General features: G+C 46.7%; 5 protein-coding genes across 9 annotated transcripts; 4 read left to right on the top strand and 1 right to left on the bottom strand.

Moving 5' to 3' along the window:
• Window positions 1-3,196: 3,196 nt before the first annotated feature.
• Window positions 3,197-4,041, bottom strand: LOC101754250. Its single transcript, XM_012844336.2, has one exon. The coding sequence runs from the start codon at window positions 3,859-3,861 to the stop codon at window positions 3,208-3,210; it is 654 nt and encodes a 217-aa protein (XP_012699790.1). The 5' UTR covers window positions 3,862-4,041; the 3' UTR covers window positions 3,197-3,207.
• A 6,567-nt stretch (window positions 4,042-10,608) lies between these two features.
• LOC101774218 (RHOMBOID-like protein 9, chloroplastic) lies at window positions 10,609-15,290 on the top strand. 4 transcript variants are annotated; one of them, XM_012848166.3, is made up of 8 exons: window positions 10,609-10,939; window positions 11,012-11,125; window positions 11,265-11,706; window positions 11,788-11,902; window positions 12,672-12,837; window positions 13,781-13,951; window positions 14,367-14,521; window positions 14,850-15,290. In XM_012848166.3, the coding sequence occupies exons 2-8, from the start codon at window positions 11,120-11,122 to the stop codon at window positions 15,073-15,075; spliced, it is 1,281 nt and encodes a 426-aa protein (XP_012703620.1). In that variant the 5' UTR covers window positions 10,609-10,939; window positions 11,012-11,119; the 3' UTR covers window positions 15,076-15,290. The 4 variants fall into 4 exon arrangements, with proteins under 4 accessions (XP_012703620.1, XP_012703618.1, XP_004951304.1 ...); XM_012848164.3 differs by having other exon boundaries at window positions 10,610-10,939; window positions 11,216-11,706; XM_004951247.4 differs by lacking the exon at window positions 11,012-11,125 and having other exon boundaries at window positions 10,610-10,939.
• Window positions 15,291-16,973: 1,683 nt separating this feature from the next.
• On the top strand, window positions 16,974-18,360 carry LOC101753853 (vegetative cell wall protein gp1-like). Its single transcript, XM_004954521.1, has 3 exons — window positions 16,974-17,481; window positions 17,586-18,110; window positions 18,341-18,360. Exons 1-3 carry the CDS (start codon window positions 16,974-16,976, stop codon window positions 18,358-18,360), a joined length of 1,053 nt encoding a protein of 350 aa, XP_004954578.1.
• Window positions 18,361-33,549: 15,189 nt separating this feature from the next.
• Window positions 33,550-35,141, top strand: LOC101773540 (NAC domain-containing protein 76). The gene is made up of 4 exons (XM_012847259.2): window positions 33,550-33,660; window positions 33,746-33,924; window positions 34,017-34,297; window positions 34,396-35,141. The coding sequence occupies exons 2-4, from the start codon at window positions 33,756-33,758 to the stop codon at window positions 35,008-35,010; spliced, it is 1,065 nt and encodes a 354-aa protein (XP_012702713.1). The 5' UTR covers window positions 33,550-33,660; window positions 33,746-33,755; the 3' UTR covers window positions 35,011-35,141.
• Window positions 35,142-47,362: 12,221 nt separating this feature from the next.
• Window positions 47,363-59,684, top strand: LOC101773130 (UPF0481 protein At3g47200). 2 transcript variants are annotated; one of them, XM_004951241.4, is made up of 3 exons: window positions 47,363-47,577; window positions 47,810-50,105; window positions 58,945-59,684. In XM_004951241.4, exons 2-3 carry the CDS (start codon window positions 48,708-48,710, stop codon window positions 59,500-59,502), a joined length of 1,956 nt encoding a protein of 651 aa, XP_004951298.2. In that variant the 5' UTR covers window positions 47,363-47,577; window positions 47,810-48,707; the 3' UTR covers window positions 59,503-59,684. The 2 variants fall into 2 exon arrangements, with proteins under 2 accessions (XP_004951298.2, XP_022683314.1); XM_022827579.1 differs by lacking the exon at window positions 47,363-47,577 and having other exon boundaries at window positions 47,584-50,105.
• The last annotated feature ends 11,061 nt before the right edge of the window (window positions 59,685-70,745 follow it).

The following is a 70,745-nucleotide window of genomic DNA, read 5'->3' as shown; positions in this document are numbered from 1 at the left end:
GGAAACTGTGGGTTCCTTTGGTAGGGCTTTGGCTGCGGCTTCTCCATCATCAGAAGCCGAAGCTCTACTAAAGGAGCACGAACAAAACGGCTCCCGTCCAGGAGCTCTGGGAAATCCGCTCTCTGGAGCCCTTTGGTGGAGGAGAAGTCAAAAAAATTGGCTCCCCACGGCTTTACCCTCGGCCGCAGGACAACTGACCTTCTTGCCCACCATGACTCGCGGCGAAGGGAGGCAGCGCTGGGGTCGGCAGACGGCGACGCTGGGCGGTCGATGGCGGCGCTGGGGCCGTAGGGCGCGAGGTGGAGTACGGCGACGCTGGGGCCGTAGGGTGCGAGGCGGAGTGAGGCGGCGCTAGGGCCGGCAGGCTGGTGGTGCTGGGAGCTGGCGTCGTGGGGCAGCGGACGGCGGCGCTAGGTGCTGGCAGTGGAGCGGAGGCGCTAGGGCGACGGTAGAGCATAGAAAAGCAGGGGCGAGTGGATAAGGCCGGCTCTCAAGCGGATGGAAGCGAGTGGATAAGGCACTGGGCTGCGGCTGGCGTTGCGTGAGGAAAGAAAGTTAAATAAATGAAGGAAAGACAAAAAAAGGAAGGGAGAAAAAAGAAAAAGGAAAGAAAAAAAGGAAGGGTATTATGGACATTTTATATTTTTTATCCATGTTACGCATGTAGGAGAAGCCGTTTTGCCAAACGTGTTTCCATCCAGACAAGCTGAAGCTAAAAAAGGCTGTTTCATCGAAGAAGCTACAGCCGCAGCCGTTTCAGCCATAGACGCAACCCTACCAAACGAGCCCTATATATAGCAGAATGTGAGACCGTATTTTCAGTCCAATAAAAATGGTGCGTACCAGTACACCATAAAAGTACTAATTTTTCCTCAGATAAGGATTTCTAAAAACTTTTGCATTCTTTTTTTTCTTTCAACACTGCTAGCGTTCGGACGTCGGATGGGAAGTTTTCCCATCACATGATTCGTTGCAACATCAAAATAAAACACTTGCAACATCGAAAATCCATGTTTGCAATATCGAGACATATGAGAAAATATATCTATATATTTCTAGATAAAAATTCCCACCATAACATCATTGGTTGTTTCTTGCAACATTTTCATGCAAATCATGGTAGGAAAGTTTAAACGCATATAATGACACACTACAAACAAAACACTGCAACATAAAGAATCAATAGAAGAAGCATAAAAAAGCCAACAACATCACAATATGCATACATTTCAAACTCTAAGAACACCTTATGCAACATCGAGAAAATACTAACATAACAAAAGTATCTTTTGTTGCAACATTAGCAAACAACTTTGTAACCACATCTTGATTAATTTTTCTACAACATCCAAAATCACCTATCGCCACATGAAAAATGATATAAAGCAATATCGAAAATTAATTATTGCAACATTATATCTACCAAGTCAGGCCGTTGTCACCGTCTTGCTCCTTCGATTACCTCTCGTCGCACATCCCATCTCAAGCAGCTTGGCGGCCCATGTTGCTACTTATCGGGCACAACCTCCCGCGTCGCCGACGCTCACCTTGCAAGGCTCCGCCACGAGAAATCACCCGACCGCTCGTCGAGGAACGCAGGTGGGAATGCTAGCGCGGGCTTGATCGAATCTGGTGACGTGTAGCTGAGGATGGGGAGGAATCTAGCAGCGTGGCTGCACGCGGCGAGGGCAGAGGAGCGGGGAACGCACCGGCAAGGTGCCACATGATGGCGGCGCCGCACCATATGTGTGGCTGCTGAGATGAGGGGAGCTCGAGGAAGTGGTGGTGCGGGCAGTGCTGTTAATGGAGACTTGAGGTGGAGGATACGAGGATGAGGAACGAGTGGATAAGAATGAGGAAAGAAGCCGCTATCGCTTCGCTCGGAGTAAAGGTAAGGACCGTGGACTAGCATCCGATATTTTTAATCCTGCTGGACGTCAAAATCTAAGCATTACCGTTTTTCTTTTTTAGATGAACATACAGAAACTCATGAATGGAAATTGAAAAGAAATGTTGCTCAAGTTCCTTCTGAAATGCTCGCTTACACTTGCTAATGGTTTCTATTATATTATATTTGGATAAAACCCTATCATAATTATGAATAAAAAATAAGTGTGTCAGGTATACATTGTTGGCCATTTGATAAAATTATTAGGAAAGATGCATCATACACTAGAAAAAAATAGTACCAACCATTAAAATTGTTGGACACTCATTAAAAACTAGTAAATATTATATATTTTGTAGTGATGTGTACCATACACATTCTCGACAATTCAGCCAAAGGAAATAAAATGACAAGCACAGAGTTTATTGATCATCACACACCATTTATATTAGCCTCTATTTTCAAATACTTGTCAGTTTGACTGCTTTGTTTTATCCTTAAAATGTGTGTTCCTTAGTAATCGTGTTTTGATCAGAACTACCAAATATTTAGAAACAGAGGTTGAAAACAGATGTTTGCGGCACCATAAACAGTATGTTTCCGTTTCTTCTTGCCATGAGACTAGCATTAGCAGTTGTATGATGGAATCAGTGAAGAATGGCCGGTATGGCCGAACTGCCATTGCTAACAAAAACTATTGCTCCGAGGGAAGCCAAGGAAAGCTGTATTACAACACCAAATACGGAAATGCCAAATGGCAAAAGTGAAGCACTGCCTGTTGTGTGTGTTTCGGTCATTTTAGTTTTTTCTTGAGTTGAATTTGTATAACTTTGACCATAACATATACAATATATCAAATAAATATACTATCAATGTATCACTACAAAACAGTTTCACATGTAGAGATACTATTTTTATCCTGTAGAGACATGTTATGTTGTCCCTAGAGAGTCATAGAGTCGTTTTCCAATATGTCATAGAGATGCCACGTGTCTCTTTGAATGAAGAGATATTTTTACAAGTGTCTCTATATTTTGCAAGACAACTTGTAATGGCACAATATTATGTCTCTATCATCTAGATGACTAGAAGTATATTGCAAAAATAATATAATTTTAGAGAGAAGGGTTTTCAAACTCAAGATCTCATAGTGTGTTGCATTATACTCCACCTACTAGCCAACTCAACCTCACACCAATCCTTCCATATCTACTTAGTATAATTCTTATGAGTATCCCCGATAGTTTAAATAGTGTAATGGTTAGCATCACAAATATAGTACAAAATTGATCTTATATGCACCATAATGACCACAAGGCTTAAACTCTGAATTTTAGCTCTTCGGAGCTAACACTGTCTTTTGCTTCCAAACTTTGATTTGCAAAGGAATATTGTACTCTAAACAAGGGAACCAGAGTACATATGTACACACTATATACTAAGAATGAATAAATGAACTGAATGGCTCCACATAAACTGGTTTGTACATCATAGTTCTTCTGACAAAGCCAATCTTCTGAGTTCTGACCATGGCCGTAAGTCTCGATCGATAGTGGAAAATCGGTGTAACCACCATTGAGGCCATGACGCCGCTGATCGATGGCACCGGCGTAGAACAGGTCCGAGAAGTCGTCGTCCATGCTGAGCAGCAGCTTCTCCTGGCACGGCGGGGCGCAGCTAGCGACGACGGCGGCCGGCCGCACCCCACCGGCCGGCTGCTGGTAATAGTGGCAGCCCTGCGGCCCAGCTCCGGCTGCAGCGCCCGTCCTGCCCTCCCCTGCGCGGCACGCGCGCGGCCTGTGCGGCGCCGCCGGAGCCGGCGCGGAGGCGGCGGTGGGGGACCTCCCGGTGAGGCGCTGCACGAGGTCCTTGAAGCCGGCGGCGTCGGAGGTGACGAACTGCGTCTCGATGTAGGTGACCTTGACGCCGACGTGCTGCCTGTCCATGCTTTTTCTTCCTCGGCTACTCGACATGCTCGTGCTCGTGCGTGCCCGCCGAGTCTGTCGTGGTAGTGCGCTGCACCGGCCGGGCCTTGGCTGCCGTGAATTGAAGAAACCAAGAAGGGAGCTGATGGCTGCCGTGAATTGAAGAAGCCAAGGAGGGAGCTGATGGCTAGCTGCTTAGCTAGGCTGAGTAAGCAAAGCTCCGCGTGGTGGTGGTGTGTGCTTGTGAGAAGAGAGCCTTGCCTTTTGGGCTCTATTTATTATAGGGTCGGATGGGACGTGCAGGTAGGCCCGTGCAAGTTGTCGCGAAGTGACACGTCGGCCGCCAGTGGGGCCGGCGTGTCAGTGAGAGCGAGAAGCCAGGGCTCGGTCCTAGCTGCGGTCGTACACATGCGGCGTACTGACTGAGCGCGCGGTAGCCTCCAACCACAGCCAAGTTGAGACGAGCTGGGGGTGGTTTGACTGGTCGTCGTCGTGAGTCCGGTCGCAGCAAGCCAAGGATCCAATTAGGACTGTAGGAGGGGAGTCAGTGACAGTGAGACTGTGTGAGAGAGAGAGAGAAAGCGGCAACGGTCAGCTTTTGAGGATGGTGGGTGGTGGAGCGCTCGCGCGGGAAGCTGCATGGCTCGGACGCCTCCGCTCGTCATCTTCCTCGATGCTGCATCGGCACGGCAACCATGCATCCTTGGAACCGGAAGGACACGCGGGGCCGGGGCACACGTACATGCACACGTCCGGCCGGGGCGCGATTTTTTTTCCGGCGAGCGATGTTTCGGTGTGCACGCACACGCTGTGTGCAGCGCTGCCAACGCTGTGAACTAGTGACTCAGCTAGCTGACTGACTGACTGACAGATGACTCTCTTAACGTCAGGGTGAACTAGTGAGAACTCAACTGAAGCGATGCAGTGTGAAATCAACACGGTTGAAAACTTGCAATTACGCACGCGAGCATATCGATGCATGCATGCCTCGGTAGTCCATGCTGACAGTATACATGTTATGCCTCAGTAGCATGGTAAAATAATTCATCACGTGTTTTAAGAATTGCGTATGGCTGCCTGCTTTCTGCTACTTCTCTCGATCTCGTTACGCTCGCGAGGAACGAAGGTCCTACTTGCTTCGTTGCATACGTGTGGGTTGGTTGCTGACTTGCTGTGTTTATTTTATTATAGTTCTGCAGGATCGTCATCTTCAATCTGTCCGGAGAGAGTCAACGGCCAGGAGTAGTAAAGTTTTCATACACGCAAGCTTCGTCGTACGATCATGACGTGACCCAACAACAAAAAATTGCTTACCTACTTGCCTAGGATGGTTGCCGTGCATATAAACTGATCTTGGATCCAGATGCATATCCAAGATCCGACAAAGAACACGATACATGCACCAACCATATAGAATAGTTGCACCGGCTATAAACTGGTTGATCGAAGAGAGAATTTAGAGTGGTTGAAAAAAATGAGAGCCATCCATCTTGAGAAATTGAAAGATGAGTAGCTCTCTTGTACTAAGCTACTTCAACATGTACATATGGTCTCAAATGTGGAATAGAAGATGATGACGTGGCCTCAAACGTGGAATATACAAAATTCTTTAATGCTCTGTTTGGATGTAGACGTTGGAGTCCTTAGCATTGAATTGGATTTAATACCAAATCAGCCTAAATATTGAAATGGATTCAACAGCAAAGTGATTGTTTGGATGTAGACAAATACCAATTCATTTTTTGATATGGATAATGTAAAATTGGAAATTCACCGGCCTATCTTCATCTTCTTCTCTCCACCGCTCCTACCCACGCTGCCACCCCTGTCAATGTCGTCAGTGCTCGCAAAGTACTCTCTTCCTTGATGAGAACGACTGCCGCGGTAACCCAGGATTTGGCTCAACCGCCGGTGCTGAGGGATACGACCCGCGCGCCGTCGTCATCAAGATTTCTTTGAGGACGAGAGAGATTGTAACACCTCGGATGTTTAAATTTTGTAATTAACCTTAATCACCTGCATATCATGAGCATCCACATTTCATAAGTGCATTTTGTGGAGTGTTATGCTTTATTACATTTAAATATTATTAAAAAGCATAGTGATGAAAAAGATGAAATTTATGCTCAAATGTAGTTAGAGATGCTCAACAAATCAAATTGGAACCAGGAAGTGCCAAATCAAATTCGAAGTTACTGCTCGTCAATTCTTTTTTATCTATACATTTTTATCTCATCAATTATTTTTGGCCAATCAATCCATTTGTTTACGACCCGCTCGACGGTCTCGTCTGATGCCTGATCCGGTACTTTAATTTGATTGGAGCTGCATTCGATCCAACCGAATTATATTACAACCTTGAACTGAATAGTTAATCCGCGAGGCGGATGATCTATATGCATACCTTCTTCACATTGTTGCCCTCGTGCTGCCAAAATCCAACGCCTGAGATTATTGTTGCCTGACGGCTGGCTGCATCTGCTGAGTCAAGTAATAGATATGGAGTACTTAGACCTAATCATGGGCCGCCCGACCTGACGAACCCGATCCGTCCAAAAAATACCCAACCGACCCAATCTAACCATATCAATGTGTTGTGTGGACGGGGCTGAGATTTGCGGCCCGCCATAAACAACCAGGTTGGGAATGGGCCAATTTTTTGAGCCGAAACAAAAAAAAACGATCCAATCCGAAAAGTGTAGCCCAACCTGACCTTGTGTTGGGTCAGGGCTCGGGAGAAAAAAAAAAAGACCCCGTGGTCGGGTCGGGTGTGGGCCAAATGAAAAACCAAGTGGGTATTTTTTTTGGTCCGATCCAAACTTGACCTGACCGGACCAATGATCAGGTCTAACTTCTAAGCTAGAGCTTAGTTTCTGCCGCCTTTTTTGTTTGCCGTATGATGCTTCAAGAATTCTTTCCTTCTATTTTCCCCAAGAGACTGGTTTTGTATGATTTGAGGAATGAGGACTATTTCCTGTCCAGATTGATATTCCAAATGATGGTTTTATTTTGGTCCATGATTTCAATGTGACGCCTTTGGAATTTTCAGCAACTTTTGTTTGCGTTGTTATTTTTTCCTCTATACAACCCGATTAAGTTTTTTTAATGGATGCTTATGTAGATTGAGATCTAAAATGGAGACTTGGATAGTTAGCAAAGGTTTGTACGTAGTTCCTCCTCACTAAAGATCAAGCTTTAACTTTTAAGGTCATGTGTTTCTTAATGATATGGTTATATCGTTTAATCATAGCCGATGCTTAGCGTCGTCGATCCAAGATCCACCTGCTCAGTCTCTAAAAGGTTTATAAAAAAAAATCAGCGGTTAAAAATGTGTGTATCGGAAGCTGTGCGAATGTTCTAACCGAACAGGTTGATTAAATATTTGAAACTGGAGAGTTTTTCTATATATAAAAAGGCCTGGCCCATCAACGCCCGTATGGAAGAAACAATAAAGAAAAAGCTTCAGCCAACTTACACAGAAACGTGAATACGAGTAATGGCCTACCAGAAAGTATTAGAAGAATGAGGCGCTAAAAATAGTCTTATTACACACAAAATATTTCATTGAGCATGCAAATGTCAAAAATGACTTGCAGAGGAGAGATTAAATGTTTGAGCATTGATTTCCTAAACCCTTAATGTCAGCATCCATTATCCTGCATGAAGAGAACGGCATGCTCGCTTCAGCTTATTCAGCCAGCTTATCAGCCACCAAACAGTATTTTCCTCTCACAACAAATCAGCCATTTCAGCTTTTCAACCGGCTTATAAGCTGAAGCGAACAGGCCCAGAACTACTAGAAGTATCCCAAGCCCACACACATGCCACAGAATGTTCCGAGTTCCGACGAGATGGTCCATCGCTTGCAATCGCTCTCCATGGCCACACACTTTCTATCTCCCTATGCCGCTTGCTCCTCCAGTCCGCAGAAATATCAACAGCTAGCCACCATTATGCTAAACCCCCGTCAGCATCTACATTGCAGAAAATACAAGTATTTCATTTCAATTCCGATCCCCCAGGTCCACACAAGGCTCCAACAGTCGCTTTCCTCGGTGGGCAACATGATCCACGAGAATCTGTGCACCGTTTGCCATTGGGCCTGTATCGTCGGCCGCACACCCAGTCACCCACCCAGTCCATCGCTCTCCATGGCATCGCAAATCGCAACCACCCTCCATGGCCACAGCCTTTCCTCAAAATTTGTTTCCATCTCGATCGAGATTTGCTTACGTGCAGATCACTTAATTAGCTACCCAAGTTTTGCTTTTCACTCCCCACACATGCCGGGGTAATTTATGAAGCTTGATTCATGAACATGGATTGAGTATTTGTGAGCCGTTCATGTGCATCCATTTGAATTCAAATTCTAGACATGGATTGAACGAGAACTAATAACCGTATATATCTTTTGTAGCGGCTGCCGACAGGTTTACTACAGGTCTTTATATTAATAGAGAAGATGAAATACAGAAAAAAAACAACTACTACAACGCAAAACAACCGAACCTATGTAACTATATAACAAAAATGATATCATGATGAACATCACCGAAACATAAACCCCACCAAGAATTGCGCACCACGAATTGCGCACCACACTGCAGCAACAACACCAACCACCAGGGTTTACCACAACGATGCTTTCAAGGAGGAAATGACATCCACAAAACCGTATGTGCGACTTGTGGCCACGTATGGTTCTATAAATAGCTAGAATTCAAATAATTTATATGTAATTGACTTTTCCCATAGTTTTGGGAATTAATCCAAAGACCACATTACATTTGCAAAGTTTAATGAGAAGAAACTTTTACGCTCTTTAATTAAAAAACTGAGAGCAGCTATAGGGTTAAACTAAATCAAATTAACTTCTTGTGTTACATTACAAAAAGTAAAAAAATTGGTAGAAATTCAGGAGCCAACAAGAAACTTTGGGCGCGGCGCGCCATACAGAGTTGGGCTAGTGTTTCATAACATTACGAACAAAAATGTTGAAACCAAGGCAAGATAATATTGAAACATAAGAATTGGTTTATAGTTGATACAGTTGACATAGGAAGTTTTAGTGTCATCATACATTCCTAGTATATGCATCTTGACCACATAGTTTTCTACGTTTTAAAAGAGAATTACAATAGTGTATCTGGAAGCATATGTGTAAGTGCAAAAGAAAGCATGTGTGTAAGTGCAAAAGAAAAGCCACGTACATCGTAAATTTGTAGGTCCTATGGTTCTGCGGGCACCAATAAAAAGCATAGATGAGTAGCTAGATCATAGAAATAAGCATTGCAAATGATAACTTTTAAGCGAAAGCAAAGATTTACAAATAACCTTCTGTGAAAATAGGCGTATTTACCCAGCATTTAGTTAAGTTTTGTTTGCCATTTGTTTTCTACAGGACTATCAATGGTTGGCCCACGTGTCAGCCCTTAGCCTATCTATCTCTCCCTCTCATCCACTCACGCACAGCACAACACGTCTCTCCCTTCTCTGCTTCATTCCCCGCCTTTTTTGCTCCACGGACTTGCAACAAACAACCACCAAATCCACCTCTAGCAATGGCAGATCCTGCTACTGATCACCTCTGTGGCTTCGTGCTACTCTCCCTTCTAACTTGGCTCTATTCAAAAAGTTTCCCTCTCCGATTAGAACTCCTATTGTAGTGTATTTTGGGAGCTCTAGTTTGGGTGTTCCCTAGGGCAGAGGCGTCGCCGGCGTTGCTCTGAGTGCCGTGATGGGGCTCAGGGCCTCCACGTGCGCTAGGCACATGCGGGTGTGCCGTTGGGCTCGCCGGCGCTTTGGTGCATGGGCACGGCCGTCCGCAGTTGCCTGGACCATGCTGATTTTATAGGTAAGTGAGGTGATTTATTAAATGAGGTGTTGCGCAATCTCAAAAAATATATAAGGCAGATGTTACAAACATGCTAGAACCACAAAATCACACTTACATTTTGTAGTCCCCTTATATATTGGTTTTATTTGATTTCAGGAATCGAGGGGATCTGCAGGTTTCAAGAGCCTGAAGGATTAAAGAGCAAAATAATTTGACATCTTTGGTTTCGTAGAATAGCGACGGATCCATAGTTACCTGCTTAATGGAGTTGTTCTGATCTACTAACCGCTAATCAAACAATAGAGGTGTCGCTAATCAAACAATAGAGGTGTCCACGATGCAAATCTTTGCTGGACAGATAAAGCAACTGCAGCCAGTTGCGGATGGCGCTCGTGGGAGGGGATGATGATGCTTGTGGATGATGAGGCGAATGAGGGCTTTTTTTTTCTTTTGTTGTTCTTTCTTTCTGGGCAGATCGATGCGGTGGAGATGAACCAATGAGAAGCCGATGGGTTTACTTTAGCATATCGATGTTGACAAAGTTTGGAGTTCTCACCAGGCATCGTCGGGAGGACACCTGACAAATCTGGAATAAACAATGGGCAAGGCAACATGAACCAACGATCTCGCGCTTAAGCTTCATCCAAAGGCCATAATTTAAGGATGACTTGGACGAATCAGGCCAGAGTTTGCCTGGTGCTGATTTCGTTTATTAGAGATAATGAAAGAGAGGAGATTGATATTCCATCACCAAAGAAAAAGAAAAAGAAAGATGTTCATTAAACTCGGGCATTATTAACTGTGGGTCCCACTGGTCAGCTTCTCCTTCCTCCCACCGGTCAGCGCGGACGGTGATTTCCGGAGCACGTGGCCGTCGCCGACTGCCAGAGCTCGAGCGGCCGCACGACGACCGCGGCATCCTTATCTCCTCTCCCCGGCCACTCCTCCTCCCGCTTCCACCACTCCCTCCGATCCACCATGGAGTCCTTTTCCAGAAGCTTTAAAATTCCTCCCCTGGCCCATCTCCTCCCGCGCTCTGCTCTTCGTGCCCGCAGATCCCGGGCGCCTCTGCTCGCCCAGGACGCCGCCGCTCTCCCTCTGTGGCGCGGCCTCGGGCTCGGCCGCGCGCGCATGCCCGCCGCCGCTTGCCACTCTGCCGAGTGCCGCTCGCGGCCGGACTGCAAGCTGCGGCGGCCCCTAGCACCGGGCTGAAGAGGTGTCGAGGTCGCCCATCCTCACCAACAAGTTGCCACCTTTGCTATTCACCAACGCGACGCGAGCAACTTGGTGGTAAGGCTTCTGCAGCTTGATGCCCGTTTATTTAGGCAACACCTGCGTGTTCCATCTATGCTTTCGCTGCAGCTGTGGCTGCCGTGTGGGCGAGCTCCGGCCACTGCCGGCGACACCACCACCACCTAGACACCCACGGCGCAGCGTTGAACACCTGCACGTGTACATATACTGATATAGATGCAGGTAGTTCGCCCCGTGATCTTGGGCGGCATTGGCCAGGGCGTTCTGCCCTGCTCTGTCCTGCTCAATTGACAAACACTTCTAACATTTCAGGCATCAAATGGCTGGGGTGGTTAAATGGAAACCGTTATCTTGTGAACAGATGGAGCATACAAGAGTTACACCTGAGAGGTTGTCATTAAGATCTAATAGCCCCAAGAATCACAATTCCCGACATATTGGCCATTTTGCGAAGGGCGGCAATTTCATTTGTCATTCTTTGAAGCCAGTATCACAACCTAAGGCAGGGCAGTATGTTATCGTCAAGGTGCGCAATAAAGATATTGATGAAAGTTGCGGCTCCGAATTTGCTCAGGAGGACAGTGAGATTATCTCTAGTCCATCACAAAGGAAAGAAGGAAATCAACTGAGGGCATTGGAGTCTTATTTTTCTAAACTCAATTCCACTCAGCAGCTATGCTCTTTTCCTCAGAAGAACAAGCAAAAAAATGGCCCATCATCCTCAAATGAAGTTGATGCAATCATTGCCAATGTGAAGAACATGATAGACTCGTTGCAGGTACAGTTTGACAGAGGAAATACAGGTAAAGTCACTTGACTTGGCAATTAGCACAGATGTAGGGCCACCAAAACTTAGTTATTAAAAAAGAACTATGTTACTTTAGGTACCAAGAGTTATCGCAATACTTCCATTGAAGATTACAAGGAGTACTTGATATTTGATGAAAAGAGTTTCCTGGACATGCATACAGATGATCAAACGTCCGGTTTCTGTTTGACGTAAGTATTTTTTTCCTCACCATTTCCTGTTTCCAAATCATACTGAATCTGCTGTCATTTCTGTCCAACCATAATAGCCAACATGATGCAAATATTCGACACTGCAGATAAAAGTTGTAAGTGCCAGATTGCTCGTATAGTATCATGAGGAAATGGAAAATTTATATTTGCTAAAAGTTATGTCTTTCAAAATTTGGTGATCAGAAACATAGTTTATCATGATGTTCAGAAACATTAGTTTATCATGCATACAGTGACAGTCTAGTACTGCCATCTCCTGAAATTGACATTAAATTGGAATTCATCGGAAGAACAGAAAAAGGGAATTTTGTGAGGAATATGTTCTCACATCAAGGGTTCAGAAAACCAGAACTCGTTTAATTGTGGCTTTTCTTAATCTCTACTACACATTAATACTTGCTTCTGCCTTAAAACGGTTCTTGCTTTTGTTATGCCAGTTTCTCCGCTACCAATAAATTTAATCTGGGATTAACTTTGTTCTACAAATTTGGTTGAGTTTTTTCAAATTGTGATATTAACAAAAAAATTAACAATATGTGTATGCCCATAAAACTAAAACAAACAAAACTGGGAGAAAACGCTCAAGCTAGAGTTCAAAAAACCATTCCGTGTCCATTGTACCAGCTTGTTTCCTTCCAGTATAACATGCATGCACTACTTGTCCCTCTGCATAGTTTAGCAGAAGTTATAAACAATTTTCATGTTGCCACATTTTGTTAGCTAACTTTTGAACTCTGTAATAATGCAGAAACTTATTGGCTGGTATTAATATTGCAGTTCTGTTATTCGAAATAGCAAGTCCAGTGAAAAATTCTGAAAATGAATATTTGTCTCTCCCTTTGTTGTATGGTGCCAAGATAAACAACTTAATACTTTCAGGGGAGTGGTGGAGACTACTAACACCTATGTGCCTGGTATTTCTTCTACCTCTATGCTAGATGAAGTATCACAAAATTCTCTTCCCTTACGTTGTTATTGTGGTTTGCATCTGTTAATTCTGGAAAGGCAAAAGCTAGCCACCCTCCAAACAGTATAAGTTTCATGGTTCATTTTGTGGTTCCTGAGCTACAATAGTACTTTCCTTCAAGCTGCTGTGCAAAAAGTAGGTCATATTGAACTTACTCTACGTTAGTACGCATAGGACTTCAGTTGTACTTGAATTTGTCGGAAAAACTAAAAAGTAACACACATGTTTTATTTTATGTTGTTATTCAGTGCGTGCACTGCTATCCAGAATGTCATATCTGCCATGTCAACTAGTGGATTAGCCCTTGACTGGAAAAGAGGTTCAGTTATCTCACTTCTTTGAATGGGGCTAAATGTCATTTATCCATTTATTTATTTAAGTGAGCCAACTATGTTACTATAAAATGGCACGAGACAGGAGTTTAACTTCTGTGCCAAACTGCAGATCTGTTTCCACTCCCAAGGTTCTGTAAAATGGTTTTGTAGTTTTCCTTTCCAATAGTTTTTCTAGGTTTCATAAGATAATCATAGATATACCGTGTAGAATGCAACAACTAGAGCTATTCCTTTTACAACTTTAGCAATAAGAATCAAACCAGAAGTAGACATACTGTCAGTGTCAGTAACACTCAAAACGTTCGGTCATATACTAATTAGGGAGTAGGAAATGCATTTAGATTTTTACTCCCTGCAGAGCTATTCAGCTGCATGTTAATACAAAAGAATCAAAGTTATGGAGGGTTAATAATCGAAAGGTTGTGCATCACGATCAAATGACTTACAACTGCTCTTTTTCATCTTAGTTTTCGACATTAGCTATTCTTTGTCATTTAGGCAGCCCTGTAACCCACTCAGCTTATCTCAGCTGTTTCTGTAATTTGATTTCTGCAGCACTCAGGTTTCCTACATGTAGCCCTTGGTTGTTGGGTGTTGCTTACGTTTGGACCTCGAGTATGCAGAGCATATGGGCAAATGGCTTTTTTTCTTATATACATACTTGGAGGAATCTGTGGTAATGTGACAAGTTTTGTTCACACTACAGAGATAACTGTTTGTGGCACAGTAAGTTGCACACCTACCTGGAATATATTTTAGATGAAAAAAAATGCCCATACACTTTCTTTATTATTTTCATTCATCACTCTAATCCCTATCTTGACATTTATTCTTTTGAACTAAAAGCAGGAAAGAAAAATAATCTATAACAGATTACAAAATTTTTAATGGATGCAATTTACAGAAGAAAAGGAAAACAGAAATCGGATTAAACTTTCTATCCAATATTTGATCGTACTGTAGCATCTTTGGAATCAAAGTTTTCTTCCTGGAGTCATTTCCAGATGGTTATTACTTCATACTTGTATAATTAACTTCATTTATTTTAGGTAAATGTTAGAATGGTTGTAGCAGTATAGCATGTTAACTGAAAAGAATATATCTTGGAGACACTAATGTTCCTTTCTTAAACTCAAACCAGGGCCCAGTATTTTCTCTAATTGGAGCATGGCTGGTGTATCAGAGTCAAAACAAGCAAGTCATTGACAAGGATGTTTCAGAAAGTATGTTCTCGCAGGCCGTGATAGCTGCAGCTTTGAGCTTCTTACTGAGCATTTTTGGGGGAATTGATAACTGGTAATGCAATTGTGCTGTCGTTTTTCTTATTAAAACAGCATTGTAAGTTCTTTCCAGGTCATTTTTATGATTAAAGAACCTCTTCAACTTTTATCTGTCCCAATTAATCTGAGAATAACCTTATATGCAGTTAGAAAACCTTTGTATTTTATTTAACAGTCATACAATCTTAGATAGTAGCCTAGTACAGGGGCTGAAGTATACAGAACTATATTGGGGGCAGCCAAATATTGTAGTCCTTATGCTTTGTCTTTTCCTAACCATTTGTTGCTTCAGAAACCAATTGGCTTAAAACGTTATTAACATTTCCTTTTTTAATTAATTGCAGGGCGCATCTTGTGGCAACTATTTCTGGACTTCTCTTTGGTTATCTTACTTGCCCAAGTATTGAATTGCACAATGCTGCCAAGAATGGTCAAAAGGAGGCTGTGGCTCTTGTTAGGCGACAAGCCCATCCATGCAAATCCGCTGCAGTCTTTGGCATAAGCATACTAGCATTTGCCGCGCTCGCCTTCGCTTATGGGACACAATTCAATAATATGGATCTGGAATAGCTAGGTGTTTCTCATAGTTCCTTGCTATATTTAGGTAGCTTTGCCAGCTATGTATTCTATAATGTGAGATGAGCACGAGATGTAAATATATATATAGTTGGTTTTGTGGTATGGATCAATTACATATTTAGCCAGATTTTTGGAGCTTGTATTTTGTATATCATACTACAATATCTTTGGATGTAATTGAGGCTTGCAAAGTGGTTACACATAAACTTTTTTTTTCGTGAATACGCAGGATTTAGAAGAAAAATAACAAATAACAAAGTTGTTACAACGCGGTCCTTACCGGGCACACGCACATGGTTTCGAGATTTAGGGAAGATTACACAGGAAATCAGCAACCGAGAGAAAGAAAAGAAAACAAAAGATGCCAAACACTGATCAGATATGCTGCTGCACACCAACCGGTAGCGGCCATCCTAAACTAACTAGGTGCCTTGCTCCTGCTTGTGACCATGACGCTGCTTCAATAAGAACATCTTGCAGTAGGACCGCCAGCGTCTTTGGGGCTCCTTTGTCAAAGACGTGATCATTACGCTCCTTCCATTCTTCCATGAGATAAGCATAAAACTTGAATCCATCCCTTTTCGCTGTGGATTGGTTAGCCCTTGGCGCTTTTGAATCCACCAGTCAATCAGATTCATTTCATGAGACGGCGCATGGTTCTGGAGTTGCAAGATCGAGCTGACAGAGTGCCAAATTTCTTGTGAGAACGGACAGCGGGCGAAGAGGTGATCAGCTGTTTCTGGTTGTTGGTTGCAAAGTGTGCATGTTGTGTTAGACTGCAATCCTCGCCTATGGCGCCTAACAGCTGTCCAGAGCCTATCTCTGGTGGCGAGCCACATGAAGAAACGCACTTCAAGAGGCACCCATGCTTTCCATATGAGTTTTCCTACGGCCGAGCTAGCTGCACCGAGGAAGAAAACTCTGTACGCGGATTTGGATGAAAAGGTGCCGGATGGTTCCCATCTCCATGTGACCAAATCCTCAACTCCCGCTGTTAACTGCACCTGCTGCATTCGGTGCCAAAGCTGGACATATTGGTGAATGGCCGTCACTGTTAGCGGTCCAACAATAGCACTTATCCACCGCTTGTGCTGTAAACCGTCAGCCACTGTCTGCCTGTTCTTTATCCGCGTCCTGACGAGCTTGCACAGATCAAGAGCCACAATGCTTGGGGACGAATCTCCGTTCCATGTGTCAATCCAGAAGAGGGTCAAATTTCCATCGCCAATTTGTACCTGAATTGAAGCCTGGAACATTTGCTGCAGTATTGAGTCATTGCCTAACTGAAAATGCAGTTTTCTCCAAGATCTGTCGGCGTCGGTTTTCTTGAGCTAAAGCCATCTCATCCTTAGTGCATAAGATGCAATCCTGAGGTCTATAATGCCTAGTCCTCCTAAGTTTGTGGGTCTGCAAGAAGTAGTCCAAGCTACTAAGCACTTGCCCCCATTAGCTGTTTGTTTTGCAGCCCAAAGGAACCCTCGCCGGCGTTTGTCAATCTGTTGAAAGACCCAGTTTCAGGACCACCAGGCAGGGTGGACTGGACTGGAAAGGAAAGGACGTTGTTCAGTAATGGGCTTGCGTATTGGGCCGTCAAACAGTAACAACAATAATGAGCGGCCCACAAAATTTCTCGGCCTCCCGGTGCGACGATACCGTATGGATACCGCCTCCACGTACGGGTCCGTAAAAACAACCCTGCGCCGTAGATCTGTACACGCATCCTCAAACGCTTCGTCCAAAGCGCACTCCCGCCGTCCCGCGTCAGCTAGCTTTCGAGCTCTTCCCGGCGGAAGTCTGCTGCCTCCGGCGGATCGCTTCGGTTTGTAAGATTTCTTGCCGATTTCGATTCGCTTTGTTTTGGATTGGATCTCTCGTCTCGCGCCGCCGCCATGGCCGTCGCCGCCGCGGCTGCTCCGCTGCTCCTCCCCATCCCGACCGCTCGCAGCTTGCCCGCCGCCTTGCTCCCCACCCCGCCGCCGACCGGCCGCCTCATCCCCTCCCCGGATTCCCCCGCGCCGCCGATCCATCGCTTGTCCCCCTCGCCCGCTTACATCCCGCCGTGCCGCCGCCTCGCCGCTTGTTCGCCTTATTCCCCCCGCGCCGGCGGCGCCCAACCTCGCCCCCTCGCCCGCTCTCGCCACACCTTCCGCGCGCACTTCCCCCGCGCCGCCGATCCATGCCCGCTCGGCCCCGTACGTCCCGCCGTGCCGCCGCCTCGCGGCTTGCTCGCCCGATTCCACCGCGCCGTCGGCGCCCCGCCTCGCCCCCTCACCCGCTCCCGCCACGGCTTCTGCGCGCAGTTCGCCCGCTGTGATCCCCACCCCGCCGCTAACCCCCCGCCTCATCGCCTCTCCTGCTTCCCCCGCGCCGCCGATCCATGCCCGCTCGGCCCCGTACGTCCCCCCGTGCCGCCGCCTCGCGGCTTGCTCGCCCGATTCCACCGCGCCGTCGGCACCCCGCCTTGCCCCCTCACCCACTCCTGCCACGGCTTTCGCGCGCAGTTCGCCCGCCGCTGACCCGCCGCCTATTCGCCTCTCCGGCTTCCCCCGCGCCGCCGATCCATCGCTTGCCCCCCTCGCTGGTGTACGTCCCGCCATCCCGCCGCCTCGCGGCTTGCTCGCCGGATTCCCCCGCGCCGTCGGCGCCCCACCTCGCCCCCTCACCCGCTCCCGCCGCTCCTTCTGCGTCCAACCCGGGCCGCACGTCCGCCAGCAAAAGCTGGTTCCGGGACAAGGCGGCCCGTGCCGATCGTGCGCTGCCGTCCTCACTGGAGAGGAATGCCAATCTTGCGCTGCCGTCCTTGCCGAAGAGGATCAAGGGGTTCAAGGTCCCCGGCCGTGTCTCGCTCAGCTGGGTGAAGGATAGGGTCGCTGGCTCCGATGTGCTGGCGAACAGCGGTTGTCGCAAGCGGAATTTGACGTCGCCTGCTGATAACATCGGTAAGAAAATGAGGTATGAATCTCCACCTTCGTCAGAGGACTCCGGCTCTGATTCAGAGCTGGAGTTCTACGCCGGTCCAGCGTTTCGTAACGCCCCTCCTGCTAGTTCTCTCCCGATTCCGATATCGTTAATGATGCGTCGCAACAAATTTATAGCCCCAGCTCTCAATGTTTTAGCATTTTAGATTATTGTCTTAATATAGTAATTTGCTATGCGTTGTTTAATCATTTAAGTTTTAGTCTTTATGTATAAATTGCTATGCTTTTTCTTTTTAGGTTGTTTAATTGCTTATCTCAATTTTCTTTATGTTTTTCAGGTTTGACTAGTTTAGGTTAGCTACTAACTCCGCCTATGTTGTTTCAACATAGCCGGTCCCAAGCCCGGGTAAAGGAGGAGGGTATGCTATTTCTGATCATTATGGATATTTAAATAGCCTAATTTGGAAGGCGAAAGATGAAAGTTTACTGCAACCTTTATCTCACCTACTGCTTTATCATCGCATGTCTCTCTATGTAGATGATGCGGTTCTATTTCTGAGACGAGTGGCTTCTGATTTGGAATTAATCTTGGATATATGGCAGCTGTTTGGTGAAAGCTTCAGGACTCAAAACAAACATTTTTAGAAGATGTGGTAGTTTTCCAGCAGCACCTCCTATGCGACATAATGATTTTCCTTGTAAATATATTGGTGTGACACTCTTTATCTAGAAGCTGACAAGGGCACAAATTCTACCAATCACTGATAGTATCTCTGACCAACTCCTAGGGTGGAAAGCTGATTGTAATGTCCAAGGTAGGCAGATTAGTTGAAGTCAAGTATGCACTCACCTTGGTGGTAGTGTATCTTGCAATTGGTATGAATACCTGGTCTCTTAAGGTGATTGACAAGATTTGACGGAGTTTCTTATGTTGAGGATGGAAATAAGCTAACGAAGATCATTGCTTGATTGCATGACTAAATGTTGCCAGCCAAAGGAACTGGAGAATGGGATGGCCGTGGTTGTAGAAAACCAATCCGGATAAACCTTGGGCACTGTCTTCGATCTCTTTACATGCAAATGCCAGGGTTTCGTTTTCGGTGACTATGGTGATCAATGTGGGTAATGGAGCCAACACACTGTTTTGGACAGACAGGTGGCTGAACAATAATTCAATTACTGATCTGACTCCCCATTTGTTTGCTCTAGTGTGAGCTAAAAAGTGCACATTTTGAGGGATGCATAGACTTACTTGGATACAAGATTTACAAGGGTCTCTATCAGACTGTCAGTGGTGGAATTGGCTGAATATTTGGACATAAGGGACCTTCTGGTTGAGGTGGTCCTCCAGCCCGAGCATCAGGATGAGTGCTGGTGAAAACTCTCTTCATCAGGACAGTACACAGCTAAATTGGCTTATGAAGCCTTTTTCATAGAATCGGCTTCCTTTGAACATTGGAAGTTGATTTGGAAAGCTTGACCCTAAAAAAAAAATCTCAATTATTTCTATGGTTGGCTGTCCATAATAGATGCTGGACAGCAGACCGGCTAGCTCAAAGAGGTTTATCACACCTGGAGAGATGCCCTCTTTGTAACCAGGAGCAGGAAAACATGCAACACTTGCTTATCACCCGTGTCTTCTCCGGACAAGTTTGGTCTTCTTTGCTACAAGTTGGTCTCCAGGATTTGGCGCCAACATCAGAAGATGTTGTGTTCAGTGCTTGGGGGGTTGGGGTTAACTCTGGTGGCTCGGCAACTAAAAAGGGTTGAACTTTCTGATAGCCCTTGGTGCCTGGATAATTTGGAAACATAGAAATGGTTGCTTCAGTGGCGCATCTCCTAGTGTCCAGCCAGTCTATGCTTGGTAGAGAAGGACAGCTTTGGGGCTTTGCTGGGGCCTCTTGCAGCTTCATATTTGATCTAGGGTTGGTTTGTTCTTTTGTCGTCTTTTTCTCTGCAACTGGCACTAATATAATCTAGAGTCTTCATGTGTGTGTGTTGCATTCTTATATTCTTTTCTTATAACGCAATTTATACGCACTGTCTCTTGCATGTTCGAGAGAGAAGAAAACTAAAGCTAGTCAGGTTTATATTTGTATTTTCCATTCACAACGTGTTCATTATTTATAGTTTAAGAGCTGAAGCTCATGATTTGTTAAAAAAGTGCGAAAATTTGGTAGTATGCAAATTACCTGACAATATGCCAGATTGATTATGAGAAGTTGTGAGGTCAAAGTGTACCTTTTGATTTAGGAGGAAACTCTTGAAAAAAGAAGTAAAAGCTCCTGAGGTTTGTTAGTTTGTTACTCAATTAGTAATTAGGATTTAGGATTCTGATAATTAACATTTTGTAAGTTTGGGAACATGACAATACAATTCTAAAGTGTCTGGTTTTAAATTTCATTGTCTGTTTGCATGTTAGAGGATGCTGTTTACAGTCTAGTCTATTTGCATAAAACAATTACCCTAGCCAATAGATTCCATCAGGTATGAGTCATGTCTCGATTCTCAAATGGGCACTACCATTGGAGTAGTGTTCGGTGATCATCAATAGTGGTGGAGCAATATCTGCAAGTTGGCAAAGCATGGGTGTCGGAGTGCTATTCTTTGCCATTTAGGCAGCCCTGTAACTTACTCAGCTTATCTCAACTGTTTCTGTAATTTGACTTCTGCAGCACTCTGGTTTCTTACATGTAGCCCTTGGTTGTTGGGTGTTGCTTACGTTTGGACCTCGTGTATGCAGAGCATGTGGTCAAATGGCATTTTTTCTTATATACATACTTGGAGGAATCTGCGGTAAATGTGACAAGTTTTGTTCACACTACAGAGATAACTGTTTGTGGCACAGTAAGTTGCACACCTACCTAGTATATATTTTAGATGAAAAAAAAAGCCCATATGCTTTCTTTATTATTTTCATTTTTCACTCTAATCCCTTTCTTGACATTTATTCTTTTGAACTAAAGCAGGAAAGAAAAGTAATCTATATTTGATTACAAAATTTTAACGGATGCAATTTACAGAAGAAATGGAAAACAGAAATCAGATTGAACTTTCTATCCAATATTTGATCATACTGTTAGCATCTTTGGAATCAAAGTTTTCTTTCTGGAGTTATTTGACTCCAGATGGTTATTAGGAGTAATTCATACTTGTATAATTAACTTCATTTATTTTAGGTAAATGTTAGAATGGTTGTAGCAATATAGCATGTTGTTAAGTGAAAAGAATATATCTTGGAGACACTAATGTTCCTTTCATAAACTCAAACCAGGGCCCAGTATTTTCTCTAATTGGAGCATGGCTGGTGTATCAGAATCAAAACAAGCAAGTCATTGACAGGGATGTTTCAGAAAGTATGTTCTTGCAGGCCGTAATAGCTGCAGCTTTGAGCTTACTGAGCATTTTTGGGGGAATTGACAACTGGTAACGTAATTGTGCTATCGTTTGTATTATTAAAACAGCAATTAAGTTCTTTCCAGGTCATTTTTATGATTCAAGAACCTCTACAACTTTTATCTGTCCCAATTAATCTGAGAATAACCTTCTATGCAGTTAGAAAACCTTTGTATTTTATTTAACTTAGTCCCGAGAATCCCCCACACCATACTGGTAAGAAGTAGTCTTGATGCAACTATTGCCATCAGAACTAGTGTATATTGAAATTTGAAACATTAAACTTGACCAGAACATTGAATGAGAGCAATAAGTATTCCCTTCAATTTTAGGTTGTTCCTGAAATGTACTAAATCTTTGATGTAATTTTATATTATTTGTCATTATCATAATTGGGAGGCCATGATAGTCTTTCCCACCTTAACAATGAAAGTGTGTTAAAAGGTTAGAACTACAGAGTATTTTGTCCTAGCAACTGTAAGCCATGTACTCTGAAAACAATATTAGGCATTTACAAATTGAGATAACAAGGACCAGTCGTAGTCTGATCTAGTAGCCTAGTACAGGAGCTGAAATATACAGAACTACATTAGGGGCAACTAAATATTGTAGCGCTTATGCTTTGTCTTGTCCTAACCATTTTGTTGCTTCAGAAACCAATGGCTTCAAACGTTATTAATATTTCTTTTTTAAAAAATTAATTGCAGGGCGCATCTTGTGGCAACTATTTCTGGACATTTCTTTGGTTATCTTACTTGCCCAAGTATGGAATTGGCCAATGCTGCTAAGAACGGTCAAAAGGAGGCTGTGGCTCTTGTTAGGCGACAAGCTCATCCATGCAAATCCGCTGCAGTCTTTGTCATAAGCTTACTAGCATTTGCCGTGCTCACCTTCGCTTATGGGGCACAATTCAATAGGAGTGTTGATGGATCTGGAATAGGTAGCTCGTCAGCTATGTATTCTATAATGTGAAATGAGCACGAGATGTAAATATATAGTTGGTTTTGTGGTATGGACCAATTGGATATGTAGCCAGGTTTTTGGAACTTGTATTTTGTTTCATACTACAATATCTTTGGATGTAATTGAGGGTTGCAAAGTGGTTAAACGTAAACAGAGGGAAGTTTGCACATACATGTCTTACGAACGGCTCCTGTGGTCTCATAAAATGTTTGTGAAAGTTACAGATAAAACCACAATCAGTCAATCAGTTAACCTAGACAACCATATAATTCACTTTCAGTCACAGAATCCAAAGTAAAAGTTCTACCAAACAGCTCTGTAGTCCAATTTATCATTTCATTTCACCAAGTCTTGAAACAATAGCACATTCACAATATAGTAAAGTCTCACAGTTCAAGTAGTAGTTCAATTAATTACATAATCATTTCCTGTTGTAATGAGCACAGGAAATTTTTTTATGGAAACATATCTTGATAAACAATTGTAAACTAATCTAGAACAAAGAAAATCGTTCCAAAAAAAGTTTAGGGTAAAAAATAACAACATTTCGATAAAAATAGGAATTATTCTGAGAACTAAAAATATTGGGAGGAAAAGAAAATTTCAGGAAAAATAAAAAGAGGGCTAAACATCGGCAATATTGGCTACTAGGTCCACCAACCGGTCCGGGACCTTATCAAGCAAAAGCAACAGAAAAGCAAAAGCTACACTAATTCACAGTTGCATGTAAAGAGTGAATTAGTTCCTATTCCAATTGCCCTTTCGAACAAAATCATTTCGTGGCGAATCCTACAATCCTCGTTGCAAAACAGAGTCCTTTGTTCCCATCCTTTTGCAACGCCGTAGTAGCTGCCTGCGCATGGAAGATCACCACGCACCGCTGCCAGTGGCAGCGGTTCACCCTACTTGCACCACGTTGTTTGGTGGATCACAATCGTGGCCTGCTCGCGGCACAGCTGACATCCCATGTTGCTCAATATCATCGTCTTGGTTGGTGCGCCGCCACCACCCGCAATTCTTCCTCACCCTCGACCCGTCTCATGTACCGCCTCGCAGTGTCGTCATCGCCGGTGCTGCCATTGTCCCTGTAGAGGAAGAGGGCGACCAGATAGGCCGCCACATTGTGCCCACCCGCGGCAGCGCGGGCGAGATCATCGAGGTATGGCCAGGGGCTGCGGTTTTCCCCGAATACGACTTAGATCCTAGTGAGGAAGCAGACTCCGGGTTGCCAACTTCAGTCACGCTAGCAAGGAGGGTGTTGTAGCCGTCAGGCTCGTTCCACAACATCGCGCGTCGGAACCACTCTAGTGCCATGCATCGGCCGATGGCACGGTCGCCGCACACACGGTGCATGAATGAGCAGGTTGCTGTAGGCTGCGGAGGTCGTCAATGGGCTGCTCCGAGGTTGTAGCAAGGTGGCCGGTGATCTCAATGGCCACCTCAGTAGGGAGCGTCGCCAGCGACGGGGGTGCCACCTCGCCGCCATGATTGCCGGCGTTGACGTCACGTGACATGGAGCGCGGCGAGGCCACCTGAGGGCTCGCGCGACAGTGTGGATGGAGCTGCGGTGCATGGACGACGGTGAGCCAGAGGGCTGGAGTGGTGGAGCGGTGTGACATACGTTGATTGAGGGGAGGTAGGGGAGGGATCCGAGCAGGGGCTACAATAGCAGTTCTTGAAAACCCCTCTTTGGGAAATGACAAGGACGATGAGAGGAGGAGTTCTTGAAATCCCCTCTGCGAACTGGCGTAGGAACTAGCGACGATGATGAGGAGTTCTTGAAAACCCCTCTTGGAACTGCCGCCGACCACTGGGAAGTTAAGGCGGCACCATGTCTCAGGAATGGCAACCGTCTTCTCGATGAGCGTGCACGGGAATAGGAACCGTCGCACCCGTGTGTCAGTATGCAAGTGTTCAAAAAGAATGCAAGTGTGGAGTTAGTCGAAAACACTTGAGTAGCGCAGTGGTGGACAGCAACTGCCGCACTGCCTTTGGCTCCATCTGTGCAATTGGTTTTATAATTAGCTCATGTTTAGTCCTCCTAAATAGTATCTAAACATTCGATGTGATAGGGACTAAACTTTAGTGCGTGGAACCAAACACCTCCTAAATATGGGCCTATTTCTCTTTCTGGACCTTGACCGGCTCCACCAAAATTTCATCTCGGGCCTGACTTTGAAACAGGCTGAGGCCTTACTATCTGCAGGCTCCATCATCACACGTGGCCACGATGTGGACATGCTGGACCGGGCAGGCAGGCCCCATATCTACACGTGGCTGCCACGACTACCTTCTGCACCAACTGTGCGTACACGTGGACCACCGGGGCCCACCCAACGGGACCAACATTTACATGTGGTAGCCATGTCAGCCTACTGGCCCACACTCGTACATGTGGACAGCTGGGTCCCACCTCCCCAGTGGACCCCGCGTTGACATATTTGACTCACACCCCCGACACGTTGACCGTTGGGTCCCAGTCACCACACATGGCTGCCAAGTAGACATGTTGGACTAGTCAACCGGGACCTACAGTTACACGTGTTAGCCACGTTAGCCTGCTAGGCCCGCACTCGTACACGTCAACGACCGGGTCCCACCTCTATAGTAGTCCCCGTGTTGACATATTTGACCCACGGCCCTGACACAGGGATCAGCGGGTCCTCATCGCTTCACGTGGCAGCCAAATAGACATGTTGAACCAGTCAACAGGGACCCACAGTTACACGTGTTAGCCACGTCGGCTCGCTGGGCCCGCAGTCATACATGTGGATGGCTGGGTCCCACCTCTACCACAACCCTAACACGTGGACTGGCGGTCCTGGTCGCTACACGTGGAAGCCACGAAGACACACTGGACCCTCTATCATCACATGTGTACCTATGGGTCCCACTGCCACATGTGGCCCACCGGGTCTATGACGAGTTGCTGGCATCGCAAATACGAGATGCTGGTGGTGCACCATTCAGTGACGATATGAGACGTTGTTCTTTGACGCACGTTTTACTTTCGTCATACTTCCGTAGTGCCTGAGGGCCGCCGCCGATGAACTATGACGAACCTGGGATTTTCATCATAGATATGGTCGATTCAATGGCGAAGTTTTAGAACGTCACGCGCAAAATATCATGGAAGCTTCAATTTCTACTAGTGCCCCTCTCTCTCGTTGCGTTGTAGTAGATGAAAGGTAGCAGCTTGATGTCGAGGAACACGAGGTGCTGGTCGTCACAGGGCCAATCGGCATGCCGTGGCTCCACTTGCCGGTGCTCTGCTCAGGCCATAGCCAGTAGTGGAGGAACAGTTGATGTGGAAGAAAGGGCGGCTGAGTTGCTGCCCTGGCTAGCTCGGATTTCTTTAATCCCCGGCCGGAACTGCCATGGATCAGGGTGAGAGATGGTCGAGATTGTAGCTCGGAAGTGTAGGAGATGATTGTGGCGGTGATTTGTGGGTGGTGGCCGAAGCTAAGTGAAACGACAGGCGAGGTCCAATCAGTTTTGTTCTAGGCGGTGGAGCAAGGAAAATAAAGAAAGAGAGATTGAGAAGGAGATAGGACCGGCTGCTCCGTGGAAAATAAGGGCAAAGGGTGTGGGGAGTGGGCGACCGTGCGTGCAGCGATGGCAGAGAACAGGACCGCGAGGTGCAATGAGGAGCTCAGACGAGGCGGTGCTGTTACGGCCACCATGCCGCATCTCTCTCTGCTCCCACCTCGGCACCCCTATCCCGCTGCTGCCCCCTCCCACATCTGCTCCCACACCGGCACCCCATCTCCCCGACCCCGCCACCCCTATCTCGCCGCCACGCCGCCGCCCCTCCCCCAAAATCTGCTCCCATCCCAGCACCGAGCGGCGTCCTGTCTACGACGTCGAGTTCGTGTGGGAGTTCCTCAACGCCGAGGTTGCCGGCACCGAGCTCGAGACGTGCGCGGGGGACGAGGTTCACGGGGCGGACCAAGACCATGCTCATCAGAGAGAGGAAAGAGGGGAGGGAAGGGTGAGGGAGAGGGAGAGAAGAGAGAGGGTCCTGACATGTGGGTCACACCGTCATGTGTCGATCACGTAAGCGAAACCATTCACCAAAACTACCTAATGGCCAAATATGAACGGTTTTAATAGTTGAATAGTTAAGGATTTTTGGTTTTGCAGTTTGATGGTTAAAATCAAAATGAGACGTTAGTTATTCCTCGATTTTTTGTCAAAGGCCGCACGGTTCAGTCTGGGTCCTACTGGGCCCATGAGGCGCTCGGAAAGCGCACGTATACAGCGATGGCGACTCCCGGCAAACCTATATTGCTTCTGGAAAAAATTTTCTTATTAACTTCCACTTTGAGATCCGTGCGGATGTATACATCCAACGTTTACAATACGAGCGGGGCAGCTGGCAAGCATACAGGCGCTAGCTGTAAGAGGTGGAAGGACGCATGCTGCTGCCACCTCACTTTGCAACGGTCGGATGGATTCCTTTACGGTTTTAGAACTTTGGCTCCAATTCTCTTTCAAACCGTATAACCACAATGTTATTTAAAATTTATACAACAAAATAAGATAAGATCCAATATGACTATATTTTAATTTTTTAAAAAATCAACATTTTGAACATGCTGCTTCAACATTTTGAATATATACGTTTCAACATTTTCGATATATATGTTCAACATTTCCATACAAAATGTTGAAATAGTTTATTAGAATTGTTGAACTTAGTTTTATTAAATGTTGACTTTAGTGTTTAAATTGGTGGCTCTGTAGTTTGATATTTTGAACATGCAGTGTTACTAATATTTAGCAAAAACAATGAATCATTAACGCATATTAGAAAATGCAAAACAAAAGAAACTTACCTGCCACCGGCCTGTGCTTCTGCATGCTGCTGTTGCTGCATAGCTGTGTTTCCTGCGCTGCTCGCTGTTGTGCTGTCGCTGCCGGGCTTCTAACTGTTTAGTCGTAATTGGGCCGTGGTAGGAGTGGTAGAGAACTCACCTTCCATCTAACGTTTTTTTCCCGGTTATCTTTGGATCAGGACTAAAGAGCCTTTAGTCCCGAGTCAAAAATCCACCACCGACAGGGACTCTTTAGTCCCGGTTGGTAATATCAACCAGCACTAAAGAGCCCCCTTTAATCCTGATTGTAACGGTTAGTGGGATGATAGGGCTTTTTATCCTGGTTGAAAACACCAATCAGGACTAAAGGCACCTTTAGTCCCGATTGTGTTTTCAACTGGAACTAAATGCCTCCCCGGGGCCTTTAGTCTCCCCTCCTCTCTCTACCTTATCTCCTCCTCTCCCCTCGCTTATCTTCTCCCTTCCTCTCCCCTCCTTATCTCGCGCAGGCCTTGAGCCGCACACTCCTCAGCGGCGGGGGGCACAAGCGGCACGAGCCGGCCTCCGGCGGCCGGGTGGGCGGCGGCGCGGGCGGAGGGCGGGCGGGCGGGCGGCACCGGCGGGCGGTTGGCGCGAGCGAGCGGAGGGCGGTGGCCGGGCGGCGTGGGAGAGTGGCGGACGAAGCGAGCGGGCGGGCGAGCGGCGGGCGGAGAGGTGGTTGGGCGAGCGGCGGACGGAGCGGCGGGCAGGTGGTCGGGGCAGCCGGCAGCGTAGGCGAGCGGCGGGCGGCCGGCGCAGACGAAGCGGCACCGCCGCTGCGCCGGCGGGTGAGGGCCTGGCACGGAGTAGGCGGAGCGGGCACTTTTTTATTTTTTAACCTTTTAGTCCCGATTGGTAATACCAACCGGGACTAAAGGGATAACTCGGGACTAAAGAGGGGGACCTTTTGTCCCGAATAGTTAGTCCCAGTTGGTTCCTGGAGAGATATTTGACTTACCAACTGGGACTAATGGTGGGTTTTTCACCAGTGTAGGCTTTGTAACTACGTGGTCTATACAACTTCCGGAAGTCATATAGGACTCCCCGCCCTAAAAAAAATCTAACCTGGCCACTTCCTAAAAAAAACTTGGCTTAGACATCATGGAATAATGATGGAATCCTTCTTTTGAGTGGAATTCACTCAATACGATTGATGATGCAATTGGTCGTTGATGATGTCCCCTCGATCGGATCGAACGGAGCAACGCATCGATCAGAACGAGAGCAAGGATATGCATGTTGCTTTGTTCTGAAGATACATATACAGATATACTCCTATATACCTGTGTGGCAGTGTGCGTCAGCAGAAACGAAACCCTAGCTCTCCACACGTACGAGCCCCCGATCTCGAGGTGTGGATGACGACCACACGTATATCCTGTGCTTTTTATCGTGTGCGCGGCACAGGCGTCGAGGCTAAGAACACGGCATGGATCCACGCGATACGTGTGTACACCGCGATGCCTTTGCACGACGCGTCGCTGACTCGCCGTAATTAGTTGACGTACGTGCAGGTGCCCGACTTTTTTTTTACTTTAGATTCCTGACGGAAATATTTCAAAATCTGAACCTTTAGCTTGACACCATCCACGCTGGTGTCAACCTTACACATCTCGGCACCAAAGTCGTTGTGCCATCGGTGATGTGGATGCTGACATGGCAGGGGGTTTGGCGCCAGCGTCGATGGCGGCAAGCTTAGCGCCATAGATCTTGGTGCTGAGCTATTATTGCTCTTGGCATTTCAAATGAAACAAGTATAATTATTTCAAGAAGCATGCAACAAACCACCTTGCAGTTCAGTTGGTTAGGATGCGCGCATCTTATCCCAAAGGTTTGGGTTTGAACCCCAGCATTGAATCTATTTTGCTACATTTTTTTCTCCCTCGCTCCGCGAGCGCGGCGACGAAGGGTCTGGTGGTGCACCTGCACCTACCGGAACGCAATTAGCACCTCGTCAGTTCCTTTTGGCTAGCAAAACCGAGTCCAATTTACCTGGAGAAGCATAAAATCAGCATGTATTCAGCATGTAATAAATACAGGTCGCAGACAAACTTTTGACGGCAGCTTTTCAGCCCAAAATGTGAGCACCCACGTTACTGACGGCGCAACGACCTTGCGCCAAACCCTCTAGCACCGAGATGTGTAAGCTTGGCGCCAGGAGTCTATTTGTAAGAATCTTTCAAAAAAAGGCTAAAAAAGTTGGTGCAGGTGCTCAGTTTGCTGTACCACTATTTTTGTTGCAAGCTTGACACTACCAATAATGTTTGCTTAATGTATGCTATTTTCATCAGTTTACTTTTAAACTATATATGTTTTTTTGAAAAAGATGTTTATGGTCATATTGGTCCAAAGTTCATGCTAGCACAAACGATATGTCTTGACAATAATTCACATCATGACATGCATAGTATATGCTATAGATCTAGAGAGAATTTTCCAAACATCATCCCACGAAAACAGACGACCAAGCTGCAAAAATTAAATCAGTGACTAATGTAGTACTGTACCACTCTAGCATCTCACAAGAAAATACTACTGTACGTAGATTAAGATATTCACCCGCACGAACTGTAGGCATATGGTCCACAAACCCTTTACTTGCGACCCATGACTATTGACCAGCCGCGCGCTAGATCTTCCAGCTGAATCACATCCACTACATAAGCTCCTGTGATCACGACGAATTAAACTATGTGGTCAAACTAAATGGCCGGCTTAGCGGCTAGTTTTCGTTGTAAACCGACGAGATGCGTACACACACTTGTCATAAAGATTATTGCAAGAATCAATAGCTCACCGTTGTAGAGGTTAATTGTAACCAACTGTGTGCGTGTGTGTGTCCACGGGTCAAGGGGACAAAAGACCATATAAAAGTGGAGCTCATCACGCACACGAATGGGGTGGCAGGAGAGAATATCGGAAAAGAGAACCTTGGCTCCATCCTCGACGAACCTGCTGCTATGAACTGTAATTTGTCGTCTACAATGCAATCTGTTCGAATGTTGCATCGCTGGTATATAGGAACACACAGGACATGTACAGTAGGAAGTCAGTAGTGCAACACACACAGGACTAGCTAGTTATCTGGAGGAAGATGGAATAATTCGGGAAGGAACAATGCTTTGAGCTGTCGTGGGTAGAATAATTTGGGAAGGAACAATGCTCTGAAGTCTGAACTGCAGTTGCATGTGTATACTATTTTATGTTAAGGACCCGAGGTCTCCCAAAAAAAAAAAATATTGGCGTTCCTGACTGCCTAATGCATGTTATTCCATAAAGGATACTTATACATCATTAACTTTCTTATATTTTTCTCTAAGGACATATATCAAGCGTACTTGATAATAACTAAAATGAGGCGTACTACGAGCTCATGCATGCCTGAGTTCAATCCTAATAATGATGAAGCTTCGTGCATGTTTGACCTGTCACAGAAATGCGTTGGAGCTAGTGCATTATATTAGATAGCGTGAGAATCAATCCGTCTGTGATCAACCAGCTGTTACTTTATTTGACTGAAAAATTATCGTATAAAGATTGTAATCATATGGAATTCGGAGCAGCTAGCACTCAGTTAACTAAACGATGAAGTGCAAATTACCAAATCAACAAAAAATATGTATTTACAAGTCCCCATGTATTTCTTTACAACTTAAAGGATTATTATAAAAGAATTTAGGTCATGCAACTAGGTAATCGTTGGAATTATTTCCCTCGAAACAACACAAGTGTTGGGAACTATTTCCCATAGCAAATGCAAAATTTTGACAACACTAGCAAAAAAATTATACTGATATCAATCTACTTAAGACCAATTTATCCGTTTCCTAAATCGATAAAAACTATTGTGATCAGTATTTGGATTATTTGACTACGAGCACAAAAACATTTGTGACAAGATAGACTGGGGAATTAGTGGATTTATGTCGAGCGTAGCTGGTACGAGTGGTATCCCTCGAAGTGAGGGCCCGGCCGTGCCGGGATACAAGCTGACCAGCGCGCGGCGCGCGCACGTGCAGCTGCAACGACACGCCCGTGCCACGCCCCCGAGTTCCAGGCCTCCTGCCGCGCCTCTCTTCGGCTCTTCCTCCGTCTCTCTCTCGCATCCCAGCTGAATAATCCATCGACAGCGAAAAATCAAATTAAGATAATGCCATCCATCCTCATCGATCAATAATTTGATTGGCTTCAATTTGTACGCGTCCATGCATGCACGCACGAACGCGCGCTCATCAGCTGGCCGGCCGGGATCGCCGGCGACGACCTACTACATGCCAGTTAATGGTCACGCATTGATCCATCTTTTCCGGCGACCGGCCGGCGGCGGCGCCTGCGGTGGGTCGACCGGCTGCCACCTGAATGTTTTTCTGTTCTTGTGTCATCATCATCCAGGGTGCACAACCAACTGATGGGATACTGATTACTATTGGCTGGGCATCGTCTGCTGTGTGCAGTGCATTCCTGCAAGGGCAACTGGGCAACCATCCGGAATGGCACGGTGGCGGTGCGCCGGAGCCGGTGATGGCATTGCGCCGGCCGCACGCAGTGCTTGAGGCCCAGTTGTTGGGATGCTAGAAGGCTAGAGGCAGCAGAGAATTTTGGTACGTGCGTGTATCCTGAGCTGGAGCTCGATGGTGGCGCAGGACCCGTGCAGTACTACTGCAAGTTGCTGCGGCTAGTCATTAGTCAACAGCTTAACACACAAGCAAGGTCATGATTGAGTTAATGATCTTGATTCTTCGAAAGAAATCTGCATTAACGAAGACTTTCTAAACCCCTAATACTAAATTGCGTACAATACAACTGATGAGAAAAAGCTTTTAGGAGTTGGTCAAGGAAAGTTTTTTTTTTGTTTTACAAGCAGTTAGGCGGCTGGTATCTGTTCTGTTGGCTGTACACCTTCCTCAACACCGCGTGGCGCACATCTCTTGAAATACTATTGCACAGTTATATATATGGTCACTGTAACCTTTGGAAAACGTAACAAGTGAACTCTACGCCTTGCATTGCAAGCTTGCCAACAACACAAGCAAATCTGGAATCTCATCAACGCATGCATAGAAATTTTCACTTCTCCTATGATTGTGTCTCTGACACACATTGCGCTAGATCGTCATGTCTAGGAAAATGTGCGGTTATTGCATGTTTTATTTCTTTTTTGAAGTAAATAGCATACTTTTGGAACAAAGCCAATTCTCTTTTCGCCATATTCCTATTCCAAAATATAAGGTGTTTGATAGGGTAGTGTATTTTAACCAAATCTTTCTAATTTTGACAAAATTTATAGAATGATGCACCAATTAACATCTACAACTCAAATTAGTTTAATTAATAAATCTACTGCATTTTATTTGGAATTCTAGATGTTAACATATTTATCTATAAACTTGATTGTACTTAGAGAATTTTGACTTGAAATGAAACTGGAGTACTACATATTACCCATTGTGGCACTATAGACATGCCAAATTGTGAATCTATCAATGTGCTTTATTTCAACAACAATGAAAAAGATAAGTCAATTCACCCAATGCAAGCTGGCCAATATAATCCCAAGTCTAAATTTAATTTGGGATCAGATACACATACCAAGCGCGAAGTGAGGAAGCGGCCGGACATTTGAAATTTTTACTCTACATTTGTAATAGATCTATATACTCGGGACAAGTAAATTATGTGACAATCAATGCTATCCATTCGTCACTTGAAAGACTAACAAAACTCCTAGTCTAGTGTAATAAAATAAGGCAGCATGTGCAAGGATTAGAAGAGGAATAGAAACGGAATATGGAACAAAGGAATGGGACCTAGTAGGTTAATTCCCTGACTCCCACACCGCTGGTCAAATGACGACCCAAAGCTTGTTTTTATTCTCCAAACACTATTACATGTAAGTCTTTACTTAAAGTGTCATAGAGACAATCGCCCAAAGCTGTTTATGGGAAGTGTGCACTTTATTAGCGACTAATTAACCATCGGTTGTGGGTACATTTGCAAAAGATCAAGCTCTGAAGCTATATGCAGATGGAGACATGTCATTGCTCCTTCTGAGGCCATTTTTGTGGCAGGGTTCCCTAGTCCAGAGACAACCCCCCTTCTTTCCTTCAGTACTTCCAAAACCGGCCATGACCAAATGCAAACACTCTCACTATACCGAGCACTATCCACCCAACAGGATTTCACAGATAACTTCCATTCCTCCACTGGCTATTATCTTTGTTTTATAGCCCAGCTCTGTCTGTGGTGAGAACCACATTATCCCAAGTTCCCAGCCTTACCCTCTCTGCTCTCCTTTATATATAACTCACATAATCTTCACTCTTGCAACATCACAAGCACAAGCTTTCACACCCTATCTGGCGCTCCTGCTTGTCTCTAGGCTGTTGTTCTTGCTTTCGAGCTGAGCACAACCAAGCAAAGTCAAGGGAAGGTACCTTTCCAAGGTATGTGCATATACTTTTGTTCATTGAGAAACTTATATAAAGGTCGAAGTTTTATACTGAGAAACCTTTTGTTGTGATTTCTCAGGTGAAGAAGCATGCATCCGAGCTGCTCGCCACTGACAGTGCCTCCGGGCTTCCGGTTCCACCCGACGGACGAGGAGCTCCTCTACTACTACCTGAGGAAGAAGGTCGCTTATGAGCCCATAGATCTCGATGTCATAAGGGAGATTGACCTCAACAAGCTTGAGCCATGGGACCTCAAAGGTAGCTGCAAATCTCTGACTAACCAACCATGAAATAATGTACGAGCTAGAATCATGAAGTTAATTCACAAGATCTATTCATGGTGGATGCAGATCGGTGCAGGATTGGGACGGGGCCTCAAGACGAGTGGTACTTCTTCAGCCACAAGGACAAGAAGTACCCAACGGGGACACGCACGAACAGGGCCACGACTGCCGGGTTCTGGAAGGCGACGGGGAGGGACAAGGCCATCTTCCTCAGCAACGGTGGCAGGAAGGTCGGCCTGAGGAAGACGCTGGTGTTCTACACCGGCAGGGCACCTCACGGCAAGAAGACCGACTGGATCATGCACGAGTACCGCCTCGATGACGATAACGTTGAGGTGCCTATAACTGTAAGCACTAATAAGCACACAACTAGTAATTTCATGCAATGTGCAGTGATCATTATTCACGGATCGGTTAATGATGGTTACTGAAACATGGGATGCAGGAGGATGGATGGGTGGTGTGTAGGGTTTTCAAGAAGAAGAGCATCCAGAGAGGCTTCGACCAGCAACAGGGCATGGCGGCGGCGGTCGTCCACGACGAAGAGCTCCATTCCTTCCAGCACTCCCCCACCGGCGGCGCGACAACGCCGGTGGACCAGAAGCACGGCCTCCACCAGCTCATGCACGGCGGCTTCTTTCCCGCCTTCGACCCCTCCATGCACCTTCCACACCTCACGAACGCCGAGGTGCCCACGCTGGGCACCCCGGCATTCATTTCCGGCACGCCGGCTGCCGTCGCCGTGAACCCGCTCGGCATGGGCTCCTCTCCCCACAACCTGGTGAAGCTAACAACATCATCCTGCGGCACTGCCGGTGACATGCTGCTGAACGGCAGTGAGCGCTTCGGTGCTGTTGCCGCCGCCGACTGGTCTATCCTCGACAAGCTGCTGGCGTCGCACCAGAACTTGGACCAGCTCTTCCATGGCAAGTTCGGGGGAACACCTGTAGGGGTTTCCCAACATTACCAACAGCGGCAGCAGCAATTGATGGAGATGAGCGCGACGTCACTGCAGAGGCTGCCTCTCCATTACCTTGGCTGCGAGACCGCTGATCTCTAGTTTTCCATGTAGCTAGATTGAACGATGGTCGATATGTAATCTCTCCCTGGACCGGAGAGGATGACGGGCTCTTGTAATTTTGGGTACGGCGGTTAATTGGTGAATCCCTTTTTTTCCTATATTGTTTTATAAAGTTTTATCGGTTCTTGGAATGTTTATAAGTGTTTCCAGTCTTCACAGTGTGCAGCATTTCTTGTCTGAGATACTTATTGATGTTTGAATTTTGCACAATGACACAAATATTAGAACGCCAAAGCGCCGTTTGGCTAGAAAAACTCCTCATATATATGAGTACCGATGAGCGACAGCAGTCAACATCTTACTACTCCATGTAATTCTACTGCTTCAAACATAATGTTAACCATTATTGAAGGGTTTATTAAGGAGCTAATTGACAACGCGAAGTTGCAATTTCGGAATATATATATTTTGAACTTAATATAAGAATAATATCAATTAATATTCTTCATATAATAATATTAAAGTTGCAAACTTGCAATACATATAAGTAGCTCTAACCTAGGCCAATCTTCACTAGGCTAAATCAATGCAAGATGTTCGTGTTTGGTTTGATGGCTTAAGATAGCTTACTTTGCTATGCTCGTGTTTGGTTAGCTGCATAACATGATAAGATGACCCTGCATTTGTTAGAGGTGAAGTTACCGCATCATCTCTCTCCTCTTGCGCGCTCTGCCTCACCGTCAGCCGTAGCCCCTCTCCTACACCCTTCGGCCTTGCTTTGTCGGTTGTGGCGCTGCACCCGCGCTTGGCCCTCCACGCCGGTCGTAGCCTCACACCGCCCAAGTGCGGAACCCCGCTACGGTTGCAGCCCTGCTTCCACGCGTCACAAAGGCCCAAGATGTTACTAAACATCCTTCCCACATGCTGGAGTACAAAAACTCGACAGCATAACCCCATAAACAGAGTAAAACGTGGAAGCAACAACGTAAATGATATTTAAAGATAAGCCACACACTAGCATTTAATGAGAAACTTAACAAAATAATAGATAACAAAGGTAAACCATACTCATTATTAAGAAATCATAGAGGGTCACCACAAGGTCTACTCTGTATTCATTGCAGCAAGACAAAAGTATCATCACACTCAAGCACCTGGAAAGATAAAAGGGTGTGAGAAAAATCTCAGCAAGCAAACTGCTTTAACAAGTTGTTTAAACTACAAGTTCATTAAACATGATTTCAAACATAGATACATGATAAAATAAGATAAAATAAGATCATATTAAATCATCCTCATATGAAAGAAAAGAATAAACCACAACCGCTTATTTACTTCAGATGATCAAGACCTCACATCCACTTTCATAACAATGCATAATTCAAATATATAATCCACAATAAGTGCAAATGCAATGCAAATGTCATGTTCACTGCCTCCATACCCAACAAGGCAGAAGCTGCATCGTACCCCTCCTTGGGCAACATACGATGTAGTACCAGTACGGTCACGGCCAGTAAGCAATGACATCCATGAATGATATGCAATGCAATATGATGCAATGATATGGTGCAACCGCAAGTAAGCTTACAACTTATGCCACATACATATACATACCTCTTACCTCATGATGAGATAAACAACCACAAGTATTATTATAGAACAAGTATTAAAGTAATTTAACAAATAATATAATCTTTAGTTAAGGAACAATTCTTGGCATATGTTTCTGAATTTATTAGAGTGTAGGTAGAATAAACCACAAGTTAAAGTTGTAGCGAAACCACTGCTACGTTTACTTGCCTCAAAGCGATGATGCAACCGGCATTAGGCACGATCCGGAGCAATACATTGATCCCCTAAAGGCTCAGGGTTTGTGCAGCCCTCTTCTTTCCTAAAGCCAGTAGGTCGTGGGTCAAGGGAAAAAGAACGGGGTGTCTTTGGTTTTGACTGGGAAAAAAAAAGGAGGCGCAGAGGATCTGGTCACGGGAAAAAAACTGACTCCTAATGGGCCATTAAGCTCACGGTTATTAAGGGTAAGGTACGTTTCTTCTTTTTCTCTCTAACAAAACCAAACTTTTCTCAACTTGCAACTCATTCAGCTGACATCCAAAACAAATGTGTGGGTAGTAAATGGAATCATCTTGACGAGCTCTACGCATCTACGGTCTTCAATCGTCCGTCCAAGCTACTGTTCAAAGTCCACTTTCTGCCCTCCATTCAAAGCGCCCGGTCCATATCTATTTGTAAGAATTTATCGGGTGTTACATTCTCCCCCCTTAAAGAAATTCGTCCCCGAATTCCATCTCAAGAATAGCTACAACAATAAAAGAACTCCACTTTAACTGCCACAACCTATTGAGATTAAGGTTGGAGCTACGAAGCTAAAATGAAAGTGGTCATAGCTTAGTAGTTCAGACTGCTCCTAAAACCTCAATCTTCACAGTAGCTCTGATTTGGCATAGACGTAGCAAATATTGGGGCTCGCTACGCATCAATTAACTTTGCCTTAACAGTACTTGATGAAAACACCTCAAACGTCAACCCTTGCAAAAAGATCACCAGCTTGACCTAAAGAGTCTCACTCATCTAAAACCATGCTATAGTTAACCGTGCTTACACCATCGATTTACTTGACTTGCAGACAAAGACTAATGAATTAGCCTAGATACCATTCACAACTACAATCTTTTCCTCACAATATCTTCTACAAATGATTGTTTAAAACAAAGCACCACACACTTCCACCGATAAAAAGAATAAAGTAAGCCACACCAACACAGCATCACCATCTCTTGGCTTAACACAAGGTCTCTAAGGACTAGATCAAGCTTCTCTGCTACATGACTGCAACCACATGCAAGACCCCTCGAGATCCCACTAGCATCGTACTAAAGAAGTCTCAAAGGTTGGCACTGGAATTCCTCTACACAGTATCGGTTGTGCTACTAATAGGCTGCAATACTGTCACTCCAAACTGCTGGTCAAGGGACATCATGATCCACCACTCCGATATGTCGAGAGAAAATGACTAGGCTGTATAGAATAGGGGCTAATCCATCCGCCACTCAATCATATGTTTCAAATATGGATAGCTGGTTCATAACCCTAACACTGGGCAACCTCACATAATAATGCAGAAAAGGCATTGTGGGGGCCCTCCACTCCACCCATTTGCACTACTAAACTATAGATACTCTTTACGCTTTAAGACTTCATGTGTCCTAATGACAACCAATCTCTTAGCACTTATAACCCCCAACTTGGAAAATTCTAATTCTAACACCAAGGGTCTAAATACCATAAATATGAGCATCAATAAACAATTTGGCAGGGAAATGAAATCAATCAGCACCTCAAACAAAAGATGCAAGCAAAAACCCATCCTACATGTGCACGTGTGTCAGGTTTGATTAAGTCAACTTTTAAGAACAACATTAAGCCAAGAATCTATAGCTAAAAAAGTTATGATTACCAACTGTAACACCCCAGGCGTCACAAAGGCCTAAGATTTTACTAAATATCCTTCCCACATGCTGGAGTACAAAAACTCGGCAGCATAACCCCATAAACAGAGTAAAACGCGGCAACAACGTAAATTATATTTAAAGATAAACCACACACTAGCATTTAATAAGAAAAGAAAATAATAGATAACAAAGGTCAACCATACTCATTATTAAGAAACCACAAAGGGTCAACACAAGGTCTACTCTATGTTCATTACAGTAAGACAAAAGTATCATTATTATTATAAAAGAAACATGGAAAAGATGTGAAGACGTGCAGCTAATCCCATCCCTTCGTGCAAAAATATTCACTGAATCACCTGGAAAGATAAAAGGGTGTGAGAAAAAATCTCAGCAAGCAAACTGCTTTAACAAGTTGTTTAAACTACAAGTTCATTAAACATGATTTCAAACATAGATACATGATAAAATAAGATCATATTAAATCATCCTCATATGAAAGAAAAGAATAAACCACAACTGCTTATTTACTTCAGATGATCAAGACCTCACATCCACTTTCATAACAATGCATAATTCAAATATATAATCCACAATAAGTGCAAATGCAATGCAAATGCCATGTCCACCACCTCCATACCCAACAAGGTATGAAGCTGGATCGTACCCCTCCTCGGGCAACGTACGATGTATTGGGTATTTTGGTGATGCGCAAATGAAACCTCAAGAGCACGGATACCGTTGTAGCTTTCACCTCAGATTATTCCAACAGTATCGAATCCAAGGGAACGTGTGTGTATACCTACGACTCTAGTATCCAAGGACAACCAACCAAAGGTGGGTGAAAGATAGAGAGGATTCCTATGGATAGTGATGGATAAGTTAAAGGTCGATCTCTTGGTCAAGATACTCGCTTCGGGCACCGGCTTACCCTGAATTAGTCAAGCACATTCGCATCCGGCCAATAGATCTATGCTGTGTCGGAACGGGGAGGATTACAAAGGACCAATAGGGCTGTCACCACCTACGGCCTACCTCTAGCAACCCGTGGGATATAAGGCAAATGAAGAATAACCCTTAGCCCAGACACCACGTCTACGCTACTGCAATCTAACTACGTCTATTGATCCGTAGCAGATATACAACACACCATATAAGTACGAAGCGATGAACCCGATAGTAAGAGAACTGATCTCACTTATAAGTAAATCACTAAACCATAGAAGAATCACGAATACTTACTCACTTATATAAAAGGAAGCTAGCATCCGTAGAGGTACATGGCCGGAGTAGATGCTAAGGAACTCAGCACTCCTCCGAACTACTCCCTCTCTCTCACTCTCTCCCTATCGGAAGCACTAGCCTAAGAAAGGCTTCACCATGGAGCTCTTCTCTTGATAGGAGTGGAAGTGGAGTTGGAAGGTGTGTTTGTGGTTGTTGTCGTCAAATGAGAACCCTCCCCTCATATTTATAGGCACTTGGGGGTCGGTTCCGAGGGTAATATTCATGGAATCTTCTACAACCGTCATTGCAAGGTCGTTAACTAGCGGCACGTGGCAGCTGGAGGCGAGCAGAGCCAACAGGGGTTCGGCCAAACCAGGGGTTCAGCTGACCCCAGCAACCGCCTTAGCGAACCACCTTTGGCTGGGTGGCTGCCAGGTGGGTCCTTACTTGGGTACGGGGTGCTTTGCGGTGAATCTTGTCATTTTACTCCCGTTTGTGGGCCCTTCAATCCGTGTGCTTGCTCCTGATTGGTTGAGAGTGTGTTTCCTTGCTCTTGAGGTGTGTTTTCTCCCTTAATGGACCTGCATACAAATATTTATCAACACTTGTGGAATTCATTAGTAGTAAATCCTACCACTACTGCTGGTGCCACTACTAGATTTTTAGGGGCCAAAATTGTGGCAATAGATAACATTTGCATCAATGTCAGTTTGGTTGGCAGCCGTTGCAAATAACTTCGTGGCAATAGGTGCATTGCAACAGTTTTTTTTGTTCTGCTGCAATATTATGGTAATTGCCACACACTAGTTCGTTGCATTATAGAGTATTGCAACTATTGATGCCGTGGTATTAGCATGTATTGCCATGCAAGTAGGCATTGCTATAGTATGTAGTTGCAACGGACTAACACTGTGGCAATATGGTATTTGGTCACGACCAACATGGTGGCAATAGAATATATTGCCGTGCATATTTTATGTTGTGACAGATCCTATGGCAACACAATTTCTTTCGTGGAAATAAACTATATTGCCATAGAAACATGTTTGGTGGCAATAATTCGTTTTGCAACGGAAAATATTTAGAAGCAACAAAATATGTTGCAACAAAATATTAGTGAAGGTTATTAAGTATTATTGCATCTTTTTTCTTTTTTGGCAATAAGTTATTTTGCAATGGAAAATATATAGAGGCAATAAAAGATGTTGCAACAAAATATAGGTCGTGGCACACTATTTGTTTTGCAATGATATATATTTGTGGCAATAACTTATAGCAACGAACTAGAATTGTTGCATTTATTTATTTTTGCAATAGGAAGATGTATTTCTTTTCGCAACAGGAACATGTTTTTCGCAACACATTGCATTTTATATATTTGGATATTGAATCATTTGTGCAACAAATGATTTCACCAAAATATGAATTGCATCATCATGAATATAAACGAAGCCATCCTGACAATCATAAAGTTAAAGTGCCAAATACATTCTCCAAATCGAAAATAGTTCATAAATAGTGTTGGGTGATTAACAGTACTAAATCTACCTTATGTAGGCTACAACAAGCATGCACTACATTGATTTTCCTTGTGTCAACCATGGCATGACTCCAAGTCTGTGCGATCCATTCAAGATGAATGTTCCTGTTCAAAAAAAGAATGCAGTGCATCAACAAAATTCAGAAACAAGCATGTGATCAGTTTAATTAGTAGCTCATTTCATTTATCATCAATTGAGCTAAGGATTTGTAGGAAAATAGCTTAGTGTAAATACAAGGGGTCGATTAATTCCATACTAATTTACTACTGGATGCAGGCATAAGACTTTCTTGCACCGGGATGTGATCAGCTTGGTATATGGAAAGGACCATGCAGCAGGTGATGCAGCATGGACTACAGCAGAAATATGAGATGAACAAGGAACAGAGTGGCAACAAAGAGCCTACTTCATCGGTAACTTCAGCGAGTTTTAAGAGGCAAAGGTCTGGTGATTGTTGCGAAAATTTTGCTGTTTTGACATTGTTTGCATTGACATTGCAGAATTTTCTTGTGTTGACCATGGAATGCATACGAGTTCGAGTGATCCATTCAAATATCCCACTTGTATTTTCCAGCAGCCTACAGTACACATGCAATTGAATTTCCGAGGTCAAAACTCGACATAGGAACTTGAACAAGAATGGTTGCAGGGAAGAACATGCGCACCTTGACAGCAGATTCACTGCCCAGTTCTTTCAGTTCTTCAAACTTCATTACCTGAGCCACAAAAGTAGATGTAACAATTATGATCTTGTTGAAACATGAATAGAGATATAATAAATGACTGGCCTAAATTCTACAAGACTCAAATATCACTTCCATGACCTATATCACTATGTGTGGCTTCAATAGGGCAATACATCTATTGTTTTTCCTTCATAAGCGTGCACAAGTATAAAACATCAGTTAAAGAACCTATGTGTTGTTTCACAATGATCATCGACAGAATTACATCAAGAGGTGAAAGCAAGTAACTCTAGAATCATCCAGTCTTCTAGATTCACAAAGAATCAAAGATTACTACAAGGCTCAGGTTGGATAGGTGCGTTTGGTACATGTATACGTTATGGTTGTGATTAGTTAACTGTAGGTTAAAACATGTAACAACCAGGGCTGCAGGTTATTAAACTGGAATTGATATGTCCTTATTCTCAAGCAACTACCAAATGAATCAACAACTGGCTCTTCAGATCACCAAGGGGTTCACAGCTAACATGGGCATTATAGAGGTATCACTAGGAAGTTCACTAATTCTTACAAAATGAATCAACAGATGTATCACTGTTAGAAAAAACAGCAACAACCAGTACCCCAATGACTTCACTGATACCAAGAACATGTAATAGACAGATTTGGAGATAAAAAAGAAATATGAGCAGACTTGGCTATTTGTTGAAAGTAAAATTTAGAACATACTGTCGGCCATACATCCCCGGACCCACCGGAAGGGCTGTACAGATCCACTCAAGGGGATGTACTCGAGACGTATTAGGACATAAAGACTACGCAACAGGACAACGTAGACTACATGGAACTCCTGAAGGGCTAGTCGGAATACAAGGAAACTACTCTGCCGAGTTAGAGTAGGACTCTATAGTCTTGTCCGACTAGCACTCTTGTACTCAAAATTGCCCTGTAACCCTGCTCCCCGAATATATAAGGGCAGGCAGGGACCCCTCAAAACAAGATCAATCGAATACAAGCATACAACACACAGGATGTAGGGCATTACGCGATCTAGCGGCCCGAACCTGTCTAAATCATATCCCTGCGTCACCATCGACTCCTTGATTTCGGCGACACCCACCAACCAAAACACTATCTCAGGTACTCCCTTGATAGGTTGCCGGTTTAAAACACCAACAACTGGCACGCCAGGTAGGGGAGGTCACCGAAATTCTCTGCGAGAGATCGATGGCTTTAGTCATCATCAAGCCGGTGTTCGTGTTCGAAGCGGGCGCAACGTTTTTTTTTTGGCTCCTAGCTCTGCATCGCTGACGGCATTGGAGGTTTCCAACGCCGCATCATCGAAGAACCGGGGAAGAATCATCTCGGCAGAAACTCTCGTCGACGGGAAGAGGAAGATTTCGTTGAGAAATTCGAATTTTTCGATCTCAACAACGCCGAGTTTGACTACAACTCGGACTCAACTATAAGTCGGACTAGTCCGCACGAGCAGGCAATCCATCGTGGGGACTGGATACAACTCCAAGCCAACTTCTGCTTGGACTCCGAAACACAGTCATGATACATCAAAAAACTCCATCCAAAGTCCAGTCCGGATTAGAGTCAATCAAGGACCACAACTCCGACTCGAACTCTTTTGAAGAACTCCCCTTATCAGGTTCACAACGGCCTGGTAATCACATCAACACCGCAAGGCAGATTCATCTACTGGTCAGTTATGAAGCCATCATTCCTTGCCCAAGACAATGAATCATGCCTCATCGCACACTTGGTATCCTCCCATATCAAGAGGGTACTCCACTCTCACCGATCCATGAAGAAGATGGCTCCACTGAAGTCATAACATCCAGCTCTGGAAGCTACTCTCCGGATAGAGAATTCTTTGTTGTGGTTTTGCCAATCGATGGAACAAGAACCAGCAATCACCACCAAAGAACTCCTTGTCGGGAACGCCAAATGGAAGAAGTTTCCCAAGATGAATTGTCAGCTGACGCCCCAGAGGGCGAAACTAGCAGCCAGAGAACTCAAAGAAGAGCAAGAAATAATCAAAGCGTGGAACGTCGTAGACTTCTAGCCGCAAGAGTTCCCATTGTGAATCTCGACAGAGCATTCGAAACAGTTCAAACACGAGAACATAACACACCACTTGCCGCTATTGCTTCTGAGGGTAGTCGCACAGCCTCTGCGGAAGAACCACGCCACCGCAGAGCAAATCTGGAACCCTCGCACATTAGTGATCTTCGAGAAACATTAAACCACAATTGTGATGCTCGAGATATAATAAACAATCGCCGTCGTGAACGTGAAGCGGAGGGTGATGACAATGACCACTTTGGACACTGCGACCCCCACACCGATCAGTTGACTGACCTGATGAATGTACAGTGTTCAGTTTCATAGTGATATCTTAAAACACATCACATTATTATGCAAATTCAGCAGGCCGTATCTTATATTAATGCATGGCATGACATGATAGATTAACGGTGGAGCTGTGATGTTAGTCTGTTACTCACATCGCTAGCTAGTTTCTGTTAAAGAGGTGGTCCAAATACAGACAGATTGGCTGCACTCAACCAAAAAATGAGCAGCGCGTGGGCTGGCATTACATTGACTTGACTTCGCCAACATGAGCATCGCGTGGGCTGGCATACCATCGCTGTCATCCCATGCCGTGTCGGCTGGTTCCGGAGCAGTCGCCGTCGCGGCCCAACGCCGCTTCGTCCCCTCCTAGGCAGGGGCTCAAGGAGAAAGCGAAGGCGGCCATGCACCAAAAGGTCAGGGAGATGAAGGAAAGAGCGGGAAAGAAGTTACACCAAAAGGTTTCTTCGATCATCCTGGAAAACAAAGACAATAAGTGAGAGACCAACTAATTAGTTGAGTGTGCCAAGTCTGCTTGGGTCCGAAAGGCGTGCGTGTGCTCTGGACATGTTAGGGAGACGATGAACTGGTCAATCAATTCAATAGTTACTAAACCCGAATTAAAAACCTTTTCACACCTGAATTAAAAACCTTTTCACAGTCCATTGAGAGATTTTGTTATAACTGATACAAGAATTGTAACTTCAAGTTTGATACCCAAACCCAAGCATATGAATTTGATAGGGGCTATCTACCGCACACTCGTGATTTTTTTCTTCCACGCTCGAATTCCTAGCTCTTGGATCTAAAATGAGTGGCTCAGATCAACTTCGACAAACTTTGTCTCTGCCCCATGAAATGTCATATCCACTCATCGCGAATCGAGGGAGTCACGAGCGTCTTGTTTCTCTCGACACGCCGCCTCCGTCCCGCACCACCGCTGCCCTCCGCCTCACCGGTGCTGGATGGCACCGACGTGGCCCTCCCTCCCTCCTCCTTTCGTCCGTGCTGATTGAGGTCACTTCCGCCATTGACCACGCGTCAGCCGCCACCTTGTCCATCTCCGGCAGCTCCCACCATACTGCCAGACTCGTTGTCGCTGCCTCAACCGTCCCCACACCAATTTGTCACCGGTGCTTGCCCCCGCCCCTTCACCGTCCAGCCGGGGGTCCACCGTTGCCCCGGTAGGCAGCGCCCCTGCTGCCCCGCCTCGTTGCTATCTCTACCGCCACCACCACCCGCTATCCTGCCACCCCGGAGCTTCCTCTAGGTTCGGCGAACATAGGTAAAATCGAACATCCCAACCCCGAACATTAAAAGATCGCTAGAGGTGGAGAAGAGGGGAAGATGTGGAAGAGGAAAAATCCAAGTGTACGAAGGAGGATTTACACTCGAGTGTAGTATAGCAATCCCAATTTGATAAACGTCGTCAAGTACCGGAATCTGATGTTCACTAAATTTTAAAAAGGTTTCCTTTTTACACCTTGCACTACTTCTCATTCTCATCGAGACCTCCTTGTGTTAAGCTAATTAAGTGTCCAAGTCAACTCAATGCCGACGTTAAGTTATTGAGACACGCTGTGCGCATTTGATTTAGGAGATCAAAATCGATCACGATGCCTGACGCCATGGCAACCGAGACCACAAGGCCCCTTAGAACACGCGTTAAAGTTGCTCTAGTAACTTTAGAGATTGCACAGCCCACAAGGCCCCGCAACACAGATAACAATGAAAAATAAGAAGACAATGCAATGCATGATTAGCTGGTGCAAGTAGCTGGCACATGTTTTGGTTTGTGCAAAACAAAGATCCGAAGAAAAAAATTTATAATTTCCAAACTAAGTGTCCAAATCAAATTTTGATTGAACCATGATGTTTCTTATGACGAGATCTACAAAATAAGACCACATTTGATTATATTTTGAATTAAAATATTTTTAAATATTTTCCGAATACACCAACATTTTATTGATGTTGACCAACATTTTTCTTTTTAACATTTTTTCTTTAACTTTTTTACATGTACCAACATTTTTTTAACTTTTTTTGGCATTCACTAACAATTTTTAACATTTGTCAATATTTTCTTTAAGGCCGAGCTTAATTGTCACCAACATTTTTTACATTGATCAATATTTATTATATGCACCAACATTTTTCTTCAACTTTTTTACATTTACCGACATTATGGCTCAACATTTTTTTTTACACACACCAACATTTTTCTTCAACTTTTTTACATTCACCAACATTATGACTCAACATTTTACAAAAAAAAAGTCAATTTTTTTTAAAAAATAAATATATTCATGTTGGATCTTGTTTTGTTGCATAAATTCTCAGTAACACCATGGTTCAAACGAAATTCAAAACGCATTTACGGTTTGAATAAAAATGAAATTAAATTTTAAAATCTAAAAAGAATCTCCCTTCAACCCATTCACAACGGCCATCCTCGTGTTGCCACGTGTCCAAGTCCACCTCAGAAGCTGCTGTGGTTCTCCCACCCGCTTCGGTCTCGTCCGTCCATTAAAGTTCGCACCAATCTCAAATAGTCAAAATCAAGTTGATAATTTCTTTTCCGCTCAAAAAAAGTTGAACAATTTCTTCATCCGGTGGACCAGCCGCCAGCGTGATGGGTTGTACATCTTCTGAAGACGTGTTTGGATTCTTGAGCTAAAGGTTAGTCCTTTTCACATCGAATATTCGGATGCTAATTGAAGGACTAAACATGAGCTAATTATAAAACTAATTGTAGAAGTTCTGGGCTAATATGCAAGATGAATCTATTAAGTCTAATTAATCCATCATTAGCAAATGGTTACTGTAGCACCATATTGTCAAATCATGAACTAATTAGGCTTAATAGATTCGTCTCGCGAATTAGCCTCCATCTGTGCAATTAATTTTATAATTAACTTATAATAGTCTTACTTAGTATCAAATATCCGATGTGATAGGGCTAAAGTTTTTAGCTCCAAACAGAACCTTAGACTTCTTCAACGACCCATGTGATCATGTGGGCCTAATCTGTCCCCCGGCTGCACTCGCACCTAGACGACCTTGACTTCAGAATTGTATACAGAAGTAGAGAGACAGAAGAAAAGGAACGGAAGTTGCATCTCACCTAACTCCCAGGTTCATAATAAGTCCAACGAGAGCTGAGATTAAGTATATATAAGCTAAACGGGTTCAGCTCATGTTGAGCGCTACTACTCTCCTGCTACAATTGATCCGGGTCTAAGCTGGAGAGCATTACGAATCAACTGATGGCAGGTTCCTTTTACGCGAAAAACAGGCAAGCGTCCGCCTCTGCTGAACAAGGTAACAACTATCTGCACAAGATCTATAGGTAGCTGCACAAGATCTTCGATTTAGCTACGATTTCGGTTCCATTTTTCAGTAGTAGCAGTGATTTTATACTTCTAATTAGGCTAGCAGCGCTGCTATATCGATGGAAGAGTTTAATTTGTAATATGTTTGAGGTTTAAAGTTGCCTGGCGTTTCTATACGGATTGTGTAAACTCATCAGCCTTTGGCCGCCTGACCATGGTAGGAGGAGGAGGAGGAGCCAGTCCCAGTCCGGGATGGGAAGCCCAAAGCAGGAGCGACTTCGCCTACCAAGATCCATGTCCACCGGTGCCGCAGCCTGGGAGTGGTGAAACTAGCTCGAGGGCGCTGCCGGCACCGGCTCGAAACAAAAAGGAGCCAAGACGAGTAACTCACATCCCTGGCATTTCCAAGGTGAAGGACAAAGTGCAGGATGCGTGGGACCACCAAAAGGATGAGTTCAAGGATAAATCCAAGAAAGTCATGCAGAAGGCTACTTCGCTCTGCTCGGGAAACAAAGATTATAAGAAATGAGAAACTATTCCAATAAATATTTCCTAATAATTAGTTAATAGGTATATCGCAATATCCCTTTCTTCGTTATTGGAAAATTTTTGGTTGGGTGTTTTCCAAATATCCAAATAAGACTAAAACATTTGGCTACTTAATAAAAAATGTGAACAAGCAATGACCTTCCATCCGACCACCGACGATCTAACGCTCGAGAGCAATATCTTCCATCCACACCAACGATCCGACACCCGAGAGCGTCGATTGACACATAACCCAAATATCAAACGTTTGATGAAGAACAAATCTGTTTTGTTATAGTTTTGTGCATAGTAACCCCGTCCTATTTCTTTTATCTACTCATTATGTCGCTTTTGCACGGTTTTATGCGTGACTTAGGAAGACCATAGAAATGTCGGTCTCTTCAACAATAGTAGAGATTGTGCATAGTTGATTTGAAAGAAAAACTGTACTATACAGCTGCAAAATTGACGAGGGGTAGACCGAGGCATGCTAAACGTTATCAACAATGCCACCTCGGCCACGCTTTGATAACTGTTATCCACCCCCCGCTCATCTGAGAGCCCCAAAACTAAACCACAACACCTTACGCCATGGCAACCGAGAGCGAGTTCGTGACGGCGCCGTCAACACCGGAGGCGGACAGCTTGAAGATCGTGGTTGAGCAAAGGCTTCTCCTCCACGACGACGGCGAGGGCGGGAGCAGATCGACGACCATCTTCCGGGTCCCCGCCCATGTCCGCGACGCCAACAAGGAGCTGTACGAGCCACGCCTGGTGTCCGTCGGCCCCTACTACCGCGGTCGGGCGGCGCTGCGCGCCATGGAGCAGCACAAGTGGAGGTACCTGCGCGAGCTGCTGAGGGAGCGTCGTCCGCGGACCTTGCTGGCGAGGTGCGTCGAAGCCGTCCGCGACGTCGAGCACCGGGCGCGGTGCTGCTACGTTGAGAGGACGGACATCTTCGACGCCGCCGCCAAGGGCGGGCCGTTGGGTGGGGAGGTCGACGACGGGCAGTCCCGGCGAGGCCCCGACGACTTTGGGGAGATGCTGCTGCTTGACGGCTGCTTCGTCCTCCGGTTCTTCATCAAGTGGCACAACGAGGAGGAAGACGACATCTGCGACGTGGGCTGGGGGCTTCCCCTGCTTCACTCTGACCTCCTGCTACTGGAGAACCAGATCCCCTTCTTCGTGCTCGAGGCGCTCTTCCGATTGGTAGTGCCTGAGGATGAGACGTCCCATCTCCACAGTCTGATCCTTCCCCATTTGAGGCTCTCGCCCTCCACAGAACTATCGGCGACGGAGATGGAAAGGGCGGCCCAAGCCGGAGAGATCCGCCACTTGCTCCATCTCCTCTACGAGGCCGTCGTTCCCACGGCTGAGGAGATAGCGCTGGTCGCCGCCGATGCCTCGCCACCACGCCCGGCGCCACGGTGTGTGGAAAAGCTGCGTCAGATGGGCATCCGGGTCAACAAGGCCGTGTCCGAAAGGTTCGCCTTCATGCGGGGCATGGCGCCCCAGCTGCCGCGCTGGATAGTGACCGCCAGCTGGTTCAGCAAGTGCAGGGTTCGGATCGGAAGAAAGGCGGCGCCGGAGCCCGAGACGACGACGCGCACGGTGGTCGTGCCGCCCGTCACCCTGCTCCGCAAGGCCGGCGTCCGGTTCGAGAAGAAGGCGCCGGCCCACATGCTCGACGTCACGTTCGACGCGGCGGCTGGCGTCGTGAGGATGCCGCGCCTGGAGGTGGACCACGCGAGCTGGCCGCTGCTCGTGAACCTCGTCGCGTTCGAGCAGACAGTCAGGGACGACGGCCGGCGACGGCACGGCAAGCCGGTGTCTTGCTACGCGGCGCTGGTGGGTTCCCTGGTGAGGACGGGCAAGGACGTGGAGCACCTCCAGAAGCGCGGCATCGTCGACAACCTCCTGGGCACCGACGACGACGCGGCGGCCAAGTTCTTCCAGCAGCTGGGCGACTGCGCCAGCTTGGAGTACGAGGACCACATCTTCGCCGCCATGTTCGCCGATCTGAACCGGTACTACCGCTCGAGCTGGCGCAGGCACAAGGCCGAGTTCCTGCGTGACCACTGCAGCAGCCCGTGGGCCGTGCTCGCGCTCGTCGTCGCCGGTTGCGCGTTTTGCTTCGCGCTCTTCAAATTCTCGACGACCATCTATGGCTTTGCCCATCCTTACTGTCACTGCTAGTTCTACATACATCCATGTGCAGAGTATCATGCAAGACTACATAAGTACATATGCTTCCATAGGTTCCAAGCCCAGTCGTACACGCAGCTGAACTTACACCTCGTTCGGATCCGGATGCTAATCCAAGTGCTAAATTTTAGTGCTAGCTTATCCGTTTTAAACTAATAGGTGAGCTAAACTTTATTCGAGCTCTAAAAAAAGTGTCCAAACTTTAGATGTGAGAGTGGAGCTAGATAATAGGTGCTAATGGAAACGAGCACCTTGGGAAAAGACCAAAATACCTCACTACTAGGAAATCTACCTCTCATCTCAAGGCTTAGTACCGATCACTTTTAGACCCGTTACTAATATCATTAGTATCGGACCTAATGTATAGTCCCTGTGGGGGCTCCCGTGAGCCCCTTTAGTACCGATTGGGGGCACTAACCGGTACTAAAGGTATACATTAGTACCGTTTTGTATCCCCAACCGGTACTAAAGCACCACCATCCCTTTAGTACCGGTTGGTGGCAACAATCGGTACTAATTTCTGACCCCCTCCTTTAGTACCGATTGGTGTCCCCAACCGGTACTAATTTCCTTCCTATAAATACCCCTCCTTCCTCATGTAGCCCGAGCCATCTCCTCCAGCTCGAGCTTCACCCTATCCATGGCGAAATAAGGGGAGGTGCTGCCGGATTTGTGACCATTTCTTGAGGATTTCACTCATTCAAGTGTTCTAAATGTTAGAAATTTCATCCTCCCTTGATACATGGTTAGTATACTAAGTTTTATGCTTTAGAGCTAGAGTAATTTGTGATTTTTAGAATAAGGTACAATGGAGAAATTTTTCATTTATATGAATGTGTTATTTAGAGCTTATATTTGTGATTTTGGGAATAAGCTACAATTTTTTGGATGCTAATGCTCAAGGTTGTAGCAAAACAAACCCTGATGTCTACAAGCTATGGGCGCGACAATTCTCCCTAGTAGGATGTCCTGTGGTTCAGATTCCCAAGGATTAGGCTGCTTTCTTCACTATCATGCTGCTCTCTCCGTCTCATTTCGAATGGGCCAAGATGTTTATGTCATCTCAAGCTTGGAGGTTCATGCTCACATGCACAAATACATCGTCCATGATGGCTTTTGCCTTACCAGCTACTTGCCTAGAAAATGCAAAAGTTCAATGTTCTCCCTCTACAGAAGCTAGTGATAGCTCTGATGGAAAGGTTAACCATCTATCTGGTCCAGCCAAGGTGAAAACCAAGGGCCTCACCTCCCAAGTGGAGACTGAAGCCAGAAGGAGCCCCTGGATTAGGAGCCGTAATGAGGGGTTCAAACACAATAGCTGTGTTAATAGAAACTGCTTAGCATGTGCTACCACCCCACCAGTCATACCAATTAGAGACATTAAGAAGATTGAGGATGGATTTTGCAAGATAAATGCTGAAGCTCTGTCAGAAGATACTCTATCCAATAAAACCAGCAACAAGCAAGCCATTGGAAGCCACAGGACCTCCAGGAAGGTGATCAGCTCCAAGAGAGAGAAGGGCAAGGAGAAGATCGATGAGATTGAATCTCAGGAATCAAGAAAGAAGATCAACAAGTAGCAGGATCCTCTTTGCTATCTTCGCTTCCAGTTTATCTTTTATCTCAATGGGAAGAGTCAAACTTTTGTTAAACTATAATGTTGTGGGGATGTGGACTTCTTTATTCCTCCATATGAACCTGTGGTTGATCCTGATGAACTTTACCTTAATTAGGATGTCTAATTATTGTGGTTTGCATATACTAAGGATATTTGCATGTTGCACATGCATTCTGTTGTGCCTCTCAACGAGCATCTATGAATCTGGGACAACATAAAAGGAATTGAGTCATTCTATCGTGGAATATTAGAGGTATTAACTCTAATGAGAAATGGGATGTGGTCAAAAGCAAGGTTTATGAATCCAAATGTGATACTCTGTGCCTACAAGAAACTAAGAAGGAATTCTTTGATTCTACATATATTACAAATTTTTGTCCTGCATACATGGATGACTATGTATTCTTCCCATTAGTGGGAAATTCAGGGGGAGTATCATTGCCTATAACAGTTCCAAGTTTAGTGGCCACTTGGCCTTTCAAAACGACTATGCCCAATCAGTGCAATTCTGATGCAAGTTGACTAGAGAAAACTGGATTCTAACTAATATCTATGCACCCGTACTACAGAAGGTAAATCTGCATTCCTGAACTGGTTGAAAAGAATTAGCATGCCCGATGATGAAAAATGGCTTATTGTAGGAGACTTCAACCTTCTCAGGAAGTCTGAAGATAGAAACGAGCCAGGAGGGAATCTCCAGGAAATGCTGGCCTTTAATGAAGCCATCAATAGTCTCAGATTAGCGGAACTACCCCTCAGAGGATGCAAATTTACCTAGACAAACAAGCAACAAAATCCTTCACTGGAAAGATTACACTGGTTCTTCACATCCAATACTTGGACAACTTCCTTTCCAAATTCCTTTGCTTCAGGGTTGTCCAGAGACACCTCAGATCATACCCCATGTACCATCACGGTAGGCACAAATGTCCCCAAACCTAGGACATTCAGATTTGAAAATTATTGGTTGGAACATGAGAACTTTGTACCAGTTCTACAACATGGATGGAATTTGCCCAACTCTCAAACTGATAGTGCTAAGAGGATAAGTACAAAATTTAAGAACCTAAGAAGAGTGTTAAATGCTTGGAAAGCCCAGTTACCAAATTTAGCAACTGTCATCAGAAATCGCAAAGACTTGTTCCAGCTCCTGGACACTTTGGAAGAAACAAGAGATTTAACCTTGGAAGAATGGAACTTTAGGCACATAATTACAAACCACTTGCAGAACCTCTTTCATCAACAAAAGACCTACTGGAAGTAAAAAAGGAATAATCAAATGGGTCAAGTTTGGCGATGAATGCACCCAGTTTTACCATGCCAATGCATTCATCAGACACAGGAAGAACACCATTAGCTCCCTGACTGATGAATTCGGAAGTGAAGTGTTTGACCATGAAGCTAAGGCAGCTATGCTCTGGAACACTTATAAAGAAAGAATAGGACCTTCAGAGTTCACACACATGTACTCTAACCTTTTCTCTCTACTCCAGACTGACAACAAGTTGGACTGGTTAGAAAGTCCATTTACTAAAGAAGCAATTGATAGGATAATTACAGAGCTACCTTGCAACAAGTCCCCAGAACCTAATGGCTTCAATGGAGAGTTCCTCAAAAAGTGCACGAATCTAATTTCTCAGGATTTCTACAAACTCTGTGAGGATTTCTTTGAAAGGAACATATGCCTAAGAAGCATCAATGCCTCATACATCACTCTGGTCCCCAAGAAGGACTGTCCATCCTTGGTTGGAGACTTTAGACCAATTTCTCTTCTGAACTCCACAGTTAAGCTTCTAACCAAGCTACTTGCAGACAGGCTGCAACAAGTGATTCTACGATTGATACACAAAAATTAATATGGGTTCATTAGATCAAGATTTATACATGACTATCTGGCCTGGGCCTTTGAATACTTACATATCTGCAAGGCCTCAAAACATAAAGGCTTCAGGGATAGATGGATTAAATGGATCAAAGATATACTAGAATCAGGCACATCTTCAATTCTTCTGAATGGAGTTCCAGGGAAAGTCTTCCACTGCAGAAGAGGAGTAAGACAATATGATCCCCTCTCACCCCTTCTTTTTATTCTGGTAGCAGACCTGCTCCAATCAATAATCAACAGAGCCCAAGATCAAGGATCCCTTAAACTACCAATTCCAGAAAGAGTAGGGACAGATTTTCCAATTATTCAATATGCAAATGACACCCTTCTTGTTATGGAGGCATGCCCAAACCAACTCTTATTTCTCAAAGACCTTCTCAACACCTTTGCTGCCTCGACTGGGCTGAAGCTCAATTATAGTAAATCGGTTATAGTACCTCTGAACATTTCGGATGCAAAACTCGATGATCTCGCCAGAACTTTTGATTGTCAAAAAGGCTCTCTTCCCTTCACTTACCTAGGACTACCCCTAGGAATGACTAAGCCTAACATGGAAAACTTTCTGCCCCTCATCCAAAAGATAGAAAAGAGCCTTAGTAGCTCATCAGTTTTCCTGAGCAAAGGGGGAAAATTGGAGATGGTTAACTCAGTCTTCTCTTCCTCAGCAGTCTTCTATACATCAACACTTAAATTACACAAAGGGGTCATAAAACAATTGGACAAATATAGGAAGCACTGCTTATGGAGGGGCTCAGGCATGAATTCCAAGAAGCCTACCAAAGCTGCTTGGCCTATGGTATGCCTGCCCAAGAAACAAGGTGGATTAGGAGTTACCAACCTTGCTGCACATAATGATGCCATGCTACTAAAGTTTCTACTCAAGTTTTTCTCTAAGGCTGACATTCCTTGGGTCAACCTTGTATGGGGAAAATACTATGCTAATGGTCGACTGCCAGGTCAGCAAAGAAAAGGCTCCTTTTGGTGGAGGGATGTAGCCAAATTATTGGACACATACAAAGGAATTGCTTCAGTTTTAGTGGCAGAAGGCTCCACAATACTCTTTTGGAAAGATATTTGGAATGGAGCAGTGCAATCACAGGTTCATCCGAAGCTTTTCTCTTTTGCCAAAGACCACAACATTACTTTCAAAGAGGCTGTTAACCAACCAAGTTTCATCCAGAATTTCAACCTACCCCTAACAACCCAGGCACACTCACAATTTCTTATATTACAGCAACTCATTGATGGCAGCAACTCATTGAAGGCATGAACGTCGTACATGAACCTTACAAGTGGACATACATTTGGGGCAACTCAATGTTTTCAACATCCAAAGCGTACAAGGCTATGATATGATAGAGAAACACCCACCCAGCATAGTCATGGCTTTGGAAATCTAAATCTCAAATGAAACACAAGGTCTTCTTCTGGCTATTGCTCAAAGATTGTCTTAGTACAAAAGATATATTGAGAAGGAAACAAATGGATCTGAGCTCCTACACTTGCGAATTATGCATCCTGCAAAAGATGTTAAATGTGGCATATCTATTCCTCCGATGTAACTTTCCCAAAGCATGCTGGAACTCAATTGGAATTTTAGTTATCACCACCAGACCGATCCTTCAGATCATCAGACAAATCAAGAACAAGCTCACAGTTCCTTTCTTCATGGAAGTCATAATCATTATGCCATGGAGCATCTGGACAACTAGGAATGACTGATGTTCAAGGGAATAGATCCATCAGTAAAAATGTGCAAAAGTAAATTCAAATATGAATTCTCCCTGTTACTTCACAGAGCTTGTCCCGCCTTAGTTCCCTCTATGAATGTCTGGTTGCATACCCTGTAACCCCTTAGCGTGTTGTTGTTCTTCTTCTCCTTCTTTAGATTTTTGTTGTTACCTTTGTACCCTTTCATTTTTTTAATATATAATAAGTAGGGGTTTATCCTCCTTTTCCTTTCAAAAAAAAGGAGAAAGCGAAGGCGGTGATGCACCAAAAGGCTGGGGAGATGAAGGAAAGAGCGGGGAAGAAGTTGCACCAAAAGGTTTCTTCGATTATCCTGGGAAACAAAGACAAAAACAAGTTAGAGACTAACCAATTAGTTGAGTGTGCCAAGACTGCTTGGGTCCGGAAGGCGTGCATGTGATCTGGACATGTTACGTAGACGATGAACTGGTCAATCAATTCAATAGTTACTAAACCCGAATTAAAAACCTTTTCACAGTCCATTGAATGATTTTGTTATATCTGATACAAGAATTGTAACTTAAGTTTGATACCCAAACCCAAGCATATGAATTTGATAGGGGCTATCTACTGTACACTCGCAATTTTTTTTCTTCCACGCTCGAATTCCTAGCTCTTGGATCTAAAATGAGTGGCTTAGATCAACTTCGACAAACTTTGTCTCCACCCCACGACAGGTCATATCCACTCATCGCGAGTCGAGGGGAGTCGCGAGCGTCTTCTTCCTCTCGACGCGCCGCCTCCGTCCCGCACCACCGCTGCTCTCCGCCTCACCGGTGCTGGATGGTGTCGGCATGGCCCACCCTCCCTCATCCATTTGTCCATGCCGATTGAGGTCACTTCCACCATTCACCCTGTGTTAGCCACCGCCTTGTCCATCTTCGGCAGCTCCCACCATACTGCTGGATTCGTTGTCGCTATCTCAACCGTCCCCACACCAATTCGTCGCCGGTGCTCGGCCCCACCCCTTCACCATCCAGCTGGGAGTCCACTGCTGCCCCGGCAGGCGGTGCCCCTGCGGCCCCACCTCGCCGCCGTCTCTACTGCCACCACCACCCGCTATCCTACCACCCCGGAGCTCCCTCTAGGTCCGGCGAACACAGGTAACACCGAACCCCCCAACCCCAAACATTAAAAGATCGCCGGAGGTGGAGAAGAGGGGAAGATGTGGAAGAGGAAAATCCAAGTGTATGAAGAAGGATTTACACTCGAGTGTAGTACAGCAATCCCCGTTTGATAAACGTCATCAAGTACCAAAATCTGATGTTAAGTAAATTTTAAAAAGGTTTAAAATTTAGGAGACCAAAACCGATCACGACGCCTGACACCATGGCAACCGAGGCCACAAGGCCCCTTAGAACACACGTTAAAGCTGCTCTAGTAACTTTAGAGATCGCACAGCCCACAAGGCCCCGCAACGCAGATAACAATGAAAAAAAGAAGAAAGTGCAATGCATGATTAGCTGGTGCAAGTAGCTGGCATGTGTTTTGGTTTTTGTGCAAAACAAAGATCCGAAGAACAAAATTCGTAATTTCCAAGCTAAGTGTCCAAATCAAATTTTGATTGAACCATGATATTTCTTATGACGAGATCTACAAAACAAGACAACATTTGATCATATTTTGAATCAAAATATTTTTAAATATTTTTCGAATACACCAATATTTTATTGATGTTGACCAACATTTTTTCTTGTTCAACATTTTTTCTTTAACTTTTTTACATGTACCAACATTTTCTATATCTTTTTTTCATTCACTAACATTTTTTAACATTTGTCAATATTTTCATTAAGGCTGAGCTTAATTGTCACCAATATTTTTTGACGTTGATTAATATTTTTATATGCACCAACATTTTTCTTCAACTTTTTTACATTCACCAACATTATGGCTCAACATTTTTTTCGCACACACCAACATTTTTCTTCACCTTTTTTACATTCACCAACATTATGACTCAACATTTTACAAAAAAAGTCATTTTTTTTAAAAATAAAATATATTCATGTTGGATCTTGTTTTGTTGCATAAATTCTCAGTAACACCATGGTTCAAACGGAATCCAAAACGCTTACAGTTTGAAATAAAAATGAAATTTAATTTTAAAATCTAAATAGAATCTCCATTCAACCCATGCACAACGGCCATCCGCGCGTTGTCACGTGTCTAGGTCCACCTAAAGCTGCTGTGGTTCTCCCACCCGCTTCGGTCTCGTTCGTCCATTAAAGTTCGCACCAATCTCAAATAGTCAAAGTCAAGTCGAATAATTTCTTCTCCGCTCAAAAAAAGTTGAATAATTTCTTCTCCGCTTAAAAAAAGTTGAACAATTTCTTCATCCCGTAGACCAGCCGCCAGCGTGATGGGTTGTACGTCTTTTAAAACCATGTGGCTTAGACTTCTTCAACGACCCATGTGATCATGTGGGCCTAATCGGTCCCCCGGCTGCACTCGCACCTTGACGACCTTGACTTCAGAATTGTTCTTCAGATGTAGAGAGACTGAAAGAGACAGAAGAAAAGGAAGGGAAGTTGCCTCTCACCTCACTCCCTAGTTCAAAAGTCCAACGAGAGCTGAGATTAAGTATATATAAACTAAACGGGTTCAGCTCATGTTGAGCACTACTACTCTCCTGCTACAATTGATCCGGGTCTAAGCTGGAGAGCATTACAATCAACTGATGGCATTTTCCTTTTACGCAAAAAACAGGCAAGCGTCCTCCTCTGCTGAAGAAGGTAACAACTATAGCTAGGTGCACAAGATCTTCGATTTAGCTACGATTTCGGTTCCATTTTTCAGTAGTAGCAGTGATTTTATACTTCTAATTAGGCTAGCAGCGCTGCTATATCGATGGAAGAGTTTAATTTGTAATATGTTTGAGGTTTAAAGTTGCCTGCCATTTCTATACGGATTCCGTACTCTCATCAGCCTTTGGCCGCCTGACCATGGTAGGAGGAGGAGGAGCCAGTCCCAGTCCGGGATGGGAAGCCCAAAGCAGGAGCGACTTCGCCTACCAAGATCCACGTCCACCGGTGCCGCAGCCTGGGAGTGGTGGAACTAGCTCGAGGGCGCTGCCGGCACCGGCTCGAAACAAAAAGGAGCCAAGACGAGTAACTCACATCCCTGGCATTTCCAAGGTGAAGGGCAAAGTGCAGGATGCGTGGCACCACCAAAAGGATGAGTTCGCCTGCCAAGATCCACGTCCACCGGTGTCGCGCTATGCGGCGCTGGTGGGTTCCCGGGTGAGGACGGGCGAGGACGTGGAGCACCTTCAGAAGCGCGGCATCGTCGACAACCTCCTGGGCACCGACGACGACGCGGCGGCCAAGTTCTTCCAGCAGCTGGGCGACTGCGCCAGCTTGGAGTACGAGGACCATAGCTTCGCCGCCATGTTCGCCGATCTACCGGTGCCGCAGCCTGGGAGTGGTGGAACTAGCTCGAAGGCGCAGCCGGCTCCGGCTCGAAACAAAAAGGAGCCAAGACGAGTAACTCACATCCCTGGCATTTCCAAGGTGAAGGACAAAGTGCAGGATGCGTGGCACCACCAAAAGGATGAGTTCGCCTGCCAAGAGCCACGTCCACCGGTGTCGCGCTACGCGGCGCTGGTGGGTTCCCGGGTTAGGACGGGCGAGGACGTGGAGCACCTCCAGAAGCGCGGCGTCGTCGACAACCTCCTGGGCACCGATGACGACGCGGCGGCCAAGGTCTTCCAGCAGCTGGGCGACTGCGCCAGCTTGGAGTACGAGGACCACAGCTTCGCCGCCATGTTCGCCGATCTGAACCGGTACTACCGCTCGAGCTGGCGCAGGCACAAGGCCGAGTTCCTGCGTGACCACTGCAGCAGCCCGTGGGCCGCACTCGTGCTCGTCGTCGCCGGTTGCGCGTTTTGCTTCGCGCTCTTCAAATTCTCGACGACCGGCTTTCACTAGGTCATAAAAGATTTGTGCTGCTGACTACAAGTGCATGTGCTGGCGGGTCGAGCATCCACCAGAACAAATGTCGTCTGTGCTGGCGGGCGACGTTAGCCACCCGCCAGCACAGATGGCGGGTGCTTCTGCCGCCCATCTGGAATATATATTTTCCCATTCAATATATTATTTCTCATGAATTATTTATAATTTCTATTTTCCGTCAGTTTTTGACGGCCCGTTTCGCAATTTATAATTTCTATTTCCCGTCAGTTTTTAGCCGTCAAATTGAAATATGTATCTCCAACCACATAGCAACAAATTTGAATAATAAATAATTCACATTATTCAAAACTACATCATACATAATATATAATTCACATTATTAAAAATTCAACATTTGGAATAGAGCTATTCTTTGCCACGCTAATATTAAAACTATTACGCCCATCTATGAAGATTTGTACACTCGTCCACCATCAACACGCTATCTTTATCAAAGAATGCTCCATCCTCATGACAAATCCCATGTAGGATGAACCTCGCCATGTCCATACAAATGTTGTCGATTTGTTTGTCTTCGATCGTGCTATAGTTTCTGTCGATGGTAGGCATCTGCAGGTATACAGTAAATGAAGATTAGGATGTATTATCATTAGGAAGTTAGCACATGGTATAGTATAAGAGACTTACGTCTTGAGGGTTCGTCCAGTACCTCCCATTGTTTCTGATGAACTCACACACGTAATATCCGCATAGCGCAGAGCCGAGAGGTTGCTTGTGGCACTGCAATCAAATAAAAAAATGATGAGTTGTTATTAATGACAAGTGTACATAATATGAAAAAAATCAAGTTTTTATATTCTTACGAATCTATGGTATATTATTTTCATAGCTTTCTTCCTTTTTGAATTGTGGTCCCCGCCTTTTAGTATGTAAAGCTTATATATACTTTGAGGATATAAAGACAAGAGTTACTAATACAACTTAGGTGTATAGAATGTCAACATGCATTTAAGTACTGCCAAAGAATGTCTTACTTTTGTACAATGCCTATGAATTCCTTGGACCTATCTCTACTAAAGCTGGATGAGTCTAGAACCACTGCTTCTCCTAGCATGGGTAAAATAATGATGGAAATCCAATGATCTCTGCATTATATTAAAATAATTTATATTATAGATGGCATTAAATAGCACCTAGCATATAGATAGTAACTAAAACTAGCTTATTCAAAATTGTAAGGAGTCAGGATGAGGTGGTCCTTCTTGCGAGTCGGGGTGCTCGCCCGTGTTTGTTCTGACCGTGACTTGTGTCGTCGGTCGCATTCCCGAGTCGGGATATGGCGGCCCGAGCTCCTGAGTTCCATTGGGTTCGATCGGCATCGGTCGAGTTTCATGCATCACCCGGTCTGCAGTCTCCTCGACCGGAGGGGCTAAGCTAATGTTGCTTGCCTCGATGGCTCGAGTGACGCGCTTGATGAGCTCTCTAACGGGCATGTCCGAGTGGAATCCAGGTCCGTCGTTCGTAACGGGGTTGGCATAGCCCTCATGTGGCATTCCACTACTCCTTAACCCACCTCCCGGCAGATGCCTGAGCCATTAAGGAGACCGACTCAGGTGGCCCGCTGGCCTCCCCTCGGTGGAGATTCTTTGGGCATGTCTCAAGGTCAGGATCGAATAAGAAGGTCGAGATGACCCCGTCCCCTTCTGAGCAGGTCGGGCAAAGGCCACTGGGGCTTCATCTGCGTTTTCCCCCTAGCTTTGTTTGACGTGAGGCGGCCTCAAGCCATTCACGGGCCGAGCTTCGAACCCCGATTGGTCGTAGCTCATATCGAATGAACCACTATTGCTTTGTGATGCAACGCAAAGCAATTGAATGCAATGATTGCATGTATGCGATGAATGTGCGATGCATGAATGAATGCATGCACGCATGAGATGGATGAATGAATGAGTGCTTGTTTGCAGAGCAAGTAAACAGGGGGTCGATAATGTTACCTCGATCAAGCTCTCAGGCATCACCCCATCTGCAGTTTTTGGAACCAGAGGGGCTAAGCTAGCATTGCTTGTCTCGACAGTTCGAGTGATAGGCTCGCGGCACCCTTAGTAGGTATGCCCGAGTGGTTCCATATCCGTTGTTCGTGACGGGGTTGGTCATGTCCTGCACGTTAGTTTGTTTGAGTGATAGGCTCGAGGCACCCATAGCAGCTATGCCCGAGTGGAATCCTTATCTGTCGTTCATGATGGGGTCGGTCATGCCCTGCATGCTAGTTTTCCACTGCTTTTACCTATCTCCCATTGGATGCTTGAACCGTCCAACCGATCTGAATGCCCACCGGCCTCAATTCAATGGAGGCTCTCACGGTGGGTCCCCTCACTCCATCTGACTGACCCGAGTGCCTACTGGCCTCGGTTCGGTGGAGGCTCTGACGGTGGGTCCCTCTGCTCCCCTGCCTCATAAGGCGAAGGGGCGCTTGCGTGCGGTTGTGCCCCATTTTTTGTGGCTTTGCTGCAGAAGTAGGTGGGCCCCTCCCGGGCTGCGCCTAATCACATAGGGTCACGTCCCGTCGGTTCCATCATGTCCGCTAGGGCTCTGCGCCCCCTTCCCTATTAAGTAGGGGGAGGGACGAAGGTCTTCTGGCCTGTACTTTCACCTTTCCTCGATCACTGTCGCTTCCTCTTCTGCTCCTCCGCCAAAACTTCCTTGCACGCTGTGGTGAGTTTCGAGAGGGAGGAGGGTCAAGGGTGAGAGCGAAAAAAGTCTTACAGATCCGTTCATCGCCTCCCATTGCACGATGTCAAACTGGAGACCATCCGTCATGAGGGAGGAACTGCTGGAGGACTTCATGAGGAAGGGGTTGCTGCCACCGAACGCAGTTGTGGGTTGGAGAGAGCCGGAGGCAAGGCACATCGTCCTGCAACCCGAGCCTGACAAGGTCATCTCCTTCCTCGCTTTCCATGAGTGTGGGCTTGGATATCCTGCGCATTGGTTCCTGCACGGGCTCCTCCATTGCTAGGGGTTGGATTTGCAGCACCTCAACCCCAACGGGGTGCTGCATATTGCCGGCTTCGTCATCGTCTGCGAGTTCTTCCTCGGGATGGAGCCGCACATGGACTTCTTCGTGAAATTCTTCTATGCGCGAGCCTGGTCTGAGGAAAGAGGGAAGGCAAGCCTGCCAGCCCTGGTAGGAGGGTTCACGCTTCAGAGGAAGCCCAAGGTCGCCTACCCGCCGTACACCCCCCAACGATTCTAATCGGGGATGGCACGGTGAGTGGTTCTACATCCGAAACCCGATAGAGGCACTGTTCCTGAAGTTCACCGAAGGGAGGCCGATGAGATAGGAGAGCTGGGCGTGGGGACTCGCTTCGAAGCAGAAGAAACACATGGAGGTCCTCGAGCCAGCGCTGCAGCAATGTGTGGAGGAGGGCCTCAATGGGATGCGGATCTTCGACACCTTCATCCATTGGCGGATTGCTCTGCTGGGGTAGAGGGCACGACCGATGTGGAAGTATTCCGACCCATCAGATCCCGATCGCGTGTCATCAGTGGAGTTGCTAGAGAATGAGATCGAGGCGCGCCTCGATCAATTGTTGCAGTTGGGGGGTGACGTGACCCTCAGTGGGACGCCGGAGCCCTTCCAAGCTGGAAGGCGGCCCGACTCGGTATGTCTCTTCCCTTATGCTATGCTTCTTCTTCATACAGTCCTTTCGTCCAATTTTGAGCCAATCACCTCGCAGGGGCTGGAGCATTACAAGTCCTGACCAAGCCTCCCGAAGGGGACGGAGGGCACAGCCTGTCAGGCTGCCCAGAGGACGGCAGCGGATGAGAGGAAAAAGAAGAAGGCCGCGAAGGCCTAGTGGCAGGGGGCGAGGCAGCGAGAAATCAACCGGTGGGTTCACGGCGGTGAGAGCCCGTAGGCTATAGGGGCGGAGCTCGAGTCTTCCGACCCCTCGACCCCTTGGGGTCGGGAGACGATTCGGACTCCTCAGGGGATGAGACGAGCAGGGGTGTCGTCGTGACTTCGACTGGGTGCCACAAGCTCACTGCCGCGCCCTCTAGCAGAGCGCGTGGTACGAAGGGACCTTCTTGTGCCCTCAAGTCAAGAAAGCATGCCATAGATGGGGACGCCGCTCGTGAACGGGAGGCGAAGTGGACACGGTCGCTGCCACACTATTCGGAGGTGTCGCCGGCATTGCAACCCCTACCCCCCCGGACGATGCGCGGCGGTTAGCCGAAGGGATGCGGTCATATGCTGGTGGCTCAGGAGTCGGCGGACGCACCTGGTCCCCGACAAAGGGATGCTCTGTCGGTTGCTCCAGTGGATCCGCCATGGGCTGGGGTGCCTTAGCCCTCGGTCGTCCTAGAGCGGCTCGGGTGATAGCCCCCGAGCGGTTCTGGCCCAATAGAATCCTAGTTCCTCTACTCATGTGTGTGATTGTAGCTTTTGTCACCCATGTGAACGTGTTTTTCGATGTGAATAATCCATTCCTGTGTCTTCCTTTGCAGTAATCTGTCATCGGCTCCCCTGGTCATCCCGCCGCCTCTTGTACACATGGAGTAGACGCCCAACCAGCATCAAGTCGCGGCGATGGGAGGAGCATGCTGGAGTCGGCCTGATCAACATTGATGGAGCTCGTCACCCCCCCCCCCCCCCCCGTGACGGCGACCCTGCGGTGACGGCGGATCCAGCAGCGATGGTGGATCCCGCGGCAGCGGTAACCATGGCACTCCCTTCCCTACCGGTCACGAAGGAGGTGACAGAGGAACCCGTGCTCCCATATCACCCGGAGGAGGGGCGCACACCATCACTCGCCCTTCTGGTCGGATTTGGAGGGGAGCAGAGAAGCCAGGGGTGAGGCTGCCGAAGAAGCAGCAGAGGTTCACATGTCCCCCGAGCTGGCCCAGGCCCATGCTTGGGCGAGTACCCTCCGGAGCCTGCTCGGGGGTGGCGTGTTGGAGGCGACTGGAATGGAGGAAGAGCCGTTGTTGGCGGGCCACGACATCCCGGTGGTGGTACTCCCTTTTGTGAGAGGGGAGGTCACTAGAGCAATGGATTTGAGGGTCCCGCCATCTCAAGAGTGGGCGATGATCCCGGCACCACTCGACGCCACGGCGGCAGGACCTTCAAGTGGGTTGGAGCCGGCTGACGACCTGGTGTGGCCTTAGCCGGGCGAGCCGGGAAGGCCCGGTTCATGCTCCGCGATGGGAGGAAGCGGGAACTCTATGACCTGCTTGCGAGTGGCAGGCTATCGGTGCGATCGGGCCTCACCTCCGTCGTGGCAAAGTTGAAGGAGGCCTTGGAGGAAGCTGGCCTTGCCAATCGAGCCATGTCCGTCGACCTGCCGCGTATCGGAGAGGTAAGCCTTCTGCAATCCTGACTTCATGCCTAGTCTTTTGTTATTCAGCCAGTTGCCTTAGTGCGTCTACCCTTATCTTGCAGATCCTGGAGATGATATCGACCAGTAAGTCTCGATTCCTCTGGGAGGAGCATGGTCATCAGTAATGGGACGCGACGGCATTACGGCAGGTCAGTGACCTTGCTCGCGAGCTGCAGACTGCCCATTACGAGTCCCAGGACCGAGCGGCATGCGTGGCTACTATGGAGGAGCTTATGACCGCTGCCGAGTGGGAGCCTACCATGACGGAGTCTCGCCTGGTGGAGGCCATGGTAGCAGCCTGAGAGCGCCAGGAGGCGGAGCGCCGGGCGGCCGAGTGGGCAATTGCCGTCGAGCAGGCACTCATGGTGGCGTAGGAGGCCCTGGGGGCAGAGCGAGCGGCTCGAGCACATGCTGAGCAAGAGGCCGCTCAGCTACAAGGGAGGGTGGCCCAACTGGAAGAGGGGAAAATCATTCTTAAGAGCGCCAGTCAATAGCTGGGTGAAAGGAATGCCCTTCTGCGGCAAAAGCTGCAGCGGTCAGAGGAGGGGCACGTCACGGTCATCGCCATGATGGAGAGTAAGTCCCACCGTCTCGAGAGTTTGAGCCGAGGTCATACCCCTTTTTTGCCTTTCGCTGACTTGGTCTCCTGTGCAATTCTGGAGCGGGAATTGAGGATGACCCAGGTGACGGTCAATCGGAATGAGGAGGCATTGGCCCGGTCCCTGGAAGAACGGTCCACCCCCACGGATGAGCTCAACCAACTCTGTGACATGGCGCAGGTGGTGGTTACTAAGGTGCTCGGGTTGGGCCTGAGTACCAATAGGCCTGCCGTCCAGCTTGCAGAGATCCCGGACACGGTCCGGGCGCTTATCTCCGATAGTGTGTTTCATGGGACGTCGGGGGTGCTGACCTCGGTGGAGACCCACTACCCTGACCTAGACTTCGAGGCGATCTGCAGAGGGTACGCCGATGGAAGGAGCTTCGAGGACATCTAGGCGCTGGGTCAGAGCTTGTCCCTGGGCACGTGAACGATTGCCTCGCACGTGACCGCGGCATGGGCACGGAGGCTCACCGCTCGTGGATGGCCGCACGCACAAGTCGGGAGGGTGCCACCAATCCTAATGCAGTGGTGCAGGCCGGGACGGAGCCGGGCGTCGTCCCGACCGAGATCGACCTGAGCGTCGACCCGACTGCAACTGGGGAGCCCTCGTCCTTGTCAACTGCGCCGCCAACCGACCCGGTCGAAGGGGAGCGGTAGAAAAAGGGTAGTTAGTTTCCTTGTGTGTAAAAGAAATTTGCGGGGGATTGTGAGCCCCCAAGTGAACAATTTTAAGTTCATTTGTGATTATTATAGGGAGCTTGTCCCACCCATCCTCGAATTCGCCCTTAAGCAATTTTTGCTTTTCGCCCTTTTCCTTTCACACCTGCTCATTGACCGTAGGCTGCAACCGTAAGAACCCAGGCATGGCCCGCGAGGCTCAGCTCTCGTAACCGTTGTCGTGGCAGGGTTGGATCGGTCCGCAAGCTAGAGAATAAGTTACTTTTAGGGTGGGACGCCCTTTCATTCGGGCATGCCCTTTCATTCAGGCATGGTGCATGGTTACACGAGAAGTAAAGAGGGGGTGGTGCCGTACCCCCGTGGAGCCCCCGAGCGACCTGGGCTAAGTGTTGCTCGGGATGGGGTGCTGTAGTAGCAAGTGTTGAATGGAAAAGGACTGGTCATGAACCAAGCTAATGAAAGAAATGACGTAACTGCTCAATGTCCTTCAGTCGGTAGGCACCTGGTCGGATCACCTCGGCCACCGTGTACGGTCCTTCGCATGCTAGAGAAAGCTTGTCCTTGTCCTTGGTTGTTTGGGTCCTCCGGAGCATGAGGTCACCGACCTTGAGGGCTCTTCCCTGAATCTTCCTCTCGTGGTACCTGCGAAGGGTCTGCTGGTAATGGGTAGAGCAAATGAGTGCCATCTTGCGCGCCTCCTCGAGTAGGTCAACTGTGTCCTGTTGAGCCTCCACAGCTCGATCAAGGTTGAACGCCTTTACCCTTGGAGCGTCGTAGTCGAGGTTGGATGGCAATACCGCCTCAGCACCGTACACCAGGAAGAAGGAGGTGAACCCTGTCAACTGGTTTGGGGTCGTCCTTAGGCTCCAGAGGACGGCTGGGAGCTCTACGACCCATCTTCTGGCATATTTCTTGAGCCAGTCGAAAATGCGTGGCTTGAGTCCTTGGAGGACTATGCCATTGGCCTGCTCGACCTAACCGTTGGTCCGCGGGTGTCTGACCAAGGCCCAGTCGACCCTAATGCCATAAACCATCGTAGAACACCAGGAAATTCTTGCCAGTGAAGTTTGTTCTGTTGTGTGTGATGATACAGTTAGGGACGTCGAACCAGTAGATGATGTTGAGGAAGAACTTGATTGCCTCTTATGAACGGATGTTGGTGATAGGCTGCACCTCGATCCACTTTGTGAACTTGTCCACTGCCACGAGCAGGTGGGTGTGACCACCTGCGGCCCTTTTGAGGGGCCCGACCATGTCGAGGTCCCAGACCGCGAATGGCTAGGTGATAGGGATGGTCTAGAGTTCCTGCACCGGCAGGTGAGTTTGCCGAACGTAAAACTAGCACCCCTCGCACCTGCGGACCACCTCGTCATCGCGTAGTGTTGTGGCCCAGTAGAAGCCTTGATGGAAGGCTTTCCCGACCAGCGAATGCGGGGCCACTTGATGTCCGCAGATTCTGACATGTACTTCGAGGAGAGTCTGTTTCCCCTGGTTGGTCGGGATGCAATTCATGAGTACCCCCAACGGACTTCATTTGTAGAGTTCGTCACCGATGGCAATGAACATTTTGGCGCGTCGAGTGATTCGTTGCGCTTCGGTCCTCTCTGGTGGGAGAACTTCTTCGAGGATGTAGGCAAGTAGCGGCGCCCTCTAGTCAGTCGGGTCAAGCACCATCACCGTGGTGTCCGAGTCGGAGCCCCCGAGCCCTTGGTCGGGGTCGGGCCACGTTGATGTGTTGGGGCCCCGAGAACCTGGTCAGCACCGGGCTTCATCTGGGTTGGATTCACCCGGATGCGGGCGGATGGCTCATGGAGGTCGTTCACTAAGACTCCATCCAAGGGCGGCTCCCGCTTGGCTGCCAGTTTCACTAGGGAGTCAGCGGTGTTGTTGTCCTTTCATGGGACGTGGTGCAGTTCGATTCCCTGGAACTTTCCCTCGAGCTTGCGCACCTCTTGGCAGTATGCTGCCATGAGTGGACTTTTGCAAGAGGACTTCTTCATGACTTGGTCGACCACTAGTTCCAAGTCACCGTGGACGTAGAGCCATGTCGCGCCAAGCTCGATGGCGATACATAGCCTGTTGACGAGGGCTTCATACTCTGCGATGTTGTTTGAGGCCTTGAAGTGGAGGCGGATTGCGTAGCGGTGCCTGTTCCCCTTTGGGGAGATCAGGACCACTCCAGCCCCCGCGCCGGGTCCAATGACCGACCCATCAAAGTACATCATCTAGTACTCGTGGGTGATGTTTGGGGTCAGGGTTTGGACCTCCGTCCATTCGGCAACAAAGTCGGCCAAGGCCTGAGACTTAATCACGGCGCGGGGGGCATACTTGATGTTGTACCCCATGAGCTCGAGCGCCCACTTGGAGATCCGACCCATGGCATTGCGGTTGCAGACAATCTCACCCAGTGGGTATGAGGTGACGACCATTACCTCATGCTCAATGAAGTAGTGCAGGAGCTTCCGGTTTGCCATCAGCATGACGTGCAAAAGCTTTTGGACCTGGGGGTAGCGCACCTTGGCGTTGGTGAGTACCTCACTAACGAAGTACACCGGTCGCTGGACCTTCAGGACATGTCTGGGCTCCTCCCTTTTGACGACGAGAACAGCACTGACAACACGGTCGCCTGCCGTGATGTAGAGGAGGAGGGGTTCTTCCTGCTCGGGAGTGATGAGGACCGGGGCTGAGGTCAGCAACAATTTGAGCTCTCCAAAGCCTTCCGTGCCTCTTTCATCCAGACAAATGCATCCGACTTCTTGAGGACTTTGTAGAGCGGCATCACCTTCTCACCGAGTCAGGAGATGAACCGGCTCAGAGCAGCCGAGCAGCCTGTGAGCCTTTGTACACCCTTGACGTTGCGTATGGGACCCATATTTGCAATGGCCATGATTTTTTCGGGGTTGGCTTCAATGCCACGCTCAAACATGATGTACCCGAGCAGCTTCCACCTCAGAACCCCGAAAACGCATTTCTCAGGATTCAGTTTGATGTTGAACCTTTGAAGGTTCATGAACATTGCGGCTAGGTTTGCGATCAGGTCGCTCGCTAGAGTTGTCTTTACCACTATGTCGTCCACGTAGATAGCGATAGTGGCCTTTGGCTACTTGACCTAATCGGGTTGGTCAGGCAGGTCGATCTGATTAGCGAAGCGTTGCATGCATCGCTGGTAGGTGGCACCGGCGTTCCTTAGACCAAATGGCATGTCACGTAGCAGTATGAGCCATACGAGATGATGAAGGAGGTCGCGACCTGGTTGGACTCTTTCATCGCGATATGGTGATAGCCCAACTAGCCATCCAGAAAGGAGAGGACTTCACATCCTGAGGTGGAGTCGACTATTTTATCTATGCGCGGTAAAGGAAAATGATCCTTAGGACACACCTTGTTAAGGCCAGTATAGTCAACACACATTCTCCATTTCCCATTTTTCTTTTTTACAAGAACTAGGTTAGCAAGCCAGTCGGAGTGGTATACCTCCTTGATAAAACCAGCCGCTAGGAGTTTGGCGATCTCCTCGCCTACAGCTCTATGCCTCTCGCCGTCGAAGCGGTGCAGGCGTTGCTTGACGTGCTTCGAGCCCAGGGTGATGCGTAGTGCGTGCTCGGCGACCTCCCTCGGGATCCCTGGCATGTTAGCAGGCTTCCATGCAAAGACATCCCGGTTGGCACGCAGGAAGTCGACGAGATTGCTTTCCTATTTCGCCGGGAGCTTGGTCCTGATCCGCACCGTCTTGGTCAGGTCGCTGGGGTCAATCTCAACCGCCCTGGTCTCCTCAGTAGGACTGAAGGCGCTCGCCGCCTCCTTTCCAAGCTTCGGGAGTTTGGCGGACTTGGCGAGGCTAGTGGCGAGCTCGAAGTTCTCACGATCGCACGCATAGGCGTGCGAGAAGGTGCTACCCACCGTGATGGTGCCGTGCGGTCCCGGCATCTTCAGCTTGAGGTAGGTACAGTTGGGGACCGCCAAGAACTTGGCATAGCATGGCCACCCCAGGATAGCGTGGTAGCACCCAGGGAAATCCACCACCTCGAAGGACCTCCGTGTAGAAGTTGGTGCGGTCACCGAACATGACAGACAGGTCGATCTGCCCAAGCGGATATGCCTGCATCCCCGGGATCACACCGTGGAAGTGCGAGCTCACCGGTCGGAGCTTGGACCGGGGGATGCGCATGGCATCCAGGGTCTGAACATACAGGATGTTGAGGCTGCTGCCCCTATCCATGAGCACCCAAGTGAGGCGCTTCCTGTTGATGATGGGGTCGATGACAAGGGGTTACCACCCCGGTCGGGGGACATAGGGGGGATGGTCCTTCTAATCGAATGTGATTGGATGGTTCAACCAGCACAGGAAAGTAGGGACAGATGAATCGACGGCACATACCTCTCGGTACCGCACCTTGTGCTGCCGCTTGGAGTGGTTGGCGTCGGATCCCCCAAAGATCATGAGGTAGGTTTTGGGTTTGGGGAAGCTATCTCCATCCTTGCCTGTCGCGGCTTCCTTGTTGGCCGCGTCCTCCTTGCTCTTGCTCTCCTTTGGCTTGCCGGCTTACCGCAGGAAGCGTTTGAAGAGTTCACAGTCCTTGTAGAGGTGCTTGACGAGGTAGGCG

The sequence above is a fragment of the Setaria italica genome, chromosome I, assembly GCF_000263155.2.
Source record: "Setaria italica strain Yugu1 chromosome I, Setaria_italica_v2.0, whole genome shotgun sequence".
Classification (NCBI taxonomy): domain Eukaryota; kingdom Viridiplantae; phylum Streptophyta; class Magnoliopsida; order Poales; family Poaceae; genus Setaria; species Setaria italica.
Note: the sequence above shows the minus strand (reverse complement) of the source record. Positions and strands in the feature narration are given on the sequence as shown.

Coding starts and splice junctions, on each gene's coding strand:
- LOC101754250 (XM_012844336.2), bottom strand. CDS start 3,861: ATGTCGAGTAGCCGAGGAAGAAAAAGCATGGACAGGCAGCACGTCGGC.
- LOC101773130 (XM_004951241.4), top strand. CDS start 48,708: ATGGCAACCGAGAGCGAGTTCGTGACGGCGCCGTCAACACCGGAGGCG. Junction 50,106..58,944: donor GCGCCAGCTTGGAGTACGAG/GACCACATCTTC, acceptor TTGGAGTACGAG/GACCATAGCTTCGCCGCCAT.
- LOC101774218 (XM_012848164.3), top strand. CDS start 11,223: ATGGCTGGGGTGGTTAAATGGAAACCGTTATCTTGTGAACAGATGGAG. Junction 12,838..13,780: donor TACTAACACCTATGTGCCTG/GTATTTCTTCTA, acceptor TGATTTCTGCAG/CACTCAGGTTTCCTACATGT. Junction 13,952..14,366: donor AGATAACTGTTTGTGGCACA/GTAAGTTGCACA, acceptor AACTCAAACCAG/GGCCCAGTATTTTCTCTAAT.
- LOC101773540 (XM_012847259.2), top strand. CDS start 33,756: ATGCATCCGAGCTGCTCGCCACTGACAGTGCCTCCGGGCTTCCGGTTC. Junction 33,925..34,016: donor TGAGCCATGGGACCTCAAAG/GTAGCTGCAAAT, acceptor TGGTGGATGCAG/ATCGGTGCAGGATTGGGACG. Junction 34,298..34,395: donor ACGTTGAGGTGCCTATAACT/GTAAGCACTAAT, acceptor CATGGGATGCAG/GAGGATGGATGGGTGGTGTG.
- LOC101753853 (XM_004954521.1), top strand. CDS start 16,974: ATGGCCGTCGCCGCCGCGGCTGCTCCGCTGCTCCTCCCCATCCCGACC. Junction 17,482..17,585: donor ATGCCCGCTCGGCCCCGTAC/GTCCCCCCGTGC, acceptor TTTCGCGCGCAG/TTCGCCCGCCGCTGACCCGC. Junction 18,111..18,340: donor CTACGCCGGTCCAGCGTTTC/GTAACGCCCCTC, acceptor TATGTTTTTCAG/GTTTGACTAGTTTAGGTTAG.